The 60863-nt window shown below is 44.2% G+C and overlaps 3 protein-coding genes across 4 annotated transcripts; 2 read left to right on the forward strand and 1 right to left on the reverse strand.

The window, feature by feature from the left end:
* Nucleotides 1-7714: 7714 nt before the first annotated feature.
* Nucleotides 7715-15208, forward strand: arl9 (ADP-ribosylation factor-like 9). Of its 2 annotated transcripts, none has more exons than XM_060901198.1 (4): nucleotides 7715-8015; nucleotides 10666-10837; nucleotides 13031-13206; nucleotides 14666-15208. In XM_060901198.1, the coding sequence occupies exons 1-4, from the start codon at nucleotides 7803-7805 to the stop codon at nucleotides 14837-14839; spliced, it is 735 nt and encodes a 244-aa protein (XP_060757181.1). In that variant the 5' UTR covers nucleotides 7715-7802; the 3' UTR covers nucleotides 14840-15208. The 2 variants fall into 2 exon arrangements, with proteins under 2 accessions (XP_060757181.1, XP_060757182.1); XM_060901199.1 differs by lacking the exon at nucleotides 7715-8015 and adding an exon at nucleotides 8743-9639.
* A 1928-nt stretch (nucleotides 15209-17136) lies between these two features.
* LOC132868368 (sperm microtubule associated protein 2-like) lies at nucleotides 17137-28244 on the forward strand. Its single transcript, XM_060901200.1, has 8 exons — nucleotides 17137-17250; nucleotides 17414-17441; nucleotides 17532-17588; nucleotides 18499-18633; nucleotides 21454-21585; nucleotides 26568-26709; nucleotides 26803-26937; nucleotides 27837-28244. The coding sequence occupies exons 4-8, from the start codon at nucleotides 18500-18502 to the stop codon at nucleotides 27915-27917; spliced, it is 624 nt and encodes a 207-aa protein (XP_060757183.1). The 5' UTR covers nucleotides 17137-17250; nucleotides 17414-17441; nucleotides 17532-17588; nucleotide 18499; the 3' UTR covers nucleotides 27918-28244.
* A 6381-nt stretch (nucleotides 28245-34625) lies between these two features.
* hopx (HOP homeobox) lies at nucleotides 34626-59916 on the reverse strand. Its single transcript, XM_060902503.1, has 3 exons — nucleotides 59657-59916; nucleotides 59381-59548; nucleotides 34626-35212 (listed from the first exon to the last, which is right to left on the reverse strand). The coding sequence occupies exons 2-3, from the start codon at nucleotides 59540-59542 to the stop codon at nucleotides 35135-35137; spliced, it is 240 nt and encodes a 79-aa protein (XP_060758486.1). The 5' UTR covers nucleotides 59543-59548; nucleotides 59657-59916; the 3' UTR covers nucleotides 34626-35134.
* Nucleotides 59917-60863: the final 947 nt, after the last annotated feature.

The raw sequence follows: 60863 nt of genomic DNA on the forward strand, positions 1-60863 counted from the left end.
CAATTGGAAAGATAGTTAAGCCCCACACACACGCATCAATAATTTGACGACTCTTCAAAAAATATCAAAGTGATTTGATATGTCAAAATTTGGGTTCAAAAGTTTGACATCAAATTTTTGACATCAAAACACCCTACACACAAACTTTGTATCAAAATTTTGATGACTTTTTTGAACGTGTATGGGGCCCTTTATGTGATCAGAGAGACCCATGTAGTGGGTATTGGTCATGTCTTAATTCGGGAGAAAACTGGGAGGGAGCAAAAAAAAAAGTCACACTGGTTCATTTTCCGGGACAACCCATCAAGTACGACACGAAAAACCTACAAATCGCAAATTCCCCCACTTTAATCAGGTACAAATTAATAGAACAGGAAGGAAAAATGTCTCTTATCCTGTTGCATTTTGCCATCCATTTTGAGAAAGTGAGGAAAATTTTTGAGACAGAAGGCTTTGCGGGTTCTCAGGAACATAACGACTGATTATTTTCCTACACCAGCATACCAAAATGTTGTTTTTTGTTTGTTTTTTTGTCCAAAACCAAAAGATATTAAACGTTGTTTCTTATTTTTCTTTTTAGAAAGGCGTCCAGCCAGTTTTTACAGGTTGCAGTTCTTTTAAAAATAGTCCATGGCTGCCACAATCTTGGTTCAAACAGATAACTGGAATGAAATCTCGATAATTTCCCCAAAACAAAGGGAATGTGTCAGGGCAGTGTACAAAACATGTCTGGAGATAGAAATATTCCAAAGACTGTGAAAAGGAAAGGAAGTGAATCATGTCTTTTCAAGGCAAAGACAAAAAGGTGAATTGCAGATAGTGCGAATCAAAAAATTTGTGCGTAGGATGGTGAATTTGTTTCCGCTGGAGCCCCTCAAGGGACGTGTCGTAGAAAAGAAAGAATCTGATGTGCATGAGAAACTCCCTGATACCCCTTTTCCACCAACAGGGAACAGGTTCCGTTCTGATTGGCGCACCAAATTTTGAACCTTACACATCATTTCGACCAAAAATAAACTGGGTCGGAACCAAAAAACTTGGTTCCCGGCTGGAACCAAAATGTCGCTGGTTTTTCCAGCACCAAACGTGACGACATCCATGGGCGTGTCATTAGTTTGAAGAGGAAACGGAGCGCAGCAATGGAGAACATAATGGAAAAGGATACGCGTTCAGAAAAAATGGACCGAGAACAAAAATCTCAGAGGTCATCAATTTGTACCACCATCTTGCCGCTACCGTTGACTCCCGTTGTGAATTGCGTAACGCCCTGTGTTCATGATGTATCCTTGATTACAACGGTTCCGCTCAAAACTGGTGCAAGTGTGGGCCGGTTCTTGAACTGGCACCAAGGTTTAAAGAATCCGGAATGGAACCGGTTCAAAGAGGAGTCACAAGCACCTCCAGGAGATGCTTCAGAGCTAACAACTCCATTCCTGGATCCAACTAGCGACATCATCAGGAGGATACCGTACCAGCCAGTTTCGGCCCCTTATCCTCGACTGGTACGGCGGGGCCCCTTCATCAGGAGGTGTCATATGTCGGTGTTAACTACTTTCACTGAACTCTCCAACCATACTTGGTTATCTCTTTTCAACCACAACCATAACGACGCCTTTTCGACTTCACCTCGCGCATCTGTGATCAGCTTGCTGGTCTCTGTCGGACTCTGGTTCCCTGTTGGTCGAAAAGGGGTATGTGAGAAACCTGAACTCTATAAATATCAGACGCGGAGGCAGGAAGTTTTAGCTGGGGGGGCGAAGTGTTGCGCGCCAAAGGAGCACCAAATCGAGGGTGGTCCGAGGGCATGTCCTCCCCAGGAAATTTTGGAATTTTTAACCCTCTAAAACGTTATTTCCCACATTTTGAGAGGTAAATTTTGGTGGAGAAAAGCTAAGTTTAATGTCTCTATTAGAGTACATTTCGTTCATGTATTTTTTTCAATATGAAACAGAACCAATGATACTAGAACGCAATTATGTCTACTTAGTATCGTTGAGAGGATAACACCGTCTTACCATGGGTTTGGTACTTTCTACTGTTTTTACATGTGAGTAAATTCACACACGACGTTCAAATGTCTCATCTCATCTCATTATCTCTAGCCGCTTTATCCTGTTCTACAGGGTCGCAAGCAAGCTGGAGCCTATCCCAGCTGGCTACGGGCAAAAGGCGGGGTACACCCTGGACAAGTCACCAGGTCATCGCAGGGCTAACACATAGACACAGACAACCATTCACACTCACATTCACACCTACGGTCAATTTAGAGTCACCAGTTAACCTAACCTGCATGTCTTTGGACTGTGGGGGAAACCGGAGCACCCGGAGGAAACCCACACGGACACGGGGAGAACATGCAAACTCCGCACAGAAAGGCCCTCGCCGGCCACGGGGCTCGAACCCAGACCTTCTTGCTGTGAGGCGACAGCGCTAACCACTACACCACCGTGCCGCCACGTTCAAATGTACCTTGCTTAACTGAAGGAACCAAAGTAGCGCATTCTCTCACCGTTGAAAAACAAGAAAGTAGCAGCAATAGGGTAGAGCCCTGCACTCCAGCGGGAGTCCCGCGGGACTCGCGGGACCCGCCGCAAAGCAGTGCGGCGTGGGACAAAATTTGAAAGCTATTGCGGGCGGGACCGGAAGTGCACATATGCGGTGCGGGTGGGAGCGGTGATAAGCTGCAGTCCCGCTAACTAAAAACGTGCTTGAAATAAAATTTATAAATTATTAATTTATGTCTATCATATATAATTTGTGCTGGATATTTTATTTGGCATTAATAAAAACATTTTAAGATGCCTAAACTTGCAGAGAAAGTCAGATTACCAGATTGAGTGAGAAATGGCATCTTAAACTTGCCATTGATCACCCTAAGGGGAAATTCTTTGATCACTCTAACGACTCGCAGTTCACACCCAGCTAGCAAGAGAACCATGAGTGAATTGATTTACTTGTTGCGTTAGTCTACAACTCTAATCAGAGAGACAGGTTACACAGTGCCTGTAGGCTTGACTCAATGCTATCCCAGAAATCGTTCCTGTAATATGCAAATTTGGCTGTCCAATCAGAGGCGGCCAAATTTGCATATTACAGGAAGGATTTCTGGGATAGCATTGAGTCAAGCCTACCGTCACTGTGTAACATGTCTCTCTGATTAAAGTTGTAGACTAACACAAGCAGTAAATCAATTCACTTCTTTTACTAGCTCTGCTTTGCAATTAAAAAAAAAACATTGGTACAAAGCAAGCCCATTCACTTTTTTATGCTGATCAGAGAATTACAATGGTTTCTCATGTGATAAAAATGTGCGATTTGCGATTAAATATTTTAATCATTAGACAGCACTAATTATTATTATTAGAGATACTACATGCTGAATTCAGAAACAAGGTAAACAATAACAAACGTGAGCTGTAGATATTTATGCTCAAATCCACTCAAAGTAGGGGGCGGGGCACCATCATGCTGTGTCAAGACAAGAACTTTCCTGAGAAATAACGCGAACGTCTGCATCATGCGGGATTTGCGGGCGGGAGCAGGACAAAATATGGCAGGCACGGGCGGGAGCGGGACTGAAAATCATAATTCTTTGCGGGCGCGGGCGGGAGTGGGACTGAAAAATCCGACCCGCGCAGACCTCTACAATAGGGGTCAAGTCTGTGGTGTGCACGATATCTTTATGTCCATATAGCAGTGTACAGTTGTTAAGTTGTTGTTTGGTCATCGAAGACCGAAAGTATGCCGACACCCTTTTCAAGGTGGAGAAAGCTCTTTCAGATGGTGCAGATGACGCTGGGGCGCCGGGATGAAGAGACACAGCGGGATTTAATAAGGGAAAACAAAGGTGCGCATCCTTATTATCCTTTTCTTTCTTGGAAATAGTCAAAGGACTCCCATTGTGACCACCCTCCCTAAAATTACGCCGCCACCACCACTGAATATGATGTTGTGTTTCTGGAAGGAGACTGGCCATATGAGGGATATAGTCGAGAACGAGAAATGTTCCGCAAGTCAATTTACAGATGGCGCATGCACCATTTACTTTCTCGTCCACAACAGATACTTTTTTTTTTTTTGGACATGTCTCTTTATGGGCTCCATAGTTTCCCACATAACGACTGAGAAAAAGAAGACAAATTTGTGTTTTTATACGCTTTTTGAGATGTACTTGGGCTGTCATGTTTTTTTCCTCATTCCTGGTCACCCTGGACACTGGAGAGCACTGCTCTTAAAGGACATATCCTGGACCAATTTAGTGTTTTTTTTATATGAAAGTATGTCCCTTTACACACTCATCCAGAAGGGTAATTTTGCACAAGGCCATCTGTCTACAGCAGAAAAAAAATAAAATAACAAAACACGTCTGGAAAAATCCCAAGGGAGTCTGGAGCCAGATTGATCCAGATTCGTGACGTCACATGCGGATCCGCCAGCAGGCAGAGAGACCCTGCATGGATTCAGTGCACAGTCTGTGTAGACCAAGTTTAGCAGAAATATGGAATTGTCACCTGAGCCCAACGTTACTTAACCTTTGGATGAAGAATATAATGAGATGTCAGAATTGGGGCTTCATCTGTTTGGATTTGATGATGATTCAAGTAGTGAAGACGACGGAGACAACACCGGGGATGTAAATAATACGGCGGTGGAAGGGCCGTGGCCCAACCGGTTTGAGCCTCCTCGGCGTGATCGGCAAACAGCCCCGGGCCAGGAAGACGAAGAAGAATCTCAAGAAATGGATACAGGAGAACCCAGGGCCAACAATAATGAATGGTAAGATTGTTCAAGCAGTATTTTATCAAATTCTAACCCAATAATGTGTAGTTGGTGGATTTAACTGTGAATTATCGGACTTCGAAAGTACCGATACATGGGCGATAATAGACACACTTTCCATATGCGGTCTGTTGCATGTTGCCAGTTTTTCCGGGGGTCTCGCACGAAGTGCTCCCATTTCTCTCTCATTCTCCGGTCTTTTGGAAAATGATGAGTACTAATCCCATCAAGATTGGTGTTGCTACACCCTCCTACGATACATCTGTTAACCATTTTAATAATTACGTGATAATGTTGAAGAAATTTGCAGAAAACCACCAGGTTGTTTTCTCATAAACAAACCAGCGCTGACGTAGGATTCAGAGGGAGGCGTCCTGCACGCGACGTCATGAAAATTAATGTATGCCAGGAAATCCGAACGGCAAGTTTTTTCAGAGGCGGACGAATTCGTTTCAAATGGCTTGATTTCAACTGAATTTTTCTGGTATTGCGCAAGGGGAAAAAAATTGCACAAAATACAAAATGTGACAGATATTTGACCAAAGTTTAATCTAAAATAAGAGAATTACATTGATCTTGCTCCTAAATATACCCAAGATGTGCCCTTTAAAGTGCATATCCTGAACCAAATTCGTGTTTTTTTTATATGAAAGAATGTCCCTTTACACACTCATCCAGAAGGGTAATTTTGCACAAGGCCATCTGTCTACAGCAGAAAAAAATAAAATAACAAAACACGTCTGGAAAAATCCCAAGGGAGTCTGGAGCCAGATTGATCCAGATTTGTGACGTCACCTGCGGAAGCACCAGCAGACTGCGAGAGCTTTGCACGGTTTCAGTGCACAGCCTGTGTAGACCAAGCGCTCCCATTTCTCTCTCGTTGTCCGGTCTTTTGGAAAACGATGAGTACTAATCCCATCAAGATTGGTGTTGCTACACCCTCCTATGATACATCTGTTAACCATTTTAATAATTACGTGATAACGTTGAAGAAATTTGCAGAAAACCACCAGGTCGTTTTCTCATGAACAAACCAGCGCTGATGTAGGATTCAGAGGGAGGCGTCCCGCACGCGACATCATGAAAATCAATGTTTGCCGGGAAATCCAAATGCCAAGTTTTTTCAAAGGTGGACAAATTCATTTAAAAGGGCTTGATTTCAACTGAATTTTTCTGGTATTGCACAAGGTAAAAAAAAAATTTGCACAAAATACAAAATGTGACAGATATTTGACCAAAGTTTAATCTAAAATATGAGAATTACATTGATCTTGCTCCTAAATATACCCAAGATGTGCCCTTTAAAGTGCATATCCTGAACCAAATTAGTTTTTTTTATATGAAAGAATGTCCCTTTACAGACTCATCTAGAAGGGTAATTTTGCACAAGGCCATCTGTCTACAGCAGAAAAAAATAAAATAACAAAACACGTCTGGAAAAATCCCAAGGGAGTCTGGAGCCAGATTCGTGACGTTACCTGCGGAAGCACCAGCAGACTGCGAGAGCTTTGCACGGTTTCAGTGCACAGCCTGTGTAGACCAAGCACTCCCATTTCTCTCTCATTGTCCGGTCTTTTGGAAAACGATGAGCATTAATCCCATCAAGATTGGTGTTGCTACCCCCTCCTACGATACATCTGTTAACCATTTTAATAATTACGTGATAACATTGAAGAAATTTGCAGAAAACCACCAGGTCGTTTTCTCATAAACAAACCAGCGCTGACGTAGGATTCAGAAGGAGGCGTCCCGCACGCGACGTCATGAAAATCAACGTTTGCCGGGAAATCCGAACGCCAAGTTTTTTCAGAGGCGGACCAATTCGCCTCAAATGGCTCGATTTCAACTGAATTTTCCTGGTATTGCGCAAGGGGAAAAAAAATTGCAGAGAATGCAGAATGTGACAGATATTTGACCGAAGTTGAATCTAAAATAAGAGAATTACATTGATCTTGCTCCTAAATATACCCAAGATGTGCCCTTTAACATGCCCCTTTTCCACCAAAGCAGTTCCGGGGCTGGTTCGGGGCCAGTGCTTAGTTTGGAACCGGGTTTTCTGTTTCCACTGACTCTGGGGCCAGAAAAAACGGTTCCAGGATAGCACCAACTCTCTGCTGGGCTAGAGGAAAGAACTGCTTACGTCAGCGGGGGGCGGAGCTGTTAAGACCAACAACAATAACAAGACCGCAAAAGGTCGCCATTTTTAAGCGACGAGAAGCAGCAGCTGTACAAACGCGAAGTCATCCATTATTATTATTGTTGTTGCTGCTGCTGCTTCTTCTCCATGTTGTTTTTGCTTCGATATTCGCGCCAAGGTTTATGCAAACGTAGCGACATAATGACGTGGCTTCCCTTAGCACCGCGAGCTATGGAAAAGCAAACTGGTTCTCAGCTGGCTCGCAAGTTGAACGAGTTGTGAACCAGCACCAGCACTGGCCCTGAACCAGCCCTGGAACTGATTTGGTGGAAAAGGGGTAACAGATTGACAGAATGGGCGGCACAGTGGTGTAGTGGTTAGCGCTGTCGCCTCACAGCAAGAAGGTCCTGGGTTCGAACCCTGGGTCCGGCGAGGGCCTTTCTGTGTGGAGTTTGCATGTTCTCCCCGTGTCCGCGTGGGTTTCCTCTGGGTGCTTCGGTTTCCCCCACAGTCCAAAGACATGCAGGTTAGGTTAACTGGTGACTCTAAATTGAGCGTAGGTGTGAATGTGAGTGTGAATGGTTGTCTGTGTCTATGTGTCAGCCCTGTGATGACCTGGCGACTTGTCCAGGGTGTACCCCGCCTTTCGCCCGTAGTCAGCTGGGATAGGCTCCAGCTTGCCTGCGACCCTGTAGAAGGATAAAGCGGCTAGAGATGATGAGATGAGATTGACAGAATGTAATTAAATCAATCTGGCAACCCGGATAGAGGAATTTTTCCAATCTGGCAACCCAAGATTATCAAACACTTGTTCTGAGGGCTGCTCAACATGGCCGCGAGTTTGTGAAAAGTCAAGTCGTTTTTTTCCCCTCAGTCTCGACCAACCATGCCGGGTTTGAGAGAAGTTGGGCTCGCAGGAGCTGCTCTGGCACTAACCGGATGTGTCGCGTATGTTTTGTGGAATTTACGAGACACCAGGAAAAGGCGAGAAGCAGAGAAAGAGCCGTTAAAGCAGAAGTTAAACGCAGAGACACCAGAAAAGTTAGTGGAGAAAGAAACACGGACTGAAACCACACACGAAGCTCCCACAGTCTCTCAGGTCTGTTTCAAAACCCCACTCATCACTGAGCTGAGAGATTTCTTCATCATCATATTCCTCCTTTAGCTAGTGCTAGCTCACGACTGCAGCTAATCTGGCTCACTCGTGCACCATCTTCTCCAAAGAACTAGTACAGTGTTTACACATTAAAGGTTCTGACTGCAAACTTGAATTCTGGCCAGAAATGTTCTATTTCTGTTGCCGTTAGAGTTTCGAGAAGTTTCGCTGCTGCACACACCGTGTATCCTGTGTAGAAATGTTTTGCAGAGATAAAAAGCGTCCCGCATTTTACGATTTTTGGAGTTTGCGAAGCAATAATATCACGTGACCACCGTGGGGCATGTTTGACCTACTTTTAACCAAAACAAGTCCACATAAGCAAATGTGGCAGACTCGACTGCGAGCTACAAGCCAGTGGAAAATATGAAAGCGAATCAGCCACAGGATTAGATTGAACTTTATTGATCCGTGTGGACAGGTTCCCTCAGGGAAATTAAAATTCCAGTAGCATCATTACAGGATGAACAGAGAATAGAAATAGGGAAAAACTTCTAGCTAAAGTAAATAAAATATTTACATATCTCATTCTCATCTCATTATCTCTAGCCGCTTTATCCTGTTCTACAGGGTCGCAGGCAAGCTGGAGCCTATCCCAGCTGACTACGGGCGAAAGGCGGGGTACACCCTGGACAAGTCGCCAGGTCATCACAGGGCTGACACATAGACACAGACAACCATTCACACTCACATTCACACCTACGGTCAATTTAGAGTCACCAGTTAACCTAACCTGCACGTCTTTGGACTGTGGGGGAAACCGGAGCACCCGGAGGAAACCCACGCGGACACGGGGAGAACATGCAAACTCCGCACAGAAGGGCCCTCGCTGGCCACGGGGCTCGAACCCGGACCTTCTTGCTGTGAGGCAACAGCGCTAACCACTACACCACCGTGCCGCCCCAAATATTTACATATGCAAACATATAAAAAAGAATAAGATATGGGGAGAAAGAAAAAGGCCAGCTGGAGAGGTATTGCTAATTGTCAGGCTAGGCTACTGCTCCTTCCTGTCCTCTGTCCTCCTGTTACCCCTCCTCCCCCCCAGAGAGGAGTTGTACAGTCTGATGGCGTGAGGGACAAAGGAGTTTTTGAGTCTGTTCGTCCTGCACTTGGGAAGGAGCATTCCGTCACTGAACAGGCTCCTCTGGTTGCTGACGACAGTGTGCAGAAGGTGGCTGGCATCGTCCATGATGTTCAGTAGTTTGTCCATAGTCCTCTTCTCTGCCACCGTCACCAGAGAGTCCAGCTTCATGCCGACCACAGAGCCGGCCCGCCTGATCAGTTTGTCCAGCCTGGATGTGTCCTTCTTGGATGTGCTGCCCCCCCAGCACACCACGGTGTAAAACAGGACACTGGCGACCACAGACTGATAGAACATTCACAGGAGTTTCCTGCAGATGTTAAAGGACCGCAGCGTCCTCAGGAAGTATAGCCTGCTCTGTCCCTTCCTGTACAAGTGGTTGGAAACCAAAAGGTTGACGTAAAGGGACAGATCGGCCACCGGAATTGACTCAAGGATGAAACTGGCATGACGTCCGATGAAGAATTTGCTCGTCTTGGATTGGTGAGTCTGATTATCGAGTTAAACGCCTAATGTTTTGATCTTCCAGAGAAAGAAACGATAACACAAAAGTACTAACAGAGAAAAGATAGATTTGCCTTTTGTTTCACGGATCTAGACGCGAATGTCAACCACAAATTACATCCCTGCGACTCAAAACTCTCCGAGGTCTATGCAGAATCACGATGTTTTCCGCACGTCGCCATCATGGTGTGACCCAGTTCCGTAATTATGCGAATTACTTCAAGTTCCTTGCGTTCAGCCGTTTCCATGGGGTCAGATGATATTCAGTCCCAAAATGGAGGAAAGCCACCCTCAGGACATCAAAATGAACACGTCTCGTCCGCATGATCTAGTTCTTGCAGGACAGAGGAAAATGCCAGGCACGAGAGGGGAAAAAAAAACATTAAAGAAGACTTTGCAGTCAGTACCTTTAAGCAGTCAGTAGCGAGCCTTGATGATCGTGAAAACCGTTCTTATTCAAACGCGCTGTGATGTCATAAATAGTTTCTTGTTGTTCGTGAGTCAGCAAACCAAAATAAACAAACAACCGTCTAAAGTAACTTGAAAAGTACTGAAAGTATCTGTGACACCCGACTTGATGCTGTTTTCTGAACTGGACACCTTACACAAGATACAGCTCTGGACGCGCCTCCTATACGCAACCATGCATAAAAATTGCCCGAAGGGGCGTGTGAATGGTTGTTTGCGTGTGTGTGTTAGCCCTGAAATAGATTGGTGACCTTCCCAGGGTTAACCCCGCCTCTCACCTGAAGTCATTTGAGATTGGCTCTAGCGTTCCCTGATGGACAAGCGAGATGGATAACGGCTGGATGGACGGGAATGAAAGCTAAAATTCTGATCCGTTGTCTCATTCGTGTTTTGATCTTGAACTCCAAGGTCTTCAGCGTACAGAAAGAAAAAAAAAGCAAAGGAATTGGCCTTGCTGTTCCGATACTTTCTGATGGGACCGGATATAGCATCAGCTGATATTTTTCTTTTTGTCTGTTTTTTTGTGTATATATGCAGCAGGGACAGGCAAGAGGTTCTCAGGTGTTGGTGTTGGGTTTGGATGGCGCAGGCAAGACGAGTCTTCTGCAGTACTTTGCGACAGGGAGCGCGGAACAGGAAGTGTTGCCCACTCAGGGATTCCATGCCGTCTCGATCAACAGAGAGGAGCTGCACATCGAGTTCCTCGAGAGTATGCACACAACCTACACGCACTGCTTCAGCAACTCAGTGTTGCTCATTCACGCTTTAATATCTTGGTAGTACGAATAAAATACGTGCCGCACCACGGGATTTTTGTACCAGACGCTCCGTTTACAGGATGCATAGAAACGGCATTGATGTTTGAAACGGCTGATCTGGTCACTGTCAACAAATAAGCACCTCAATAGCACCCCTACGGGATCCGTTTACCACTTTTAACATCGTCCATGACTGTGTTGGACTTGAAATAGGGACTCGTTTTAAATGACGACCATGTAGTTATTGTCCAGAACTGGAAATGAGTCAACACTCGACAGCGTCCATTCATTGTCCATGTACTGACTGATTCCGAGTACTGCTCTCCATGTCTTCAACACTGCATGTTCAGAGGTTAGAAAGAATAAAAACATCTTTTGCGACTAACCATCTTGTATCAGCAACAGTTCTAGCTTTGTTGGTAACATTTTGTCCAGGTTAAAGTTGGTCCCATGTTCAAAACAGACTATCTGGTTGGCATGGTGCCAACCAGTGTTGTAGTCGACTCACGAAACCTCGAGTCTGAGTCCAGTCTCGAGTCCCCAGTGTTCAAGTCCGAGTCATTAAACGAAAGGGTAGAGTCCGAGAACAAGACTCCAACCACGCCATTTGACGGTGGCTGTTTCAGCCCCATTAACATTAGTTCGTTCCTGAACATGACGTATGAACAGGTGAATGTGCTTCTCTTTGTCAGGGAGCGTGAAGTATTCTGTCAGAGACGGTTGGGAGATGGATGTCAGTGCAGAAGGTGTGTTTATGAACACAAGTGAAGAGGGTAAACAATCCAGAACAGCGGGCAAAATCGTAAAACAGTGAAACAGGCGATAGGTCGAGCGAGGCACAAGCAGGCTATCGTAGACTCGGTGGAATCAGAGACAAGAAACATGAAATCTGGGATCAGGAAACCAAAGAAGGAAATAAGGCAACTCAATACTTCGCAAAGTAAGTTTGTTTTCACAGTTTTCTATACAGGCGCACTGATTGTGCCTTAATCCTGTGCGTGCGCGAGAGTCCACTTGGCGTGCGCTGTCCGGAGCGTGCCCGAGAGTCTATCTGATGCATGTGCCAAGGTGTGCAGGTGTGACACTCTTGCATGAAATTAGGACAAAAATTCATGTCGATATAAATATCTTATGGCCCGTTAGAAAAAATAAAGAAAAAATCCGAGTCCTCGTCTCCGTTTTACGAGTCCGAATGCAGTCAGTGCTCAAGTCGAGTCACGAGTCCTTAAAATTAAGGCACGAGTCGGACTCGAATACTACAAGCCTGGTGCCAACCAATCGATGAGGCATCAAATTAAATTACCTCGAGCTGTTTTGCAAATCCATAATAGTGTCATTCTGGCCCAAAAATACACTTTAGACCTCGCTGAAACATGGACGTCATGGACATTTTGAAGGCTTTCTGCGTGCACATGATTTCATGTCAGATTTATAGGAAGTTCCCTCAGTCCAATTTTTTGTCTACGGTTTGCATTTCCTTCATACGGAGGCTTGGTGGTGGAATGCAGCAGGTAGAACTCAATCTGTTATCTGAGCGTCTGGTACGAAAATCTGGTCGACTGACACATATCGAGGAAGACGTTTCTTGAATAAGTTATTTTTAGAAGAAAAACAGTCGAGGATGTGCTGTTAGAGGAAATGATGAATAACAGGATGGAGCAATGCTGTGAAATCAATTTGTTTATTTCGTTCTCCTGATACCAGAACAGTTTACTGCTGAATGCTGTTTTTAATGAGTTGAAATCGGAACGCCTGTGAAACAAGTTAGTTCGTCGTCGTCGCCTTTCCTTCTCTTGGAAATTGAATCAGACGATAAGAAAAGGCCCGCATCTTGTCGTGTTGCCAAGAAACCGGAAAGCACAAAGTTCTGCAGGTTTTTCCAAGACGGTCCAAAGCTCTCACGCTGGAGACTCCTTCCAGAAGTTTCTTTTTAGACTTGGATTATGTTGAACATCCCCAATACAAGTCCCTGTGAATGGTTTTCTGAGCACATTAATATAAGCTGCTTTTCTGGAAAATGAATCAACAAACCTAATTTTGAAGTGCTGCGATATGATGACATAAACTGTGATTAGCTCACGATAGTGTTTTCAGCACACGCCTATTCTTTCACTGTGATCAAAATCCTTCTGTATCATGTGCAGTTGGAGGTGAGGAGAAGCTCCGAGACTACTGGCCCGTGTATCTGAAAAAGGCTCGGGTGTTGGTGTTTGTTCTGGACGCGGCCGACCCCACGCGCTTTCCTCTGGCGAAAACCAGCCTGCACCGGCTGCTGGCCTCTGAGCCGTACCTGCCGCTGGTGCTCCTCGCGAATAAACAGGTAAACAAGCGCTCGATACTCTGAAGCAACAGTGCAAGTGCGTGACTGGTTTGCTGTAGCGCTTGGAAGCTCACAGAAGTATTTGCATTTTGTAAATATGAATTAAAACGTTACATTTAAATAATTTTTTTTCTTTCTGTGGAGTGTTTCATAAACACTGGCAAAAATGTAAATTTTTTTTTCTTTGTTTTGAAAAAAACAGGAGATGAAACAAAATGGGTTACAGTTTTGAGATTGAAAGAAAATCCCAAATGCATTACAGAAAATCATTTTAGGTAAAATTTGTTGAGGCATTTGAGCATTATTTTTTTTGAAAGAATCTCTATCATAACCTATAATTTTGAAATGGACTATGTAAGACCAAGCTTACACAAAGAAGCTGAAACAAGAAAAATCATATGCAGAAATGTAGTAATAATCACAATAATGCATTATTATTATTATTATTATTATTATTGCAATTGCAGCCCCCGAGCATAACTACATCATCACTTGTTTATCGCGGTGCGTTGTGGGGGATAGCCGGGGCTGGTAGTTGAGCGATATGACGGATGTCAGGTTAATTTTACGTGACATCTTATTTTTGAGGACGTATAATTGGATCAGCTCAACTTGATAGAGAAAAAAAATCCATCTGAATATCGGGAATTGGCGTGGAGCAGCGCTCTCGCAGTGGATTCGTGGACGAATAACAGTCTGAGTGATAAGAGTGATTAGTTAAATAAAACTTGATATCAGGAAACATGACAAAAATCTTTGGAAACCTGCTGATCTGCCGTGTCATGTTCAGTATAAATGCATTTTCTTCGATAAATGCCGCGAGTGAGGTTCACTGAACATTGTACATGCGCGAAAGAGAACCCTTTGCGGTTTGGGAGTTTTATCGGTCCGATAGGCTCGTCGGCACACCGAGAGGCAAAGGCCGAAGAATGCTTCTTTGTTTTACAGGCTTTGGAATATCGCTAGTTTCAGATGATGAACAGTGTCGATTGTTGTAATCTTCTATAGCCGAAGGCCGTTCCGTAGACCATGGAAATATTGCTGGGTCACAGTTTTAAGTCCGTCTTTATCCCCACCAGAGAAATGTAAGCTACAAACACGTGTTCATTTCGTTTCAGTTTGAAGGTTTTCGTTGCGGATTAAACTTATCCATTTCTTTCTTCTCTTCTTCTGGACTAGCAGCTGATTAAAAGCTCAAATTCGGCGTCCTCTTTGTTGTGGAGACACAGTAAGGCACACAGCAATTCACTTTAGGCCACATGGTTAAAACCGGTTAGACACAACAATGTAGTGTTTAACGAAGGCGAAAGTAAACAATACAGTGGAGCTGACCCCAGTAAACAAGCGATGACTTGGTTATTGGTTCGGGTCATTGTTTTTGTAAAAAGACATTGAGAATGTTGTTGGTCCAAATGCAGTCGTAGAATCTGTGTTCTCTCTCTCTCTCTGTCTCTCTCAGGACCTCCCGGGTGCGTGTGGTGTGACCGAGCTGTACGAGTCGATGGGACTAGGTTCAGTAGGCGACGGTCGTAAGCTGTGTGTTTTGGGCACGCAGGTTCAGAAAGGCTCATCCGATGCTCATCCCAGCCTGCAGGACGCTTACGAGCTCATCCTCGAGATGAACAGTAACTGAGCGGAGCAGCAGAGCTCCACCTGACTGAGCAATGATGCTGATTGGTTGTTTGTTTTAAGCTAAGATTAACAAATGTCCCAACAAATCAGGGCGATTTTGTTTCCAAAGACATTCCTTCAACAGAAAGCACTAAGTATGATGTTTCACGGTTACGGGTTTATTGTTACATGAGGATTTAAGGAGCGCTAACGCAACATCGCTTTGAGTGTTCCCACCGTGGATTGATGCTGCAACATTGCTGAAGAGTGCGTGGTTAGATGTTCTTTGGCGCTCCCACAATTTACTAAGCACTGTGTTAATGCGTTCTTTTAGATTCAAGCAGTATATTTGTGGAAACTGTCCAATAAAAAGCTGACATGGATGACACCATTTTCGACAATGTCTGCCAAGATCTTAACATTTTACAATATTATCATCATTTACATGAAAATAACTCCTTGTTGGTGAGCCAAGACATGCTGATAGTGTTGCAAGTTTGCTTTTTTATTTTTATTTTTTATTTTTTTTATTTTATTTACTTTTGCACATACCTTCAAGCGAACTATGTGTCTAAATCACAAAACATGGGCTCGGTAACAAAGACAGCGCTGAAGAGTACATCTTATCATGTGATGAATCCTGACAGGAAGGTCCTGAGGTTTTATCACCTGCGTTGTGCAAGGAATAGAACACAACGGGGGGGAAGTGATTAATAAGACAGTCATGTGATGCATCCCAGCACGTCCTGTTTACCGTTCTTACTCCACAGCAACTTGTCTACGAGTTTTTAATCATGAAAGAATGAGATGTCTTACTTTTTATGCAGTAGTTACTTTTAACAGGCTTTCTGCAAAATGAGGCTGATTGAACGTTTAAAAAAAGGAGTCTCCGGTGTCATTTTGTCAGCGTTGGATCTAAAACAGTGACACTTATAGCTTCCCACCGAGGACAAGTCTTTCGGTTCATGCTTTGTTTCTCAGTCACAAGCTGCGTTTTTTGGGGTTTTTTTATTCCTGTCTCATTAACTTCAAGACAACATGAGGGAACGACTGACTGTTTGTCGCTGTTATATCCACTCACTGGCTACTTTAATCAGAACGTGTTCTTGATTCTAAGATCCCTGTTCTTGGCTGCAGGAGTGGAACCCGATGTGGTCTTTTGCTGTTGCATGCTGAGATGCTTTTCTGTTCACCGCGGTTGTAAAGAGTGATTATACGAGTTACTCTGTCCTTCCTGGCAAAAAAGCTTGAACCAATCTGGCCTGAGTTTCCCAAAAGCATTGTTGCGCAAAGATCATCGTTAAATGGTCAAGCGAGCATCACAATGAACGCTCTGTCTCCTAGGTAAGATGCTCTGATTGTAGAGAATCTTTTGGGAAATCCACCCCTGTCCATTTTCCTCTGACCTCTCTTAATCAACAAGGCGTTTGTTTCCACCCGCAGAACGGTCGCTCATTTTGATGTTTTTAGTTTTCCGCACCGTTCTGTCTGTGTAAACTCCAGAGACTGTTGCGTGTGAAAAGCCCAGGAGATCAGTTTCTGAAATACTCAGACCAAAAATACTCATCTGGCTCTAACCAACACCCATGCCACAGTGAAACAAAGTCACGCTTCATTGTGAGATCATATTTTTTTTCCCATTCTGATGGTTTGAGCACTGAACGTTCACGGAAGCTCTTGATTTGTATCTGCGTGATTTTATGCATCATGCTGCTGTCAAAGGATTGGCTGATGAGAGAACTGCATCAAACAGCAGTTGTGTGTGTCTGGGTGTACCTAATAAAGTGGCCAGTGAGTGCAAAAAAAAGCAAAGGGGAGTCCCATATACGATTCGTACATTGGGGGAGTGCCTGTTAGAGAGCGCACTTGTCCTGGGCCATCGGCATAGTGAGGTAGGGTGGCCAGTTCCTTTCCTCGCCGCCTTTAACTTCCCCAGTGTTTCCACCAGGTCCCCATTCACTGCTGGGTGGACAGGGAGCGAGCCCCAGATCCCCGTCGAGCCGAGGCTCGAACCAGGGACCGTTCGCTTAGCGGTCAAGCGCTCTAACCACTTGGCCACCTGCGCTCCCCAGTGAGTGCAGTTGGTAACAGGAAAAAACTTCTTGTCGTTCTACAACACTAAATGCATTAGTGATTAAAAGTGATTTGGAAAATTATAGACTTTGGGGTGATCATACAGGAGTCACTCGACTTTGCGTTACACCACACCGTCAGAGACGGATTTTATTCCTTACACTCTATTAGCACACACAATATGTCTTCCTTTTCTTTGGATGAAATCGTTTTCTCATTTCATGGCAACCTTTCCTATCTAGCTTTCAAGCTCAGCTTTCCCCTGGATCACAGAAACACAAACAAGAACACGGCCTGCTATTGTAACTCCACACGACTGGATCTGTGTGATTCCAGCGCCATGTGACACCTGTATCTCAGGTAACAGGCGCCGTGGAAACAGTTGAGCGTTCCACTCTCCGATTCTGCCACCTAACAGGCATGGCGTCTCCGAACACGAGTAATATTTGACTGCTAATTTATTTTTACTGTGCAGAAATATTAAACAACATTCCATTTGACTTATTACTATTTTGTCCCCCAGGACATTTCAGTTCAACTCCATCACCCAGGTAAAGAAGAAGAAGAAGAAGGTGTCATGCTCAGAACTCCAAAGCATGTTACATTGCTGTCGATTGTTGGACACTGATTTTGTTTTTCAGAATCCTGGAGCTCGCTCGACCCCGAGAATCTAAAACGGTTTGGTTCACAACACCAGAGTAAGTCCTTTCGAGCTTTATCGATATCGAGACCTTGATATTATGCGGGTGAGTCAAATATGAGTGTTCATATTTTTGTTGATTTTGCATTGTTGATTGCAAATCGGTGTCAGGTGCATCATTTTACACAGAATTTTTAAAAACATGGTACTTCTAAGGTTTTCATTTGATTCACCATCATATAAAGTATAATATACACTCACCGGCCACTTTATTAGGACCACCCCCCGACACTTGTTGTTTTCTGCAGTTCTTTAATCAGCCAATCCCTTGACAGCAGCATGGTGCATAAAATCACGCAGATACAAATCGAGAGCTTCAGTTAATGTTTGCAATGTTCAAACATCAGAATGGGAAAAATTATGATCTCACAATTTGTGACAAGTGTGACTTTCTTTCACTGTGGCATGGGTGTTGGTTTGAGCCAGATGGACTGGTTTGAGTATTTCAGAAACTGTTGATCTCCTGGGGTTTTCACAGAATGGCGCGAAAAACAAAAAACATTGAGCGAGTGAGTGAGCGACAGTTCTGTGGGTGGAAACAAACACCTTGTTGAGAAGAGAGGTCAGAGGAAAAACAGACAGATTGGTTCGAGCTTTTTTGCCAGGAAGGATATAACTCAGAGCAACTCTTTCCAACCGTGGTGAGCAGAAAAGCATCTCGGCATGCAACAGCAAAAGATGACACTGGGTTCCACTCCTGCAGCCAAAAACAGGCATCTTGGAGTCAAGAACAAGTTCCGATGAAAGTGGGCGATGAGTGTATATGTACTGTGTACAGCATTTGCTGTTTACAGCAAGGGCTGTAACTATTTGTGCCAAAAAGTTAAGGGAATGCAAAGTCTATTTGGATAAGTAAATTCTTCTTCGTAAATTCTCAAATGCACCCTGTTTTCCTTTGGAAACTGTAGGATGGTGACTTGGGGAAACCAGGAGACAATATGGTCGCCATCCTGGACTGCGTTAAAAGCTGTATCGACGTCAAGGATTCTGGCGCTGTCTCAACCCAAAAAGGATTTCTCTGCCCTCCGTCAAGACCTGCTTAAGTACGGGTCATCACTGTAGTGTGAGATCATTCAGTTGGTGCTTATGTCACAGTTTAACCCTAGGGAGGCTGACAATTATGGCTAAAAGGTAAAATGTGGTTTGTGTCATATGCAGTGTTAAATCAGTTTTTAACCCAATCACCTATGACATACACGACTCCCTGACTGATATGTTTCCTGGTTTTCGAGAACAAGGATCAGCCATAATCCAAATACCTCACCAGTGTTCAGAATTGTTCCGTCAGTGCTTAAGGCAACAACTCGTACAAAATGACAATAAATAGAATTTTAAAGGTGCGCTATGTAGTATAAGCCGAAATGGAATACAGTATTCATAATTATGTTTTCACTGGTGTATAATCAGCTGTAAGGTTACGGTCACACGACAGCTTGAGATGCTTTGCGATGGGTTAATAGATGAAAATGATTTCATCATCTGGTGGTGATGCTTCCCTGAGCTTTAACCCATCTGCGAGTATTCAACGCTTAGTTTGCTAACAATAACAAACATTGCCACCAAATTTCAGTGTGTACACTGAAAATTTTCACGACGTTTTCATGAGACGGAGACACACCAAAAAACAATTTGCAAAGCTTGGAGAACATTTGCCGTGCGTCGCACAATTGATGGCAATACTACCAGTTTTTCATCACCAAGTATTCACAAATCCATCACGAGCTGTCGTGTAACCAGGGTCTAACAATTAATCATTGTGTTTTCGTAAGCTTCAAATGAGCCCTTTATATAGACATAGAAAGCAGGTCCTCTTCCACGGATCGCGCCATGTTGCACTGGTAGGTTTCTACAGTCTCCCAGAATGGACAAATCAAACACTGGTTCGAAAAAAAAAAAAAGAGCTTTTTATTTTAATGTCAGAAATTTATCAGAAAACCACCAAAAATGATTGAAATGTTGATTAGCGTAACAGTTGTTCAGATGAAACAAACAAAAAAATGAGCTGAATGCCACTCCTGTTGTGAAACGGCTGGTGTAAATCTGCAGAAAGGTCCAAATACATCCTTGGAAAGGGAGGAGTGAGGGATGCCATGCTAGATGCCACTAAACCTTTCATAGTCTCCCTTTAATTCTTTAATACAAAGAAAGTAACTGAAGCCTCAATAATAACATAATAGTGAAGAATAACACTAAAAGTGTCCCTTCTTTGCGAGCTACAATATCCAAGCAGCTCCAGTCCAAGGGTTCTTTTTTTGTTTTTTGATAAATTGTTCTGTACAAAGTTTACAGTTTAGTCAAAAATCACTGCTATCAAGCAAATTCGGTTGGGTAACAGGATACCTAAAAGCTTATCATTATAATTTGCTTAATTTATCCCTGATTTTGCAGTGTTCACAAGACCTTTTATGGCTTGTTAGCATGGCTATTAATATCCTGTGTAAATGACTCTTGTCTTCAGTGACCATTTTCCTTTCCTTAAGAACCACCATGGAGGTCACAAAGGACCCCAGGGAAACTTCTAAACAACTGAAGGCCTCTCTCACATTGGCTAATGTTAATGATCATGAGTCCACCATCAGGAGAACACTGAACAACAACAATGGTGTAAATGGCAGGGTTGCAAGGAGAAAGCCACTGCTCTCCAAAAAGAACATTGCTGCTCGTCTGCAGTTTGCTAAAGATCACGTGGCCAAGCCAGAAGGCTATTGGAAAAATGTTTTGTGGACGGATGAGACCAAAATAGAACTTTTTGGTTTAAATGAGAAGCGTTATGTTTGGAGAAAGGAAAACACTGCATTCCAACATAAGAACCTTATCCCATCTGTGAAACATGGTGGTGGTAGTAATCATGGTTTGGGCCTGTTTTGCTGCATCTGGGCCAGGACGGCTTGCCATCATTGACGGAACAATGAATTCTGAATTATACCGGCGAATTCTAAAGGAAAATGTCAGGACATCTGTCCATGAACTGAATCTCAAGAGAAGGTGGGTCATGCAGCAAGACAACGACCCGAAGCACACAAGTCGCTCTACCAAAGAATGGTTAAAGAAGAATAAAGTTAATGTTTTGGAAAGGCCAAGTCAAAGTCCTGACCTTAATCCAATTGAAATGTTGTGGAAGGACCTGAAGCGAGCAGTTCATGTGAGGAAACCCACCAACATCCCAGAGTTGAAGCTGTTCTGTATGGAGGAACGGGTTAAAATTCCTCCAAGCCGGTGTGCAGGACTGATCAACAGTTACCGCAAACGTTTAGTTGCAGTTATTGCTGCACAAGGGGGTCACACCAGATACTGAAAGCAAAGGTTCACATACTTTTGCCACTCCTAGATATGTAATATTGGATCATTTTCCTCAATAAATAAATGATCAAGGATGATATTTTTGTCTCATTTGTTTCACTGGGTTCTCTTTATCTACTTTTAGGACTTGTGTGAAAATCTGATGATGTTTTCAGTCATATTTATGCAGAAATATCGAAAATTCTAAAGGGTTCACAAACTTTCAAGCACCACTGTAATTCTTTTGAGTGTACATTGGTTTTGCTCCCAGTTGTTGTTCCTGTCAGGAGTCTGTTGTGTTTTTCATTATGATTTTCGACGACAGCCGTCTTTCACACAGTACAAAAAGGCACAAACGCCAACAACGCTTTTAAATTGTTTTGAAATAATTACAAACCGATACATGTACAGCTGTGTTAAGTTTTACAGCCAAAAAAAACTTTTTTTTTAACGCTACAGTAAAAGTAAAACGCGTTTGTTTTGTCGCTAAGTGTGACCCTGTTGGCCTTCCATGCTAATTAGCCACTCCCACTTCAGTTTCCTGTGTGCGCTTCACCCTCTCACGCGCTCCGTATTTCCCTCAGGAAAGAGCACGCGCGGGTTGAGGAAGCACAGAAGAGCAGGGCGTGGCCTGTTTCCAGGACAGCCGCACAGGATGAACAGGTCGCGCGCCTGGCAACCCCGAACTTCCGTCACAGGTGCTCCCAGGTCGTGAGGTATGACGTCACAGAGAAGGTTCTGGAAAGGTGGAGTCCAGTGTTTGATTCCGAGGTGCCATGACGACTTATGATTCTTTTGAATGAATCAAACGATGAGATTTGATTCATTTGATTCACCAGTGGATTTGAAATACGGAAATGCGCTACCGTTCAAAAGTTTGGGGTCACCCAGACAATTTTGTGTTTTCCACGAAAAGTCACACTTTTATTTACCACCATAAGTTGTAAAATGAATAGAAAATATAGTCAAGACATTTTTCTGGCCATTTTGAGCATTTAATCGACCCCACAAATGTGATGCTCCAGAAACTCAATCTGCTCAAAGGAAGGTCAGTTTTATAGCTTCTCTAAAGAGCTCAACTGTTTTCAGCTGTGCTAACATGATTGTACAAGGGTTTTCTAATCATCCATTAGCCTTCTGAGGCAATGAGCAAACACATTGTACCATTAGAACACTGGAGTGAGAGTTGCTGGAAATGGGCCTCTATACACCTATGGAGATATTGCACCAAAAACCAGACATTTGCAGCTAGAATAGTCATTCACCACATTAGCAATGTATAGAGTGGATTTCTGATTAGTTTAAAGTGATCTTCATTGAAAAGAACAGTGCTTTTCTTTCAAAAATAAATAAGGACATTTCAAAGTGACCCCAAACTTTTGAACGGTAGTGTATCTCCACTAAAGAACTCCTGGCAGTCAGGGACAGTGCAAGTGGAAAACTCAGGAGTTATTTATCATGCAGTGCAAAAATAATAATAATTTCAACAATCAAATTATTAGGGGGGCGGCACGGTGGTGTAGTGGTTAGCGCTGTCGCCTCACAGCAAGAAGGTCCAGGTTCGAGCCCCGTGGCCGGCGAGGGCCTTTCTGTGTGGAGTTTGCATGTTCTCCCCGTGTCCGCGTGGGTTTCCTCCGGGTGCTCCGGTTTCCCCCACAGTCCAAAGACATGCAGGTTAGGTTAACTGGTGACTCTAAATTGACCGTAGGTGTGAATGTGAGTGTGAATGGTTGTCTGTGTCTATGTGTCAGCCCTGTGATGACCTGGCGACTTGTCCAGGGTGTACCCCGCCTTTCGCCCGTAGTCAGCTGGGATAGGCTCCAGCTCGCCTGCAACCCTGTAGAACAGGATAAAGCGGCTAGAGATAATGAGATGGGATGAGATTATTAGGGCCTGAGCACCGTTCGGTGCGAGACCCTATTGTTTTTCGAAGGATTATTATTATTTTGTCGCGTTTGGCCTTATTTGAGGCATTTCCCATGCACGAAAACTCATGAAATTTGATACACACGTCAGTCATTGTCACCGCTACTCAGCCACAGACTTTTGGCCCCGGGCGTGGCCCAGGGACTTCATAGCGCCCCTTTTCCACTTCCCATTGAAATGAATGGGTAGAACTTCGGAATGATGATGTCATAAGGCCATTTGGAGTGAAATTACACATGGTCATTTCTAACGTACTCCTCCTAGATGGTTCATCAGATTCATGTCAAACTTGGCAAACATGATGCCAAGATATTGCTGAAGTTGAATTGCTAAGGGATTTTTGATATGTTGAAATATTATAACATATGCCAAGATATTGCTGAATGTTGAACTTGATATCTTGTAATCTGATTCTGATTCTGATACTCTTTAGCTGTTATGGGCCTGTCTGGTATAGCGCCACCAACTGGCCAAGGAAAGAATAGGGTTTTGTGTTTTGACACATGATGAATTTTAACATGCTCCTCCTAGACGATTCATGTGAAATTTGTTATACGCGATGCCAAGATGTCGCTGATATTAAATTGCGAAGGGATTTTTGATATCTTGTAATATGTTGAAATGGCCTTATGATTTTAATATCTTGCCACATAAACAGGAAACGTGTCAGAAAGCCACAGTGCATTGACTGTATGGTCAGACACTTCTTACTTCAATAGATATTATGATTATTATGATAACCTGACGCCCAATGGGCCTGCCTGTTATAGCGCCACCACCTGGCCAAGCAGGAAATGTGCCAGAAATTGGCGATACCTTAACTGATTGATCCGACACTTTACAAAATATTGTGTATTATGATTGTGATGATATTCGTGTAATTCAGATGCCTAGCATAGCGCCACCATCTTGCCAAGCAGGAAATGGGGAAAAATGCTCAATTCATTGATGGATTGATCTGAAACATTACAAAATATTGAATATCATGAGTCTGATGATATATACAATTCTGTGCATACTCATATACACACAGTCATATGCATATTTATGCATACACACACACTCTCACAAGTATGCACTCACATGCACACGCAACATCTATGAGCACACACTCTCTCTCTCTCTCTCTCTCTCTCTCTCTCTCTCTGACAAAGACACACGCACACAATAATAGCGGAGCTCCAGCGGAGCACCATACCTAAGAAAAAATGGTAAACCCATCGAGTCGATTTTTTGTGGTTTGTCCGTGTATGTGTACCACCAGTCATACACCACCTAGTGGTCAGTGTTAGTAATTACCAGTCATACACACCGCCTAGTGGTCAGTGTTAGTAATTACGTCATACACACCGCCTGGTGGTCAGTGTTAGTAATTACCAGTCATACACACCGCCTGGTGGCCAGTGTTAGTAATTACCAGTCATACACACCGCCTGGTGGTCAGTGTTAGTAATTACCAGTCATACACACCGCCTGGTGGCCAGTGTTAGTAATTACCAGTCATACACACCGCCTGGTGGCCAGTGTTAGTAATTACCAGTCATACACACCGCCGAGTGGCCAGTGTTAGTAATTACCAGTCATACACACCGCCTAGTGGTCAGTGTTAGTAATTACCAGTCATACACACTGCCGAGTGGCCAGTGTTAGTAATTACCAGTCATACACACCGCCTAGTGGTCAGTGTTAGTAATTACCAGTCATACACACTGCCGAGTGGCCAGTGTTAGTAATTACCAGTCATACACACCGCCTGGTGGCCAGTGTTAGTAATTACCAGTCATACACACCACCTGGTGGCCAGTGTTAGTAATTACCAGTCATACACACCGCCTGGTGGCCAGTGTTAGTAATTACCAGTCATACACACCACCTGGTGGCCAGTGTTAGTAATTACCAGTCATACACACCGCCTGGTGGCCAGTGTTAGTAATTACCAGTCATACACACCACCTGGTGGCCAGTGTTAGTAATTACCAGTCATACACACCGCCTGGTGGCCAGTGTTAGTAATTACCAGTCATACACACCGCCGAGTGGCCAGTGTTAGTAATTACCAGTCATACACACCGCCTGGTGGCCAGTGTTAGTAATTACCAGTCATACACACCGCCGAGTGGCCAGTGTTAGTAATTACCAGTCATACACACCGCCTAGTGGTCAGTGTTAGTAATTACCAGTCATACACACTGCCGAGTGGCCAGTGTTAGTAATTACCAGTCATACACACCGCCTGGTGGCCAGTGTTAGTAATTACCAGTCATACACACCACCTGGTGGCCAGTGTTAGTAATTACCAGTCATACACACCGCCTGGTGGCCAGTGTTAGTAATTACCAGTCATACACACCACCTGGTGGCCAGTGTTAGTAATTACCAGTCATACACACCGCCTGGTGGCCAGTGTTAGTAATTACCAGTCATACACACCACCTGGTGGCCAGTGTTAGTAATTACCAGTCATACACACCGCCTGGTGGCCAGTGTTAGTAATTACCAGTCATACACACCGCCTGGTGGCCAGTGTTAGTAATTACCAGTCATACACACTGCCGAGTGGCCAGTGTTAGTAATTACCAGTCATACACACCGCCTAGTGGTCAGTGTTAGTAATTACCAGTCATACACACTGCCGAGTGGCCAGTGTTAGTAATTACCAGTCATACACACCGCCTAGTGGTCAGTGTTAGTAATTACCAGTCATACACACCGCCTGGTGGTCAGTGTTAGTAATTACCAGTCATACACACCGCCGAGTGGCCAGTGTTAGTAATTACCAGTCATACACACCGCCTAGTGGTCAGTGTTAGTAATTACCAGTCATACACACTGCCGAGTGGCCAGTGTTAGTAATTACCAGTCATACACACCGCCTAGTGGTCAGTGTTAGTAATTACCAGTCATACACACTGCCGAGTGGCCAGTGTTAGTAATTACCAGTCATACACACCGCCTGGTGGCCAGTGTTAGTAATTACCAGTCATACACACCACCTGGTGGCCAGTGTTAGTAATTACCAGTCATACACACCGCCTGGTGGCCAGTGTTAGTAATTACCAGTCATACACACCGCCTAGTGGCCAGTGTTAGTAATTACCAGTCATACACACCGCCTAGTGGTCAGTGTTAGTAATTACCAGTCATACACACTGCCGAGTGGCCAGTGTTAGTAATTACCAGTCATACACACCGCCGAGTGGCCAGTGCTAGCCAGTAAAGAAATAAAACAAAAGAGACCGGCTATGATAGAAAATTCTACAACCCAGAAACAGATGGGAGCTCCGCTTTTAGGCAGTGCCTAAATCTATATATTAGTGACCTGCCATCATTGTGCATTTTGTTGCAGACATATGAAAACTCTGCATGTGTACACACACACTGCAGACACAGGAAAGCTAAGATGACTTAAAATTACAGCGTGAGATTGAGATAAGGAGGAGACACGTATAATTTTGTACATATATAAATGTACATTTTCACACACACACTTAGTCTTTGTCTATCTCTCATCCGTCAAGCAGTCATGGCATTTGCAACATGCACATCACCTTTGAACATTTGATGAATATATGACATGTGACTGTTTTGTTGGGTGGCGGGATGTCCTGGGTTGCGGAACCACATGTGCGAGGGCCCGTCAAGGCCGCTAGTGGCTTTTATTATTACTATTATAATTATTATTAAAAATGATTCAATTTGGAGTGCATCTTCAGCCCAGTTTGAGCAAGGTTGATTTGTGTGTGTGTGTGTGTGTGTGTGTGTGTGTGTTTAGCCCCCCTCACACGAAGCAGTGTGAGCACAGCTGTCCCGTGTGGCATATCAGCTCTGCAGTACGGAATACTGTTGCCTCTCCACGTGTTCTTCAGCTTGCTCAGCCCAAACACACACACCCTGAGTACCAGAGTAACCGCCAGGTCTCTCACACACATCAAAACACAATGAATAGATGACAAATGCAGTGTAAGCTGTAAAACACTGATTGGTGTGTGTGTGTGTGTGTGTTGCAGACCATAAAAACATACATTTCGTGTGCAGCTAAATCAGCTCAAGCAAGCCCGAGACTCGAGCAACTGTGTGTGCCCAAATTGCGAGAGAACAAACTCTTTTTCCAGCTTGGCCATCCTGAGAGCCCCATCAGGCCTGTAAGTGTGTGTGTGTGTGTTGACAGGAATTTCTACACATCATCTCATCGTGAGTAAATGACAGAAACCACGTTTACTCCAAACTCACTCAAGGGCAGCTGTTGAATCATGTCAGTATCTTGTTTTCATGAATTCTTTAACCAAATCTACTCATAATTTCAGAACTCCACAAATCCCCCTTTCAGAGATGGGACTGTTGATTTATTTATTTATTTTGAGAAAGAAGAATTTGTGGTTGTGTTACCAACAAATAGTCGTGTGGGTTTGACTGCAACGGATACCACAAAACCTTTGGGAAATCAAACGTAATCAGAGTTCATTTGTCCTGTGGTATTAAATTGGTGGAAAGTTGGATGAAACTGCAGAAAGCAGCTGTGGTCAGATGATCCATCTCGATCTCCATGTCTCACTCCAAGACTTTTTCTTATTCAAGTAGAATGGTTGTAGTTGTATACTCAATGTTTGAATCGGCACTGAAGCGGTGAAAGAGTGCCTTGTAAGAGTGAGCGTTGTGCGATAAATCTTCCAGTAATGCAGCTCAGCCGCATGTCGGCAACTATAGGTGCACACTAACTCTTCCTGATTTTTACTTTGTCCGAATTGAATCGTCTTATTTGTTTCATGAATGGATGTTTTAAATTGATTTCTGTGAAGTCATGACTATAAATTTGAAAATTTCGTGAAGCATGATTGAGTCAGATGTGTCAAAATGTACGCAAACCCAGACGTGAATGTCGGATATGAACGTTTTTCCATCCAAGCTGGATTTTTATGAACACCAAAATTCTTTTGTAAAGAAATAATAAATTTGTTCACGTCCAGTTTGGTAACTGAGGCCGAATGTTAGGAGTGTGTGTGTGTGTATATCTGTCTTCATAACTGAATGTTTTTCTCATCAGGTGTCTAAAGGAGCAAGAAAAGCCACAGCAAGCGCTCGTGTGAGAGAGCTCGCCACACCAAAGAGCTATATCCTTCCCTGACAAAAGAAATACACACAGACACCTCGTAATCACACACCATGGTGAAAGATAACATGAGGAACAGATGGACTGATTAAATGACCACACGAAGAAGCATATAAATGAGTTTCCATGTGTTTTTTTTCTCCTTTTCTTTTCTCTTTTTCTTGCTTTTTCTGTTTGAAAGCCTCAGACTTTACTTTGGAACGTTCCAATCTGAAATTGGAAAGTTTCTGTTATTTGAAGCAAAATACCAGAATGGTGAACCAGCCAACATGGAGAATTTTTAAAGTCCAACAGTGTGTGTTGGGTGTGTTTTTCACATCAGTTCACACAGTTTTAGTTTGAGTTAAAATGTTACATCTCAAACACAGACCTTCTGGATTACTGGAGCTTTCCAGACGAGCTTTGCTTCTGTGTGTATGAATTATTGAATATTTAAAGAAGGAAACAATTCTCATGACATTTCTGAAGGTCATATGCGTACGACAGGAATAAAAGAGGACAGGCCATGCTGTTTTAGGAAATTAATCAACAACAGGGTGGTGCGATGCAGCCGATGTGAAGTGTTTTTTTTTTTTTCTCCCAAGCCACAGCAATTGACAGCAACACCAACATTTTTTTTTCTTAATCAAATAACATTCTATACTTATCCATTTTTAGTTAAATTTAATGAAAGGCAATGATACCGGACCCACCTTTCAAATTTTTTTTTTTTTAATCAACATTTTCTGACCAATCAGAATCCTTTTGCCTTTCAGGACGTTTTCAAGTCTCTTACAATTTGTTTTGGATTATTTCTTGAATTCCTAAGGCTTTTTTTCCCCTTCAGTGATTTGTTTTTCACTCTATTGTCACATTTTTATGTAATTCAATAATTATTTTCTTCTATTTGTTTTAACTGTAAAAAAGAACAGTGATTCCGATGACTGATTTTTCACCTGTTTGCCTTCAATGAGGTATTAAATAAATACGCCTGCGTAGACTATTTTAACTTGATAAAGATTCTCATCTCATTATCTCTAGCCGCTTTATCCTGTTCTACAGGGTCGCAGGCAAGCTGGAGCCTATCCCAGCTGACTACGGGCGAAAGGCGGGGTACACCCTGGACAAGTCGCCAGGTCATCACAGGGCTGATACATAGACACAGACAACCATTCACACTCACATTCACACCTACGGTCAATTTAGAGTCACCAGTTAACCTAACCTGCATGTCTTTGGACTGTGGGGGAAACCGGAGCACCCGGAGGAAACCCACACGGACACGGAGAACATGCAAACTCCGCACAGAAAGGCCCTCGCCGGCCACGGGGCTCGAACCCGGACCTTCTTGCTGTGAGGCGACAGTGCTAACCACTACACCACCCTTGATAAAGATTATATTGACATTTTATGAAGACAATCGTAAACATAATTGTTTGTAATATTTATCCTGTCTCATTTTTCCATCCAAAAACCAAGGGGTGTACAAACTTTTTTGCAAAACCTCCTGATGACGTGCAGTTTCTTTTTCAAACACTAGGTGCCAGCATTGTGTGAAATTACGTCGACAAACTTCCTTTGCGCTCCCCCCCTTTTTTTTTTTTTTCCAAAACTTTTATTCGACATCGATATGAGTGGCAAAGATTTTCAAAATGGCTGTACAAAAAAAAAAGAGCATAAAATAAATTTGAGCAGGCAGCCTGAATTAATGAGTTTAACAGGTTCTGTCGTCAGGTTGTTTGATTACCTGCCAAACTGGGTGTATTCATAACCAGACTCATACGTCTTCCGATACAGTACATACATCCAGCTTGCCGACAATTAAAGGCTTTATTGGTGATTGATCGACACCCAATCACGTGGCAGCAGTGCAATATATAAAATCACGCATAGACAGGACGGGTCAAGAGTTTCATGTAAATATCCCCAGATCAGAATAAGAAAAAAAAAAAAAGTGGTCTCTGTGACTTTGGCATGGTTGTTGGTACCAGACATGAAGCAGACTCTCTTCTCAAGAGGAACATACAAGATAACCAGAGCAGCTGGGGGTTAGGTCCTTTGCTCAGCCATTCCTGTTGGTCCAGGGAACCAAACTGGTGACCTTTTGGTCCCCAAGCTGCTTCTCAAACCATTAGGCTCTGGCTTCCTCAGACAAGCTTGTCTTGGTGAACCTGCGCGTATTGTCACGTCACATTTCTGCTCCCAGCTTTTTCGCCAAACAAAACAAACTGTAAGCAGGGAACCACTGTAGCAGGCACTAAGTAACACAAGATGGCGCTTCAGTCCCAACATGCAACACGGTGTGATGTAATTTTACATTCTCTCTCACTGGAGGCAGTACCTTCAAAATGATTGACAAGAGGTTAGAATACACCTTCAGGGCAGTCCAACTTCTCTTATTAGGGACTGAGGGTATACAGGAGGGGTGGTACAGTGGTGTAGTAGTTAGCACTGTCGCCTCACAGCAAGAAGGTTTTGGGTTCGAGCCCAGTGGCCGACGAGGGCCTTCCTGTATGGAGTTTGCATGTTCTCCCCGTGTCTGCGTGGGTTTCCCCCACAGTCCAAAGACATGGAGGTTAGGTTAGCTGGCGGCTCTAAATTGACCATGAGTGTGAATGGTTGTTTGTCTTTATGTGTCGGCCCTGCAACGATCCGGCGACTTGTCCAGGGTGTACCCCGCCTCTTGCCCATAGTCAGCTGGGATAGGCTCCAGCTTGCCCGCGACCCTGCACAGGATAATGGATGGATGGTACACTGGAGGCTAGAGAGGTATCACTGTCACCTCTTGAGTACCTGTTTCGCTTGCTAACTTCGGTCGATATCTCTGCAACACAGTACATAGACATCTTTGACGTCACCTAAACATTTTTTTCATATGCTCTTATTTTTTCTGTATCATAACTTCAAAAAATGAAAAGAATATGGCACAACCGTGACTGTGCCTCGAGGAGGCTGTCTAGCAAAAGTCAATGGTCATGTAAGGAGGGCATTAGTCAGAGTAGCAACCACGAGGCCAACGTGATGCTCCCACCACCATGCTTCACAGCACACATGGTGTTCTCAGGATGATGACTCATCCTCCCTACAAAGTGCTACATTTCTCACCAAACCAGAAAATAATTTTCCACGTTTTTTTTACTGAGTTTCCGACATGTTTTGAGCAAACTCCAGGTGGAATTTCATCCAGCCCAGCTTTGTAGAATGGCTAGGATCTTGATTTCCTGTGAACAGTTTCTCCCATCTGACCTGTGGATCTTTCCAGCTCCTGAAGAGTTACCCTTGGCCAGGGTCAGGACTTACGCAAGACACCCTATGTATAAATTCTACACTGGATCCCGTGAGCTTTGGAGCGGCTACACCCACATGGTATAGCACAGGAGTCGAATACAAGGCACAAGCAGCAAACCTCTTGCGACCTGAGTGATTTCTTGTGAAGAGTTGTGGAGCTTGATGGATAAATTGAAGCTTATTAATCCACTCGAAGGCATTGTTTCAAGGCGAGACACAAGGAATGGACCGCAAATACAGACCAAATTCGATCATATGCTGACTACAGACATTCAGATACACTGTGTCGACTGAGCTGGACTGAATTACACTGCTGATCAGCTTTCAGATCACGAAGACGAGACAGGGCTCTTCCTGGAATTGAGAGAGAGAGAGAGAGATCTGCATCCAGCTGGCCCTCTGACATCTGAATCTCTGTCTTTCATTCATCTGTCTCGCTCTCTCGCTGATAGGTTCCACATGTATTTGTCTCGTCGTTGTGGCAACACTCAGTCTCGCAGTCTGTCCTGCCCAGTCGAGTTCTGGATGGAGATCTCATCTCTTCTCATGCACAACACACACTCCTTCACCAACGAGAGGTTCTTATTCAGGACCTCATATCAAAAGCCTGTGCAAGGGATAGACTCGTTATTTATTGATGCTGTTAATCTTGATATACAGTACTTCTTAAAAGTACTTTTCTGTTGTATTCTGTGCGCGCGCACGCATGCCAGGTTTGAGAGAGTGCAGCATTTGTGTTCAGCCCAACGTGTTTATTTTTCCTCATGGGTGTGTGGCCACTTGGACACCCATTAAGTCCAGTCAAAACACACACTCACCATTAGTTTGCTGTTTGCCAATGAGTCGACTCTTTGAGCCAGGACTTTTCAGTGAACACTGAGAGCCAACTCGAATACACGAGCCATTTTTTCTTCCTCTTTATCTTTTTGTGGATAAAGGCAATGTTATTAGTCCATCCTGCAGTGTAATTGAAGCAAAAATGCTGATATTGAAACCTCTTTTCAAGATCTGACCTTTTCGTTGATGTGAATTTGTTCATCTTGATGAACATTTGTTGCTATTTTGTTCTCTTTTTTTGTTCTTCGTCAAACATGGCATGCGTCTTCTTCAGTCATGTTTATGTTGATATCGCACTTTAACGCGTGTTTCATCACATACATCAAAAAGAGCCGAGTGACAAATCTAGCAATTTTTTGAGTGGAGGCGTAAATATCGTTCACTCAGTCCAGCTCTGCATCTCATGTCACCACTGCTGGTTATGGAGTTGAGAGAGCAGGTTCGTTCGACTCAACACCAGTCTATAAACCCTGGTTTTGATCGCAATGATTTGATGATCCAAACCACCAATCACTGAACACTATTGCTCAGAACTACCAATCACTGATCACCATGATTCATAACGACCAATCACTGATCAACATTCTTCGCTATGACCAGTCACTGATCGCTGTTGTTCCCAATTATCAATCACCGATCCGACATTGTTCCAAATGACCAATCACTGACCACCATTATTCATAATTACCGATCATGATTGTTCCCAAAGACCGATCACTGATCCGACATTGTTCCAACTCACCAATCACTGATTACATTATTCACAATTACCAATCACTTTTCACTATTGTTCCTCATGACCAAATCACTGATCCAACATTGTTCCCAACAACCAAATCACTGATCACCATTATTCACAACGACCAATCACTGATCACTCTTGTTGCCAATGACCAATCACCGATCCGACATTGTTCCAAATGACCAATCATTGACCACCATTATTCACAATTACCGATCACTGAGCACGATTGTTCCCAGAGACCAATCACTGATCCGACATTGTTCCAACTCACCAATCACTGATTACCATTATTCACAATTACCAATCACTCTTGTTGCCAATGACCAATCATTGTTCCAACTCACTAATCACTGATTACCATTATTCGCAGTTACCAATCACTGATCACTATTATTCCTCATGACCAATCACTGCTCCAACATTGTTCCAAATGACCAATCACTGATCACTTTTCCCAACAACCAATCACTCCTCCCTATTTCCCCCATTATAAATGAGTCACCACTGTCCTTAAGAACCAATCGCTGAACATCCTTTTCCTAATGTCCAATCACTGACCAAGATTGTTCTCAGTGGCCAATCACTGATCACCATTGTTTGTCCCACCCAGATATATTGTGCTTCTTTTTAAGCTCTCCTTGTCAAAATGAAGAAGTTATTTAATCTGAATGGACAGAATGGGGAATTGGGAACTGAAGAGTCAATCCTTCTTGGGTTGTCGAGCCAAATGGCCTGTCTCACTGAAAAGAGCCAGAACTGGCATCACAATTTCAGTACTATAGTTTCTACTTGTTAGTTCATTTTTATGCTCGAGGCTACACATTTGACAGTGACAAAAAGCCCTTGCTGTAAACAGGAAATGCTGTACACAGTCAATATACACTCACTGGCCACTTTCATAGGAACTTGTTCTTGACTCCAAGATCCCTGTTCTTGGCTGCAGGAGTGGAACCCAATGTCATCTTTTGCTGTTTCATGCTGAGATGCTTTTCTGCTCACCACAATTGGAAAGAGTGATTATCTGAGTTACTATATCCTTCCTGGCCAAAAAGTTCAAACCAATCTGTCCATTTTCCTCTGACCTCTTTTATCAACAAGATGTTTGTTTCCACCCACAGAACTGTCGTTCACTCACTCATTCACTCAATGTTTTTTGTTTTTCGCACCATTCTGTCTGTATAAACTCCAGAGACTGTTGTGTGTGAAAACCCCAGTTCATCAGCAGTTTCTGAAATACTCAAACCAGTCCATCTGGCTCAAACCAACCCCCATGCTACAGTGAAAGAATGTCACACTTCACAGTGAGATCACAATTTTTCCCATTCCGATGTTTGAACATTGTGAACATTAACTGAAGCTCTTGATTTGTATCTGCGTGATTTGGTGCATTGTGCTGATGGCAAGGGATCGGCTGATTAGAGAACTGCATCAAATAGCAGGTGGATGTATGGGTGTTCCTAATAAAGTGGCCAGTGAGTGGAGATACATATGGAGAGACTCGCAGTCAAAAAAAAAAAATTCTTTGTTTCATTCTTCCTTCCTTTATTTTTTTTCCATCATCGTTTGTTGATCTTCCCCGAGGAGAAACTGGCTGAACCTGATTCGTGCTGTCTGACGGTGGCTTTTTGCATTCTGTTCTTTCAGAACAGCAAAAACACATCAGCTTAAAACCACTGCTTGGCATCTGTTCCAAACCGTCTCAAATTCAGCACGTTATATCGAGTGAAAATCTCCTCAAACAGTAAAACAGAGACGACAACGTCACTTAACATCATCACATCTCTGTTATTACCTTAATTATCTTTCTAACATTGTCCCGATGTGAAACACGCATTTTATTTTCTTCCTTCATCAGAGAAAACAAGAAAGCCTGGTGAAGTTATGACAGTTTATAGCTGATACAGCAGAAGTAATGACAGGAATTGTTTTCCAAGATGTTCCACGACACTTAACGAAAAGAAGAACAAAACACTTTGGGATGTGATGTTAACAGTAATGAATTATGAAGTGATACGAGTCGATGGAGATTATTTTCCTGGAACAGCATGCCCCCAAAGTGTTTTATTCCTCACATATCACATCACTTCAGCAGATAGCGTAATAGAAAGCACGTCATTCACACCTGACCGTATCGATATATAATTTATTTCTTGACGTAAACATGACATTCATGTGTGCAATATGCATTTACTTCAGCTACGGCCAACAAACAAACATCGCTTAACTGCAAAAATAAAGAACATGAGGGCACAAAGTCGAGGAAGCAGTCGACCTGTCCCATCCTGGACAGATGAACAGAATAAGGAGGAAAGGGAAGGGATGGATGATGGATAGAAAGGATGAGCGGCATGGTGTGTGCATAAAGAGATCTTCTCGCTTGTCTTCAGTCCTTGACTGATCCCGGTTGAGCAGGCAGTCCCTCTGCTTGTCTCCACTGAGCGTTACGCATCTTGAACCATTTCTACATGAAAGAAAGAGGAAAAAAAAAAAGTTAGCACGTTAGTATTAAAACGAACAGATCGATAAGACTTCAACAACTTGCATTTACATTTGTCAAATGAGCCTCCGGTTAGCCAGACTTGAAATCTGATGTCCGTATTGTGCATAATTTGCAAATCATGACACTCCACACAACACCTCACCACCAACTTCTTGCGTTCAGTTACTCTATAAAAAAAAAAAGTCTGCACCAAATATCTTCATTCTGCAAAGCTTTTTAATAGTTGGTTTGCAAACAAACCACCAACAAAAAGTATCAGAGTTGGACGATCCTAAAACGTTTTATGCGCCACGATGTGATGTTTTGGAAGGAATTTTGGTTGTCCGATAGGGCTTGAGCAAACAGATGTGTACACACTTGCCTCACATCTGGGAAAACCGTTCTGAAGCTGTTTACGTCAAGATACCATGACCCTTGGGTAAACTGAACTTTGCAGCTGCTCACACTGACATAAGATGAAAAATTCGTAAAAAAGAGTATGTCAATTAATCAACAGCAAAGGTGAAATCATCAGGCTTCCACATGATACAAGAAGATTTTGAGTCATTCGGCAACAATTCAGGATTTGACGATACTACTGAATGTGCGATATGATACGATGAGATTCCAAACAAACCAACTTTGTTCAGAATCTCAGGTAAGCTTGGTATAAAATCGCAAATGATGGTGACTGAGAAGGACTGCTTTAAAAGAGCCAGAGTTCCATGCAAATCACCTTTCTAGCCTTTTTCCACCTCAGTTTCAAGTATGAATTATTTTTAGGCACCAGTTATTTGTCCATAATGTAGATAATAATCAGTTCATAATCTGGTATCATTGCTCATCATCAATTCATTGCCATTATTGGATGAAAGATAAAGAAAACATAATCTGGACTAGCCTGTGGGAACAAAATTCTCAAATTGAACAAACATCTCTGTAGAGAACTGTAGATTTTCAGAAACCTAGATTCTCTGCAATCTTTCATGGAGAAATGTTCTTCTTGAATTAACTAACAACTCTTTCACAAATTTTGGCACAAAGGACAGAGCCACGCCACGCTCCTTGCTTGCAAAGACTGAGTCTTTGGTGCAGGCGCCTTTTATACCCAATCATGAAACCCTCACCTGTTCCCAATTAACCTGCTTCTTGTGGAATCTTCCAAAATGGAAGTGTAACTTGAATATCCTTTCAACATTTCAATCTTATTTTACCTCTGTCTAAGTTTTATTTATTTATTTATTTTGGGGGGGGGGGGGGGGGGGGAGTATGTTGCAGGCGTCAAATTCTAACTTTGTTTCTATTTCCAACATACAATTAAGTTGGGGCGGCACAGTGATGCAGTGGTTAGCGCTGTCGCCTCACAGCAAGAAGGTCCGGGTGAGCCCCGTGGCCGGCGAGGGCCTTTCTGTGTGGAGTTTGCATGTTCTCCCCGTGTCCGTGTGGGTTTCCTCCGGGTGCTCCGGTTTCCCCCACAGTCCAAAGACATGCAGGTTAGGTTAACTGGTGACTCTAAATTGACCGTAGGTGTGAATGTGAGTGTGAATGGTTGTCTGTGTCTATGTGTCAGCCCTGTGATGACCTGGCGACTTGTCCAGGGTGTACCCCGTCTCTCGCCCGTAGTCAGCTGGGATAGGCTCCAGCTTGCCTGCGACCCTGTAGAACAGGATAAAGCAGCTAGAGATAATGAGATGAAGTATTAAATGTCATTGTTCCTTAAAAATTCTTGAACACTCCTCTTGTAAGCGCAGACGGTATTGGAGTCTCGAACTGTGTTCGGTAAAGCATTCCACGATTTGGTTCCATGGAAGAAGAAGGAACGTTGGGTTGTCTTTGTGCGACACCATGGGATATTGATGTTGTCCTTTCCTCTTGTGTTGTAAATATGCGATCAGATCTCTTGGCTAATTTCTGGCAGAGGTAATCAGGCGCCATTTGATTTAAGCATTTGTACATCATGGTAACGTCACGAAATCGGAGAAGTTGCTCAACTGATAACCACTTTAGTTCCTTTAATGTGGGCGAAACGTGATCAAACTTTCTTACCCCTATTATAAATCGTGTAGCGAAGTTTTGTATAAGTTGTAGTTTTTGGAGGTTTCCATACGGTGGAACGGTAAAATAACTTGCTAAAAATCAGGGCGTTTACAATGAGTTGGAGAACATCCCTTGAGAATCAGTGCCTAATCCTGTTAATCTGGCATAATCCGGCCAGTTGTCGTCGGCTGTCCATCGCTGGCGATGACGACTGCTTCATTAGGACACGCAGAAACACGGACGGGCCGCGACGTCCGCACCAGAGTGACAGAGTCACCCGCAGCAGCGGCACGAACGGCCCGGACGAGCCGCCACGGAACGTCTGGCCTCGTGAGCTTTCGCATACTATTCTCCTTTCCTGAAGAAGCGCCTTGCACAGTAAGGTAAGACAAACGATGTTGTGCCCCCATCGTGTTGTCTCTGTGGACCACCAGACCTGATGCCAAGTGGTGCACAAAAGTGCCACAGATCTGACGGGTATGGAAGTTGCCCCGCAGTGACAACTGACTTGCCGAGTGATGCCATCCATTGGCCATTTGACTGGCTCTTCCGCATCCCATCTGGTGGTGTGCCGTTGACCCTGTTGGGTTCATCTGCCACACTGCACCGATCAGAACTACTGATCTTTTCAACATGTAGCTCAATCTTCAATCAACAAGTTTTCACCTTCATACTCAACACGTTTCCGTGAACATCATGAATATGGACGTTGGGCGTATCGAAAGCATCAAATTATATTGTGTCATTGATGCTATGAGCAGAGTGTGTCTGGTGATTGCATCATCATTTCAGATGTTGCTGATTGCTTCATCTAATGGTTTGCGTGTTGTGTTACTCAGGTCACAGTTACACAATGACTGGGAAATTTATGCAACCATTTTTGGGAGATTTATGAAAAAAAAAAACCACCTCAAAAAACAAGCCTCTGTGTGAATATCAGAGGGGGGGAGGGGAAAAGATCTGCTTTTCATCAGTCAGAGGTTGAGCGACTTCGAGGAAGATTTAATGCCACATGGACAGGTGCTTGCGTTGTGTTTTGGTTGTTCTTGAACGATCATCTAAAGACCAAGTCAAACTTGGGATGAGAGGAAAGAAGCTGATCCGAGAGTTGATACTTTATCGAGTGGTGGTTCGAGACAAAGAAACAGTGAAATGCCGACGTCAGGGCTTTGATGAATGCGTCACTTCGTCGTCATGACAACAAGTCAAGCAACTCAGGTTATTTGCATGACTGTGTGCTGTGTATCGCCGTGAAGTGATTTGGCTTTTAATGGTATAAAAAAAAAAGTCAAAAGTACAACTTGTAAAATCCTCCAAAGGTTCTAGTTCGATGCTAAATGCTGTAATGGTTTGGATCATAACCAGTGGGCTTTGAAATGTTCATTGGTTTCCTGAAATCTAACTCTGGAACAATTAACTGTTCATGATATGACAATAGATTTGGGAATAATACACACCAGAGGTATCATGATGTCACATCCACTCTGAGTCAAACTCTCAAGCACCGCCCACTCTAATCTTACACACATATGCACACAATACCCTGCTTTTCCTATTCAGGATAGTATTCAGGCTGAACCAGTTTGGCAAAGACAGAGTGCAAGGGAAACAGACAGACAGGTCACATGCATCATGTGGCGCTTTGAGTATTTACGTGCATGGATTTACGCTTTCAGTCCTCAACATTCAAATCATGCGTTCAGTGACGGGCTTCCCCTGAGTCGCATTTGCATTGGAAATCATCAGTGCAGGATACGTGCTCGAAGGCTACGTTCACACTGCAGGCTGAAGTGACTCAAATCCGATCTTTTCGCCCATATGTGACCTGTATCCGATCTTTTATTGACAATATGAACGACACAGATCCGATTTTTTCAAATCCGACCCAGGCCGTTTGGATATGTGGTGCTAATTCCGATTCCTATCCGCTCTTTTCATATGCGACTTCAGTCTGAACCGCCAGGTCGCATTCATCCGACTTACACGTCATCAACAAGCCACAAACGTCACTATTCTGCGCTGAAGTAGGCGGCGGGTCTCTCAAAAAAAGTTACAACAACATGGCGCATAATCACGGGCGCAGATAGAGGGTGGGACGAGTCATATTTAAATTCACCTCGTTCGGTCCCCCCTACTTATAGGGAGGAAAAAACGTCTATGCTGTCTTTCTTTGCATAAGGCAAACCTCACGGAAAAATCAAAAGACTAATTACCATTTGGTTTATTGAGGTGCACAGCAGTGTATACATAGTTGCAACAACTCACATAAAACAAAACAAAGACTGATATTCGGTTGGTTGAGCTGCGCAGACTGCACAGGTTGCGAGCTCGAGCTTGGTTGCTATGGTTACTAACAACAAGTTTGACAGGCATGTTGGGGTTGGTTTGCTGGCAGCTTTGTCCCCCCCCCAGTTCAAAAAACGTATCTGCGCCCCTGCGCATGACATCAATGCGAGGGACGCTTCGGGCTGTGAAGGTTCTGAATCTTCTCAATGGAAGGACGCAGAGGTTGGGGAGCTGATTTCCATTTGGGGGGATGCAGCTATTCAAGCTAGATTGGATGGGTCATACCGCAACCGGGCGGTTTTACTTCCGTAAACACTGGCCATGCTCACTGCGTGTGACGTCGTCGTATCCTGCAGTGCGCATGCGGAACACTTTTAGGTCGCTTTTCGTTCATACTGAGGATCACATACAAGTCGCATATATTTGTTAATGTGAACGACCTCACAAAAAAATCGGATTTCACAAAAAAATCGGAATTGAGCATTAAGCCTTGCAGTGTGAACGTAGCGATATATGCTAGAGAGTTCAGTGCTTCTTAGACCACAGCGCTGTTGAATTCTTGACTCTGATTGGCTAAAAAAAAAGTGTCAATTAATTTTTGAAAACAACAGCTCTGACAGTTTTGCTCCGATTTGCAAAAATGTACAGTTTACGGAATGAGTCTCCAGTGTCAACGGTTTATAACAATAAGGTAAAGATGGAGCTTCAAGTTTTCAGGACAGAAGGCTCTGTGTTTTGCGTGTTTCTTTCTTTCTTTCTTTCTTTCTTTCTTTCTTTTTTGCATTAGCAGCTTCAACAAAAAATGGGCAGGCCACCATTTGAAATAGAACAATAAAGTATCACTTTTCTTGGGTGACTGTACATTTTTATCAAACTCTGTGAAATTGTAAACCTAATGTCGAAATGGAGATATCCATTTGATAGAGGGGTCCAAGGTGAATATTAAAAAATCTTTGTTTAAAATATTTTGTATTTCATGCAGAGTTTCGGAAGGAAAAGTCAGCGTTATGGATGTGACGAAATTCCGTTACGGGTGTGACGCGTCTGAAATAGACATGGCATATGTTTAGAAAATCAGCAATTTAACCACCATAACCCTTTGAAAAACTCTCTAAATATCAGCTAAAACTATCAAAGTTCTTAAATAATATTTCGGATGGCTATTGTTTTGCTGTTTTGTGGATTTTAGCATACGTTTCTGTGGCTTGTGGCAATAATATAGAATTGTACATGATCAAAGTTGATTTTAGCTTGGGTTTTACATTATAAGAAAGAAAGACTGACAGTGGCATATTAGGTTGGTTACAAATTGGTTCAACTTATTCACATCTGTAAAATACAGGCCTAGGTGATATCTCTGGGAGTGGTTTTGATGTATTACATGTTGCTTTAATTTTGCATGGTGAGGTTGACATTTACATGGAATTGCCCAATAAACAGATCAAAAGTATAATGTGTTCTTTGCAAAAAAAAAAAAAGTACTCATTATCATCAGCAAGTTGTTGTGGTATGAAGGGAATAAAACATATCGGGGTGTGCCGTTTGAAGAAATTCATCCATTTGAGAGTAGGACCAGTAACTCCGCCTTGTGACTCACCACATCACACCACCCTACTGTCATTATCGCGAAATAAGCCTCGACAGGGCAGGGGTCTTGATTCAACCTGAAGGGGTCGATTTTGCGATAATGACCGGCCTGCTGTACATCATCCCACTTATTATCGCGACTGACTAAAGAAGTCAATCATTGCAGACAAAATATTGATTTAAAAATTAATTTATTGGTCCATCGCAACGGTCTGTTATACTTGACAGCTGAATCCCGTCCTCGACCAATCGGAATTGAGTATTCAAATGAGCTCGTCACAGCAGCACGATGCATAAAATCATGCAGATACAAATCAACAGCTTCAGTTAATGTTCACTCACATCAAACATCAGAAAAATTGTGATCTCAAAGTGTGACTTTCTTTCACTGTGGCATGGGTGTCGGTTTGAGCCAGATGGACTGGTTTGAGAGTTTCAGAAACAGCTGATCTCCTGGGGTTTTCACACACAGCGGTCTTTCGAGTTTACACAGAACGGTGCGAAAAACAAAAAGCATAGAGTGAGTGAGTGACAGTTCTGTGGGTGAAAACAAACGCCTTGTTGATAAGAGAGGTCAGAGGAAAATGATCAGATTGGTTCGAGCTTTTTTGCCAGGAAAGATATTGTAACTCATAGTGTCTTGCAAAAGTATTCATCCCCCTTGGTGTTTGTCCTGTTTTGTTGCATTACAAGCTGGAATTAAAATGTTTTTTTCGGGGGTTAGCACCATTCGATTTACACAACATGCCTGACACTTTAAAGGTGAAAACTGTTGTTTTATTGTGACACAAACAATAATTAAGATGAAAAAACAGAACTCTGGAGTGTGCCTAGGTATTCACCCCCCCAAGTCAATACTTTGTAGCGCCACCTTTTGCTGCAATTACAGCTGCAAGTCTCTTGGGGTATGTCTCGATTAGCTTAAGCACATCTAGCCACTGGGATTTTTGCCCATTCCTCAAGGCAAAACTGCTCCAACTCCTTCAAGTTAGACGGGTTGCATTGGTGTACAGCAATCTTCAAGTTATGCCACAGATTCTCAATTAGATTGAGGTCTGGGCTTTGACGAGGCCATTCCAAGACATTTAAATGTTTCCCTTTAAACCACTCCAGTGTCGCTTCAGCAGTGTGTTTCGGGTCATTGTCCTGTTGGACTGTGAACCTTCATCCCAGTCTCAAACCTCTGGCTCACTAAAACAGGTTTTCCTCCAGAATTCCTCTGTCTTTAGTGCCATCCATTTTTCCTTCAGTCCTGACCAGCTTGCAATCCCTGCAGATGAAAAACATCCCCACAGCATGATGCTGCCACCACCATGCTTCATTGTTGGGATGGTGTTCTCAGGGTGTTGTGTTTGCACCACACATGGCGTTTCCCATGATGGCCAAAAAGTTCAATTTTAGTCTCATTTGACCAGATAATTTTCTTCCATGTGTTTGGAGAGTCTGCCACATGCTGTTGGGCAAACTCCAAAAATGTTTTCTTAAGCAATGGCTTGTTTTCTGGCCACTCTTCCATAAAGCCCCACTCTGTGGAGTGTACGGCTTAAAGTGGTCCTACGGACAGATACTCCCGTCTCCACTGTGGATCTTTGCAGCTCCTTCAGTGTTATCTTTGGTGTCTTTGTTGCATCTCTGATTAATGCCCTCCTTGCCCGGTCTGTGAGTTTTTATGTGACTTATGAGGTGAATTCGTTGGACCGGCTCTTATTTCGGGGTTTCATACGAAAGGGGGTGAATACCTATGCACGCTCCAGATTTCTGTTTTTTTTCCATCTTAATTATTATTTGTGTCACAATAAAACAACAATTTGCACCTTTAAAATGGTCGGCATGTTGTGTAAATCAAATGGTGCTAACCCCCCAAAAATCCATTTTAATTCCAGCTTGTAATGCGACAAAACAGGACAAACACCAAGGGGGATGAATACTTTTGCAAGACACTGTAGCAACTCTGTACAACCGTAGTGAGCAGAAAAGCATCTCAGCATGCAACAGCAGAAGACCACATTGGGTTCCACTCCTGCAGCCAAGAACGGGAATCTTAGAATCAAGAACAAGTTCCTATTAAAGTGGCCGATGAGTGTGTATATATACAAATATTTTACGTGCTGCTTTCAGACAGAAGATCGGTGGAATTTTGTTTCCCAGAAATATAATTTGTTTCGGAAAGCTGCACATGTCTGATCTGTAGTGGATCCGTTAGAAACTTTAGATATTCGAGGAATCTAACCAGTCCAGGTCTGCTTAACTTCACACTGTCAGCACGGTTTATCTCCGACCAGACAGAGACACGTGGAAACAGGGCAGGGAGGTCCATGTCTCATCCAGAAGCAGGCTCGTGTACTGTACTAGAGTATGAAAAATTCAAAACTTCTGCAAAACATACCATCGTTTCACCGAGAATGAGAAGCATTTCCTTGTTGCTTAATATTCAGGGTGTGGATGGTGGCATTAAAAGGAACGCTTGCACAATTTCTCCAGTTACCACAAATGTGACCAATCAGGCAAAGCATGTTTGGTATTGTATTAACCATACATGTCAACCTATACGGAATGTCCGTATTTTATATGGATTTGATTCAATAAACGTAGTATACGGGCATACAAATAAAGTTATACGGATTCTTTAAAAAAACTTCAATATTTATTTAGCGCTATAATCAATTCCCACGATGATAAAAGAGCGCATAGCATTTACAAACGTACTGTACACCACAGACAGCCAGTAAAGAGTCTTATGAAATCGCGCGTTATCTTGTGGTAGCGAGACTTCGTTCCACTTTTGATCATGCGCACACCGCATTGCGAGAATCCCGCCAACCGGGAAGTAACATTTTGTTTGAAACGCGTATTTCCACCTGAGCGACTTTCAGTAGCGACTGAAAAGATTCTGAATGGGCACTCCGGCAAGATCAACACAGACACTTGCTATGACATGTAGCCTCGTGAGGTATTGGTGCAGACTGCTAAAAAAGCTGTCATGGAGTACAATTCAGAACATGAGAGTGACACTTTGTGTTTTTGTCAAACATTGGAGCTTTGTGTTCATTCTGAAGGTTTATTGTTATTAATATTGAATAAAAAGTAACTTGGATATGAGTGATTCCACACTTATGGGTACTGAAATGGGGACATGAACTTATTTTTAAAAATTCACCTAAAACCATTTCTTTTTTTTTTACCATCAGGTCACAAAACATGTAATCTTTAATGAATGATATGTTAAAAGATAACTTTAATTTTCTGAGATGTAATAAAAACATATTTATATGCCAAAGTCAGAACGTAACAGAAGTGTTGTGGACATATATATTCTCAATTTTAACAATGTAGAATTACTTTTTGAAACATAGGAAGGTGATGTTTTAGCAAATATAATTAATAAACATGTGTAGTAGAATAAACATACACATTCTTTCAATAAGATTAACATGGTATATAGCTAGATTGTAATTAATTTGTAACAGACGCGAGATGGACAATCGTAACAGAAGTAATGGAACAGACATCATTTTGGAACTCATAGGCTTGACTTTGGCATATAAATATGCTTTTATTACATCTCAGAAAATTAAAGTTATCTTTTAACATATCATTCATTAAAGATTACATGTTTTGTGACCTGATGGTAAAAAAAGAAATGGTTTTAAGTGAATAAGTTCATGTCCCCATTTCAGTACCCATAAGCGTGGAATCACTCATATATCATTGTTAATTATCATTCAAATTTTAGGTAAATTATTTTAATTTGCATCTTATAAGGATTTTATAAGGGAAATACGGATTTTGGAGGTTGGTTATACAGGTTTGATTGACCAAAGGTTGACATGTATGATTAACTGTTCTAACAGAGCTCACTTCATTAACAAGGGGTCACGTCCCGCGTCAGGGCTGTCGGGGCATATTTCAAAACCTGAAAATATGCAAAACGTGGGATCTCATCTCATCTCATCTCATCTCATTATCTCTAGCCGCTTTATCCTGTTCTACAGGGTCGCAGGCAAGCTGGAGCCTATCCCAGCTGACTACGGGCGAAAGGCGGGGTACACCCTGGACAAGTCGCCAGGTCATCACAGGGCTGACACATAGACACAGACAACCATTCACACTCACATTCACACCTACGGTCAATTTAGAGTCACCAGTTAACCTAACCTGCATGTCTTTGGACTGTGGGGGAAACCGGAGCACCCGGAGGAAACCCACGCGGACACGGGGAGAACATGCAAACTCCACACAGAAAGGCCCTCGCCGGCCACGGGGCTCGAACCCGGACCTTCTTGCTGTGAGGCGACAGTGCTAATGTGGGATCTTAATGACCAAAATGGATTCCTTTTCAGGGTGTAGGCAATGACATGAAATGAATGTTTCAGGGAAATTTGCATATCTCTTCCACTTCAGTCTAAAGTTTCTCATCAGCCAAGACAAGTTTGGAAATGCAAATTTCGGTTTAGTCCTGTGAGGCTTTTTACCACAAATTATCATCACGTTAACTGCTCGAACACACCTCGGTAAGCAGGATCTGGATTATAAATGAGAAACTTGACACAACTTTGCTCATAATCTTAAAAGTAATCAGAAAAGACATGTTTTGTGTTGAGAACCATGAGGCTAACAAGTCATAACTTCTGACTGACGGTGAGCATGCTAATCACTTGAAGATATCTGATTGAGCTCACTCAGTGCGTTTACATGCACATAGAGAAAATCGAATTTCTGCCGTTGCTCGTCTGAAATCGAAGTTCTAAATGGCATGTAAACACCTTAGCTAGGCTGAAATTGAACCGAACTTGATTTCTCGCAATCGAGCTACACGACCTAGATTATGCGATTTCTGCCGAGCTACTTAGTGCATGTAAACCCTATCGAGCTACGTATTCGAGCTACTTACTTCAGCACTGCCCCTTCCGGAAGTGACGAGTGACGAGACCACAAGCGGGAAACACAACAGCCTCGGTCGGCATGACACGTCACCTTAGCCGCCCACTTTATTAGGAACACGTCTGTTCGTACATACAAACTACAAACACTCTTCTTAGAGTTTAGAGTTTATTTTATTTTTAAAAGGGACGGTGTACAAATTAAACATTATCCTTGTGGTAAGGACAGATGTCTGTACCAGGTTATAGCAGTACATGCTAATTTCCGCCTGTAGTCCCTTTGTTTATACTCTTGAATAGCTCTTCTTCATGACGACAACCGGAAGTGTACCAACACGATGGGGCGTGTAGCGCCACCTGTGGCTCGGGTGCACAATGCACCTCACTCAATAGCTCGATTTCACAGTGTGCATGTAGGATTGGATTTCTCTGGCACCCCTGCTGGGACCCTTTGCTCGATTACCGACAGCAGCTTGATTTGGATGCGCATGTAAACGTACTGACTGACTTTTCGTGAGCCCTTAACGGTACATTTGAGTGTGACAAACAAAATTGTACACCAAAATGTTCAAACTTTTGACCAAAGATTTGGGAAACAGTCTTCTGCTCCATCCAAATCAGGAAGTAGATGATGATTTTGAAAGGAATGTTGAAAAAAAAAAAAAAAAAACCTCTGACCACGATTCAACAAATATTTCTGGATGAGAAGTTATTTTGCAAAAATGTTTGAAAACTTGGAATTCAAAGGCTAATGTTGCTCCCAAGAAATTTCACCTCAGGTTACCATCATGCTTATTGGCGGAACTCATCAACATATGATTCAATGCATCGGGTGAAAAACAGGTTTGTTCGGGGGGGGTTTGAGAACCAAACAGCACTTGAGAACGTTTGCAAACATGACTAACATGGTGATAGTTTCTGTGGAACCCGATTCTCCTCACACTTGTTTTACAGCATGTCTATTATCAGCCTTGGACTTTACATAACCCTTGACAACACGTCATGTGATTACTATGAGCATAATAGGAAAAAAAAAACAGAAATGAGTTGTGGAACTTTCTAATAATGTCAGGCATCTTCTGGAGGAACAGCCAAATGTCCCCACATGGTCAAAATTATCGGATAGTCCTGTCTTTGTCGGGATGAAAATATAAAGCCACACATGCACAATTTCGAAGTGTATATCTCATATCATTTTCTATCTTCCCTCCCCAACCCCTTTATGAGGAACATCTAGACACTTGTTCGTTCATGTAATGATTTGTTTTGTCGCAGCGCAATGTATAAAATCACTGTCGGGTTTAGACATCACTTTTTTAAGTGAACCTGTGACCAATGTCGCCCCAGATTCCTGTTCTTGGCTCACAGGAGTGGAACCCAGTATCATCATCTGCTGTTGTAGCCTGAAGGTTTGGCATTTTCTGTGATGCTTTTCTGCTCACCACAATTGTAAAGAGTGATTATTCAAGTTACCAAAGCCTTCCTGTCAGCTCGAACTAGTCTGGCCGTTCTCTTCCGACGTCCCTTGTCAACAAGTCGTTTTGACGCACAGAACTGCTACTGACCGGATGTTTTTTGTCTTTCGCACCACTCTGTCGAAAAAATCCCAAGCAATCAGCATTTTCTGAAATACTCAAACCACCCACATCCATGCAATGAACCCGTTTGTGCAGGACTGTGCTGCTGCCACACGACTGGCTGATTGAATAATTACAAGAAGGAGCAGATCTTACATAATACTCCATGATGTCTGTGAAGGTTTTCAGTCATTCAGGTCATCGTAAACCGTAGGTGCAAAAGAACGAGAGAGCCAACGACCCACAGATCACCCTAACGACCCTTGAGGTTGCGAACACCGTTCACACCCGGCCCCCAGTGACCCTAACACCTACAGGATGACTGAGAGGGTCAACAACCCACATGACCTCAACGATTCCCCTTCGGTTTGCTTTTGGTCCATGAGAGGATAGATACCTGGAACTCCTCACGAGTCAGGCGGAACTGAAGAAGCCTTTCAGATGAAAGGTCTTCAAGAATTTCAAGTAAGTCCAGTTGCCTTCTTTAGCACCTACGGAATACTCCATGATGTGACTATAGGTCATGTTACATCGCCAACTTATCATTGTCATTTGTGTCATTTGTGAACAAGTCGACTCTTTGAGGTGAACATCAAGAGCCTTTGACGAGACTTGCATATATGAACCCTCCATCCATCCATCCATCCATCCATCCATCCATCCATCTTCTATCGCTTATCCAAATCCAGGTCGCAGGGGTAGCAACCTAAGCAGAGCAGCCCAGACTTCCCTCTCCCCGGCTACCTCCACCAGCTCTTCCAGGGGAATACCGAGGCAAAAAATTAACCAATCTCTTAATTTTTTAAAGCTGTCTACAATGTCATAAAACCTCTTATGGTGTAATTGAATCAATTAATTAACTGCTTCCATGGAAACCTCTTTTCCATCTCAGAACAGTTCATTAGTGTGAATCAGAAGGCATGAGTTTGATTCCCTGATTCTGTGTGAGCTACATGAACAAGGTTGAAAGACAGGGAGGATCCCTGTCTTTAAGTCTTAAAGATGGACTGAATGCAGACAGTGTATCAGTGGAGACGATCAGGTATCAAGATAAATGGAATGGAACTGAATCTTTTTCATGAAGCACAGACACAGCGGCCCTGATCACATTAACACAAAGACACTTTGTATATTTCTCAACACGCATTTGTTGTTGCTTGATGATTTTACGATTATGTCAAGAGACTTTTAGAAAATGCAACGAAACGTTATTTTGTTCATCAGAATGTTGGAGCAAAAATGGCAGGGAGTCATTTGGGAGCCAAAAGAGACGTCTCTTACTGGTGAGCTAAACCACATGATTTGATTCACTAAAAAGAGCCACGAAGTCAGATGTCAAGCCTTTCAAACTATCCCAGTCAAGTACATAATAATAATAATAATAATACACCACTTTTAAATTGTTTGATTCTTATCGGTAATATTCCTTGTACAGTGGAAGCTTCTTCTCAACAGATTTAAAGAATGTCTAAGTGCTGACGTGATACCATGCTGATATTTCGATTGGACCTTTATCCTGGGTTTGACATGAAACTGCAACCAGTGGTGAGTCTCAGGTCCGGGAGGACTTGAGTATTGGGGAAAGTGGAGTTTCCCCTTCGTCACCATTGCCCCCAGGTCCGCTCTGACCCAGAGTGGTAGCACCTGCCTGGGTTCCAGCTATGGGTTAAATAGTACATCACCAATAAGGCGCTGGCAGCAGGGCGCTTTTCGGTGCAATGTGGCAGATGAACCCAACAGGGTCAACGGCACACTACCAGATGGCATGCGGAAGAGCCACTCAAATGGTCAACAGATGGCATCACTCGGCAAGTCAGTTGTCACTGCGGGGCAACTTCCATACCTGTCAGGTCTGTGGCACTTTTCTGTACCACTTGGCATCAGGTCTGTTGGTCCAGAGAGACAACACGATGGAGGCACGACATGGTTTGTCTTACCTGACCGTACAAGGCACTTTGTTAAGAGAGGAGAATCGTATACGAGAGCCCACGAGACCAGACATTCCATGGCGGCTCGGCCAGGCCATTCGTGCCGCCGCTGCAGACGGCTCTGTCGCTCTGGTGCGGACGTCGCGGCCTGTCCGCGTTTCTGCGCGTCCTAATGAAGCAGTCATCATCGCACGCGATGGACAGCCAACGACGACGACTGGACGATCGTTTATAGTGGTGACTCAGTGAAAAAGGATCGAAATAATTTTGCTGATGTTCCAAAACATGAAATGTAACTCAAAACCAATAAAAGTAAACTTTATTTTTCTTTGGTGAATACAAAATTGGACTCATTGGCAAATTTCTGCGATGGTCAATAAAACATTTTGAAACACACAGTTTTCAGAAAATAATCTTCCATACTATATCATGACACCCAATCAATCCAAGTTCAGACTTGACATGTTTTCTCAGCAGAGTCATTTAATGCTGTAAAGGTACGATGTTGACTGACACAACGCAGATCTTGAGTGTGAACACAGAACATAAATCGCCTTCCAGCTTGCCGATGGCAAGCTGTTTTGCATAAGTTGGCAGCAGAACCTTTCGGAGCTTTGTTTCAGCATTTGCCATGAGGTAATGAGTGTCAGTACGCTCAGTACTCAGAGCTCTGATATCAGTAGATAGCAGTCCACCAAAAAAGCATGTTTGAGATAATGAGTTTGAATCCTGATAATACCACAGCTATCTGTGGATGGGACAGAAAAACTGGCCATACTCTCAACCACAGTGACACAAGCTAATCATGGATATGTCGTGTATCTGGAAGAGGACGAACAGTGTTTTCCTCTGAGCGTGTTGCGATGCAGCATGTGTGGTTAGCTGACTTTATATGTCTCTCAGTGAACTTGTTCTGCTTAGATGAAGCCACTGTTCTGGACTGGGAGCGGTGGTATGATCGGGGAGATCAAAGCCATGGGTAGGACTTGGCCAAGAATAAATGAGTGACAAAATCAGTGAGGGGATTTTTTGAAAGGAAAAGAAAAAAAGTGGGATTCCATGCATCCATTATCTGAAGCCGCTTATCCTGTACAGGGTCGCAGGTAAGCTGGAGCCTATTTCAGCTGACTATGGGCGAGAGGCAGGGTACAACCTGGACAAATCGCCAGATCCTCACAAGGCTGACACATAGAGACAAACAACCATTCCCACTCAATTTAGAGCCACCAATTAGCCTAAACTGCATGTCTTCAGACTGTGGGGGAAAACAGAGCACCCAGAAGAAACCCACACAGACACGGAGAGAACACGTAAAGTCCACACTGAAAGGCCCTTGTCGGTCATTGGGCTCGAACCCAGAACCTTCATGCTGTGAGGCAACAGTGCTAACCACTACACCACCGTGCCACTGCATCCCGAATGTTCTGAATTAAATCAAATGAATGAAGCTTAACTTTGTTATTCATAGTAATTGGGTTCTCAGCTACCATCCATTATCCATCCATCCATTATCTGTAGCTGCTTATCCTGTGCAGGGTCACGGGCAATCTGGGGCCTATCCCAGCTGACTATGGGCAAGAGGCAGGGTACAATCTGGACAAGCCGCCAGAACCTCACAAGGCTGACACACACAGACAAACAACCATTCACACTCACTTTAGGGCCACCAATTAGCCTAACCTGCATGTCTTTGGACTGTGGGGGAAACCAGAGCACCCAGAGGAAACCCACACAGACACGGAGAGAACACGTAAACTCCACATTGATAGTCCCCTGTCGGTCACTGGGCTCAAACCCAGAACCTTCATGCTGTGAGGTAACAGTGCTAACCACGACACCACCACATCCTGAATGTTCTGAATTAAATCGAATGAAGCTTAACTTTGTTCTAAATAGTAATTGGGTTCTCAGCTACGCTCTCAGAAAATAAAGTATATTCTTGTACATTTAGGGGTACCATGGCTTGTCACTGGGGAAGGCATTAATGATGACGACAGACTGCTTGGGAACAATATACAGTGGCATGCAAAAGTTTGGGCACCCTTAAGGCCAATTTATGCTGACAACGCAGTCCTCGCAGATGGCGTCGCAGATGGCGTCTGTGTAGCCGCCCCCCCCCCTTCGCAGACGCTCTGCGCGCACCTCCCAAAAATTGTGACCACCGCAGAAGCCTCGCAGACAGCGTCGCAGACTGATTGGTCCACTCTACATCCGCTGTACACGCACTTCCGCTTCCCTACTTTCCCGGTTTGGTTTGTTTTCACGATCGGCATTTTTAAAAACACGAGCAAAAATGGAGCAGCACGAAGAGCGGTTGATCGAGGAAGTGAGGAAGTACGTACATCTATACGACTCCAGTTCTAGTCATTATAAGTAACCGGAGGATAAACACTCCACTAACCACACCCACCAACTACTCCTAGCGATTTCGCGACTTCACGCCCCCTTGCGTTGTGGCGGTGAATAACATCGCGCACGCCTATTACTCCCCGCTCAACTATAAATTACAACTGTCTGCGAAAATCTATCTGCGAAAGCCTTGTCGCAAGAGCATGCAGAGGCCCTTACTGAAAATGTCTGTTACTGTGAATAGTTAAGTGAGCAGAAGATGAACTGATCACCAAAAGGCATAAAGGTAAAGACGACACATTTTTTTCAGCATTTTCTGCAAGATTTGTGTATTATTTTTGTTTTGTACAATTGGAGAGTGAAAAAAGAAAAGGAACACCATGCGAAAGTTTGGGCACCCCAATACATTTGAGTTCTCAGGTAACTTTTACCAAGGTTCCAGACCTTAATTAGCTTATTGAGCTGTGACTTGTTCAAATTCTTCATTAGGAAAGGTCAGATGATGCAGATTTCAAAGCTGTATAAATTCTCTGACTCCTCAAACTTGTCCCTAAAATCAACAGCCATGGGATCCTCTAAGCAACTCCCTCGCATTCTGAATAATAAAATAAGTGATGCTCACAAAGCAGGAGAAGGCTACAAGAACATAGCAAAGTGTTTTCAGGTAGCCGTTTCCTCAGATCGTAATGTTATTAAGAAATGGCAGTTAACAGAAAGAGTGGAGATCAAGGTGAGGTCTGGAAGATGAAGAAAACTTTCTGAAAGAACTGCTCGTTGGATTGCTAGAAAGGCAAATAAAAACCCCTGTTTGACGGCAAAAGACCTTCAGAAAGATCTAGCAGACCCTGGAGTAGTGGTGCACTGTTCTACTATGCAGCGACATCTGAACAAATATGACCTTCATGGAAGAGTCATCAGAAGAAAACCTTTCCTGCGTCCTAGCCACAAAATTCAGCGTCTGAAGTTTGCAAATGAACATCTAAATAAGCCTGATGCATTTTGGAAACAAGACCTGTGGACTGATGAAATCAAAATAGAACTTTTTGGCCACAATGTGCAAAGGTATGTTTGGAGAAAAAAGGGTGCCAAATTCCAGGAAAAGAACATCTCTCAGACTCTGAAGCATGGGTGTGGATCGATCATGCTTTGGGGTTGTGTTGCAGCCAGTGGCACAGGGCACATTTCATTGGTCGAGGGAAGCATGGATTCGAATAAATACCAGCAAACTCTGGAAGCAAACATCACACCATCTGTAAAAAAGTTGAAGTTAAAAATAGGATGGGTCCTACAATAAGACGATGATCCAAAACACACCTCAAAATCTACAATGGAATACCTCAAGAAGCACAAGCTGAAGGTTTTGCCCGGGCCCTCACAGTCCCCTGACCTAAACATCAGTGAAAATCTGTGGATAGATCTTAAAAGAGGGCGGCACGGTGGTGTAGTGGTTAGCGCTGTCGCCTCACAGCAAGAAGGTCCGGGTTCGAGCCCCGTGGCCGGCAAAGGCCTTTCTGTGCGGAGTTTGCGTGTTCTCCCCATGTCCGCGTGGGTTTGCTCCGGTTTCCCCCACAGTCCAAAGACATGCAGGTTAGGTTAACTGGTGACTCTAAATTGAGCGTAGGTGTGAATGTGAGTGTGAATGGTTGTCTGTGTCTATGTGTCAGCCCTGTGATGACCTGGCGACTTGTCCAGGGTGTACCCCGCCTTTCGCCCGTAGTCAGCTGCGATAGGCTCCAGCTTGCCTGCGACCCTGTAGAAGGATAAAGCGGCTAGAGATAATGAGATGAGATGAGATCTCAAAAGAGCAGTGCATGCAAGACAGCCCAAGAAACTTGTAGAACTGGAAGCCTTTTGCAAGGATCAATGTGTGAAAATCCCCCAGGTAAGAACTGAAAGATTATTAGCCGGCTACAAAAAATGTTTACAAGTTGGTACATGCAGGGTCCCCAAATTTTTGCTTCGGGCCCTTTTCCTTTTTTGTCATTTAGAAAATGTAAAAGATGAAAATTAAAAAAAAAATTGTTTTTGCTTAAAATATAAAGGGAATGAGTCATCTTTAACTTGATGCCTTTTGGAGATCATTTCATCTTCAACTTCACAGGAACAGTAATTTTGACCAGAGGTGCACAAACTTTTGCATACCACTGTATGTACCTTTTTGGTCCTAAAAAAGGTACACATAGTTACCTTGAGGTCTAATAATAAACTAAAGGAGATACATTCGTACAGTTAGATTGTACCTTGGGGGACAGAAATGGACCCCAACTGTCACCCTACGTATTTCTGACAGTGTAGCATGTGATGTCGAAAGTTCAGGATGATAATAATCGGATTAAAAAGCGCTATGGCTCCTCTAAATAAACAGATACACTACCGTTCAAAAGTTTGGGGTCACCCAGACAATTTTGTGTTTTCCATGAAAAGTCACACTTTTATTTACCACCATAAGTTGTAAAATGAATAGAAAATACAGTCAAGACATTTGTCTGGCCATTTTGAGCATTTAATCGACCCCACAAATGTGATGCTCCAGAAACTCAATCTGCTCAAAGGAAGGTCAGTTTTATAGCTTCTCTAAAGAGCTCAACTGTTTTCAGCTGTGCTAACATGATTGTACAAGGGTTTTCTAATCATCCATTAGCCTTCTGAGGCAATGAGCAAACACATTGTACCATTAGAACACTGGAGTGAGAGTTGCTGGAAATGGGCCTCTATACACCTATGGAGATATTGCACCAAAAACCAGACATTTGCAGCTAGAATAGTCATTTACCACATTAGCAATGTATAGAGTGGATTTCTGATTAGTTTAAAGTGATCTTCATTGAAAAGAACAGTGCTTTTCTTTCAAAAATAAATAAGGACATTTCAAAGTGACCCCAGCTCTTTTTTAGCTCTTTAGAGAAGCTATAAAACCGACCTTCCTTTGAGCAGATTGAGTTTCTGGAGCATCACATTTGTGGGGTCGATTAAATGCTCAAAATGGCCAGAAAAATGTCTTGACTGTATTTTCTATTCATTTTACAACTTATGGTGGTAAATAAAAGTGTGACTTTTCATGGAAAACACAAAATTGTCTGGGTGACCCCAAACTTTTGAACGGTAGTGTGGATTGTATCTTGGGGGACAGAAATGGACCCCAACTGTCTATTTCTGACAGTGTAGCACGTGATGCCGAAAGTTCAGGATGGTAATAATCGGATTAAAAAGCGCTATGGCTCCTCTAAATAAACAGATAAAGCATTGCTGTCCTTCCACAGTTGGATTTTTTAAAAAGTTTGGTCTTCCAGAGTCAGTTTTTTCTCCTTCCTGAGCTGTGTGTTGTGGAGTCACCTCTTCACTCACCACAGTCTCTTCACTCACCACAGTCTCTTCACTCACCACAGTCTCTTCCTCACTCACTACAGTCTCTTTGGTCACCACAGCCTCTTCCTCACTCACCACAGCCTCTTCACTCACCACAGTCTCTTCCTCACTCACTACAGTCTCTTTGGTCACCACAGCCTCTTCCTCACTCACCACAGCCTCTTCCTCACTCACCACAGTCTCTTACTCACTCACCAAGCCTCTTCCTCACTCACCACAGCCTCTTCCTCACTCACCAGTCTCTTCCTCACTCACCACAGCCTCTTCCTCACTCACCACAGCCTCTTCCTCACTCACCACAGCCTCTTCCTCACTCACCACAGTCTCCTCCTCACTCACCACAGCCTCTTCCTCACTCACCACAGCCTCTTCACTCACCACAGCCTCTTCCTCACTCACCACAGTCTCTTCCTCACTCACCACAGTCTCTTCCTCACTCACCACAGCCTCTTCCTCACTCACCACAGCCTCTTCCTCACTCACCAGTCTCTTCCTCACTCACCACAGCCTCTTCCTCACTCACCACAGCCTCTTCCTCACTCACCACAGCCTCTTCCTCACTCACCAGTCTCTTCCTCACTCACCACAGCCTCTTCCTCACTCACCACAGTCTCTTCCTCACTCACCACAGTCTCTTCCTCACTCACCACAGTCTCCTCCTCACTCACCACAGCCTCTTCCTCACTCACCACAGCCTCTTCCTCACTCACCACAGCCTCTTCCTCACTCACCAGTCTCTTCCTCACTCACCACAGCCTCTTCCTCACTCACCACAGCCTCTTCCTCACTCACCACAGCCTCTTCCTCACTCACCACAGCCTCTTACTCACTCACCACAGCCTCTTCCTCACTCACCACAGCCTCTTCCTCACTCACCACAGTCTCCTCCTCACTCACCACAGCCTCTTCCTCACTCACCACAGCCTCTTCCTCACTCACCACAGCCTCTTCCTCACTCACCACAGCCTCTTCCTCACTCACCACAGCCTCTTCCTCACTCACCACAGCCTCTTCCTCACTCACCACAGTCTCCTCCTCACTCACCACAGCCTCTTCCTCACTCACCACAGCCTCTTCACTCACCACAGCCTCTTCCTCACTCACCACAGCCTCTTCCTCACTAACCACAGCCTCTTCCTCACTCACCACAGCCTTTTCCTCACTCACCAAGCCTCCTCCTCACTCACCACAGCCTCTTCCTCACTCACCAGTCTCTTCCTCACTCACCACAGCCTCTTCCTCACTCACCACAGCCTCTTCCTCACTCACCACAGCCTCTTCCTCACTCACCACAGCCTCTTACTCACTCACCACAGCCTCTTCCTCACTCACCACAGCCTCTTCCTCACTCACCACAGTCTCCTCCTCACTCACCACAGCCTCTTCACTCACCACAGCCTCTTCCTCACTCACCACAGTCTCTTCCTCACTCACCACAGTCTCTTCCTCACTCACCACAGTCTCCTCCTCACTCACCACAGCCTCTTCCTCACTCACCACAGCCTCTTCCTCACTCACCACAGCCTCTTCCTCACTCACCAGTCTCTTCCTCACTCACCACAGCCTCTTCCTCACTCACCACAGCCTCTTCCTCACTCACCACAGCCTCTTCCTCACTCACCAGTCTCTTCCTCACTCACCACAGCCTCCTCCTCACTCACCACAGTCTCTTCCTCACTCACCACAGTCTCTTCCTCACTCACCACAGTCTCCTCCTCACTCACCACAGCCTCTTCCTCACTCACCACAGCCTCTTCCTCACTCACCACAGCCTCTTCCTCACTCACCAGTCTCTTCCTCACTCACCACAGCCTCTTCCTCACTCACCACAGCCTCTTCCTCACTCACCACAGCCTCTTCCTCACTCACCACAGCCTCTTACTCACTCACCACAGCCTCTTCCTCACTCACCACAGCCTCTTCCTCACTCACCACAGTCTCCTCCTCACTCACCACAGCCTCTTCCTCACTCACCACAGCCTCTTCACTCACCACAGCCTCTTCCTCACTCACCACAGTCTCTTCCTCACTCACCACAGTCTCTTCCTCACTCACCACAGTCTCCTCCTCACTCACCACAGCCTCTTCCTCACTCACCACAGCCTCTTCCTCACTCACCAGTCTCTTCCTCACTCACCACAGCCTCTTCCTCACTCACCACAGCCTCTTCCTCACTCACCACAGCCTCTTCCTCACTCACCAGTCTCTTCCTCACTCACCATAGCCTCTTCCTCACTCACCACAGCCTCTTCCTCACTCACCACAGCCTCTTCCTCACTCACCACAGTCTCTTCCTCACTCACCACAGTCTCCTCCTCACTCACCACAGCCTCTTCCTCACTCACCACAGCCTCTTCCTCACTCACCACAGCCTCTTCCTCACTCACCAGTCTCTTCCTCACTCACCACAGCCTCTTCCTCACTCACCACAGCCTCTTCCTCACTCACCAGTCTCTTCCTCACTCACCACAGCCTCTTCCTCACTCACCACAGCCTCTTCCTCACTCACCAGTCTCTTCCTCACTCACCACAGTCTCCTCCTCACTCACCACAGCCTCTTCCTCACTCACCACAGCCTCTTCCTCACTCACCACAGCCTCTTCCTCACTCACCAGTCTCTTCCTCACTCACCACAGCCTCTTCCTCACTCACCACAGCCTCTTCCTCACTCACCACAGCCTCTTCCTCACTCACCACAGCCTCTTACTCACTCACCACAGCCTCTTACTCACTCACCACAGCCTCTTCCTCACTCACCACAGTCTCCTCCTCACTCACCACAGCCTCTTCCTCACTCACCACAGCCTCTTCACTCACCACAGCCTCTTCCTCACTCACCACAGTCTCTTCCTCACTCACCACAGTCTCTTCCTCACTCACCACAGCCTCTTCCTCACTCACCAGTCTCTTCCTCACTCACCACAGCCTCTTCCTCACTCACCACAGCCTCTTCCTCACTCACCACAGCCTCTTCCTCACTCACCAGTCTCTTCCTCACTCACCACAGCCTCTTCCTCACTCACCACAGCCTCTTCCTCACTCACCACAGCCTCTTCCTCACTCACCACAGTCTCTTCCTCACTCACCACAGTCTCCTCCTCACTCACCACAGCCTCTTCCTCACTCACCACAGCCTCTTCCTCACTCACCACAGCCTCTTCCTCACTCACCAGTCTCTTCCTCACTCACCACAGCCTCTTCCTCACTCACCACAGCCTCTTCCTCACTCACCACAGCCTCTTCCTCACTCACCACAGCCTCTTACTCACTCACCACAGCCTCTTCCTCACTCACCACAGCCTCTTCCTCACTCACCACAGTCTCCTCCTCACTCACCACAGCCTCTTCCTCACTCACCACAGCCTCTTCACTCACCACAGCCTCTTCCTCACTCACCACAGTCTCTTCCTCACTCACCACAGTCTCCTCCTCACTCACCACAGCCTCTTCCTCACTCACCACAGCCTCTTCCTCACTCACCAGTCTCTTCCTCACTCACCACAGCCTCTTCCTCACTCACCACAGCCTCTTCCTCACTCACCACAGCCTCTTCCTCACTCACCAGTCTCTTCCTCACTCACCACAGCCTCTTCCTCACTCACCACAGCCTCTTCCTCACTCACCACAGCCTCTTCCTCACTCACCACAGTCTCTTCCTCACTCACCACAGTCTCCTCCTCACTCACCACAGCCTCTTCCTCACTCACCACAGCCTCTTCCTCACTCACCACAGCCTCTTCCTCACTCACCAGTCTCTTCCTCACTCACCACAGCCTCTTCCTCACTCACCACAGCCTCTTCCTCACTCACCAGTCTCTTCCTCACTCACCACAGCCTCTTACTCACTCACCACAGCCTCTTACTCACTCACCACAGCCTCTTCCTCACTCACCACAGTCTCTTCCTCACTCACCACAGCCTCTTACTCACTCACCACAGCCTCTTACTCACTCACCACAGCCTCTTCCTCACTCACCACAGCCTCTTCCTCACTCACCAGTCTCTTCCTCACTCACCACAGCCTCTTCCTCACTCACCACAGCCTCTTCCTCACTCACCAGTCTCTTCCTCACTCACCACAGCCTCTTCCTCACTCACCACAGCCTCTTACTCACTCACCACAGCCTCTTCCTCACTCACCACAGTCTCCTCCTCACTCAGTCCGCACTCAGCGGCGATGAGCGCGAGCGTTGCTCCGTCCGGGTTCCGGCCGCCGCGAGAGAAATTCTCCTCCAGCACGCGCAGCTGATCTTCCGCCAGGCGCGAGCTCAGCGCCTCCGTCCCGGTCCCGTCCGAGGCCATGGCGCTCTCACAGACCAGACGGACAGCACAAAATAACAACAACAACAACAACAACAACAATAATAATAATAATAATAATACAGGAATAATAATAATAATAATAATAATAATCACCAAGTCTCGAGTTTCAGCGCGAGACAACACTGCAGGATGAACACAACGGTGTGAGCGCGCGCGAGAGTGATATCGAAAAAAATAAAAAATAATATTTAAAAAGATCCAAGAACTGCAGGAGAAGTTTGCGCGCTCCCGCCCCCTCGGACAGCCAATTCACTTGAACATCAGGCTCCTGCAGCTTAAAGGCGCAGTCTGACTGAAACTCAACTCAACTCAACTCCACCAAACACGCATGCGCGTGCACTCGAACCTCTCCAAATGAGCACTTGTTCATTGAACACACTTTATAAAGATGGAACCGTGTTTCTGTGTGTGTGTTTGAAACCTTCACCCTGTGTACTGATTACGCAATCCTGACACAACAACCTTGGACCTTTGTCTTGTGTCTTTGGCTGATGCACCTGTCAAACCAGCTGTTTGTTCCGGATACAGGTGTGTTTACCTGGAGACCAGATGTGGCAGAATATCTGAATGAAGTCATAGTCAAGTTAGGTTAACTGGTGACTCTAAATTGACCGTAGGTGTGAATGTGAGTGTGAATGGTTGTCTGTGTCTATGTGTCAGCCCTGTGATGACCTGGTGACTTGTCCAGGGTGTACCCCGCCTTTCGCCCGTAGTCAGCTGGGATAGGCTCCAGCTTGCCTGCGACCCTGTAGAACAGGATAAAGCGGCTAGAGAAGATGAGATGAGATGAGATTTTTTTTTTCAAAAGGACAAGCCAGAGAGTGAAGCACATGGTCCTTATGTAATATCACTCACTCACACACATCGACACTTCTGGAACCCAAACCTACCCAGACCAATGAGCCATCAGAGACGGAGCATGAACACACACTCATCTGCAGGATCATGCTAAGTTTCTGATATGCTAGGCTGAGTTTGTAACCATGCTAGGTTCATAATATGCTACTTTTAGTTCAGGATCATACTCATCTCATTATCTCTAGCCGCTTTATCCTGTTCTACAGGGTCGCAGGCAAGCTGGAGCCCATCCCAGCTGACTACGGGCGAAAGGCGGGGTACACCCTGGACAAGTCGCCAGGTCATCACAGGACTGACACATAGACACAGACAACCATTCACACTCACATTCACACCTACGGTCAATTTAGAGTCACCAGTTAACCTAACCTGCATGTCTTTGGACTGTGGGGGAAACCGGAGCACCCGGAGGAAACCCACGCAGACACAGGAAGAACATGCA

This window comes from Neoarius graeffei, chromosome 20 (genome assembly GCF_027579695.1).
Source record: "Neoarius graeffei isolate fNeoGra1 chromosome 20, fNeoGra1.pri, whole genome shotgun sequence".
Classification (NCBI taxonomy): domain Eukaryota; kingdom Metazoa; phylum Chordata; class Actinopteri; order Siluriformes; family Ariidae; genus Neoarius; species Neoarius graeffei.

Coding starts and splice junctions, on each gene's coding strand:
- arl9 (XM_060901198.1), top strand. CDS start 7,803: ATGCCGGGTTTGAGAGAAGTTGGGCTCGCAGGAGCTGCTCTGGCACTA. Junction 8,016..10,665: donor AAGCTCCCACAGTCTCTCAG/GTCTGTTTCAAA, acceptor GTATATATGCAG/CAGGGACAGGCAAGAGGTTC. Junction 10,838..13,030: donor GCACATCGAGTTCCTCGAGA/GTATGCACACAA, acceptor TATCATGTGCAG/TTGGAGGTGAGGAGAAGCTC.
- LOC132868368 (XM_060901200.1), top strand. CDS start 18,500: ATGGTGACTTGGGGAAACCAGGAGACAATATGGTCGCCATCCTGGACT. Junction 18,634..21,453: donor CTCCGTCAAGACCTGCTTAA/GTACGGGTCATC, acceptor TATTTCCCTCAG/GAAAGAGCACGCGCGGGTTG. Junction 26,938..27,836: donor CTGAGAGCCCCATCAGGCCT/GTAAGTGTGTGT, acceptor TTTTCTCATCAG/GTGTCTAAAGGAGCAAGAAA.
- hopx (XM_060902503.1), bottom strand. CDS start 59,542: ATGGCCTCGGACGGGACCGGGACGGAGGCGCTGAGCTCGCGCCTGGCG. Junction 35,213..59,380: donor TGAGTGAGGAGGAGACTGTG/GTGAGTGAGGAA, acceptor TCTTTCATGTAG/AAATGGTTCAAGATGCGTAA.